The following is a 72089-nucleotide window of genomic DNA, read 5'->3' on the forward strand; positions in this document are numbered from 1 at the left end:
AAGTGAACCTTTGTTTTTTGATTGGGGAGGTTTACTCCCTTAAACCTCTCGACACATTTTTTTTTCCTTTGTCAAACAAATAAACTATCTAACATCCAATAAACTACATCCAAGCATGACCTCAAAGTACATCAATCAAGCATGATAAAATATGTAAATAATTTACAATATTAAATACAATTCATGCATGCCATATTCATGTTAACCATCATGATACAATTCATGAAAAATATATAGAAAATTTCGATCAAAAAATAGGAAATCTTATATATAAGCATGATATACTCACAATCTCCAATTAAGTAGCTAGATACTTGATAAACATATTAAAATACAAAACACCCCTAATTAACTTAATAAATTTTCAACACAAAATTGTTGTGATTAAGCCTAACCACAAAGGGTGAGTTGTTTCCCTAACAAAAATGTCTCACTTTATCTACAAATTTATTTGATTTAACAAAGCATATAATAGATTTTATCATTGTCAAAATACCTAACCCATCATATATTATATGCATGTGCATATTGACAAATGTTTCATTTGTTGTCAATGCATCATGCTATCATCTCCAATATTGATATTATTGATTGTCTACTTAGCTATTAGATGGCTCCATACAAATCTTAGCTACCAATGAGGACAAGATAAAGGGATGACTCAATTAGAGACGATTGAATATGTGTGAATGGAGAAGAGGTGGAAAATGATAGAACCTCCATTGTGAATGGGATTTTAGTCTCACATTAGGAGTTTCATGGCATGTTGGTTGGTTTATATTGATTCACATGCATCGAGGATATGAACAAATGCATGGGGAGAGGCTCTCTCATGCGTGGTACGCAGGGGGGCTGGAAATCCAAGGCTTGGATTGCACTGAACCATGTTGACTCATGTGTGGGCATGACCTACGCGCGCCGAATGCTGGATTGGTCGAGGCAAAATTTGTCATGTTGACTCATGTGTGGGCATGACCTGCGCGTGCCGAATGCCGGATTGGTCGGGGAAAAATTTGTCATGTTGACTCATGTATGGGCATCAACGTTTTGCCACGTAACTTTTTGTTGCTATATAACTGATGCATTAAAGTCAACATTAATGCAAAATTAAAACGGCATAATACACACAAAAAACAAAAGCAGAAGCTCTCCACCTGTGTTCCCTCCTTTGTCGTGCATCTCCTGCTCAGCGGAGAGTCTGTGATAACAATTGGGTGGGAATCATGGTCATCTGTTGTATCCTGGGAAACAGATGACTCTAGTAAGTCTCGAAGCACAGCCAAACATGGGGTTAATCTGTTTCAATGAAACTGCAACTCTCGCAGGCCTCGGTCCGTTGCTCGCTCTGTTCTACTGGTCACGCTCGGTGTCAAAGATCGGCCAATCATTTGCTCTGTCTCTACGCCCGCTCGGAATCTTCGCCCGACCGACACTTGTTCGCCCGACCAGTTTCTTTGCTCCTCGGCCTATCAGCTCTCCTGGTCGGTCATTGTTCGCCCGACCAACCTGTCTACTCCGATCGGCCTGTCTGCTCCGACCAGCCTATCTACTTCTCCCGGTCTGTCTGCCCGACCGACCTGTCTGTCTGCCCGACCGACCTGTCTGTCTGCCCGACCTGCCTCTTGCCAAGCCTTACTGCCTGCCCGACCGTACTACTCGATCGATCTTTCTAGTTGGACAGCTGATCTGTCCAATTGAACTCTATGCTCTCGACTGCTCATCTCGGCAACACAGACCTACTGCTCAACAGATCTACCCGCTCGACGACTGAGTCCGATCTGTTGCTCTTTGGCACATAACAAAAACTAGCCCCTGCTGGCAGCTTGAGATTATCCGCTCAGGTCATCTCTATTGTAAGCTAAATTTAAATTTTGTGTAATTTTAAATTTAGCTAAGTCCCCAAAAATCTCCGGCAATAGATTGTTTCCTCCAACCATCTTGAAACAGATTCGATTCTGTTGAGATGGCCACAGAACGGAATCTTGAGGTGCAACAGACTCAACACGTGCAGGTCCCCTCCGCCTCAATTGGAACTGTGCCAATCAACCATAGGAAAAAGCCAGAGAAGTTCAGTGGACTGAACTTCAAGAGGTGGCAACAGAAGATGTTCTTCTACCTGACCACGCTCAATCTGACTCAGTTCTTGGCTGAGGACCCTCCCAAGCATGCTGAGGATGCTGATGCGTGACCATCAGTGTAGTAGAGGCATAGACTCATTCTGAGTTCCTTTGCCAAAACTACATCCTCAACTACCTTGTTAACTCGTTGTACGCTATGTATAGCATGAAGAGAACAGCTAAGGAGTTGTGGAAGTCCCTGGACAAGAAGTACAAGACGGAGGATGCAGGGGCCAAGAAGTTCATCGTGGGTTGATTCATGGACTACAAGATGGTTGACTCCAAGGCGGTGATCAACCAAGTCTAGAAGCTTCAGGTGATTGATAATGGCCTTTTTCCATGTCACAAGGCACCCCAAATTGATAAAGATTGGAACTCAATTAACTAAAGAAAAGCGTTGTAATATGGAGTCCCAAGTCGTATTCTTCTCCAATGATAACTAGTGAGTGTGTGCTAATTCTAGAATTCATTCAAAATTGATTCCTTACATCCACAAGATCAATTAAACTTTTCACCTTCATTCACACTTCAACCGAAATTCTTCTACAATCAAAAATAATACCAAAGAAAGTTCTTTTTCATCTAGTCACATTTCATTCAAAATCTCATTACAATTTCAAGAACCGAACCTAACATTCCATCACCATCACATTCTAATTCAAAACTCAACTCAATCACAATCAACAATTAATCTCAAGAGCTCAAACACAATGATATTGAACAGAGACAACACTTAATTCAAAATGGTAATCAACTTAAACAATCAATCTCAAACAACATAATGCATAATAGAGATAATAATCGGAAATTCAAGTAAGCATTTAACATAAAAGCAAGATCACAGTCACAAGATAGATTGTATTGAGCAAGGCATTGCTAAACCTAAATATCAAACTAACAAGTTAGCAGTAACTAAACTACAAATCCAAAGTAAACATAAATTGCAAACTAATAAGTAGTTTCAACCAGATGGGGATTTAAGAAGCTCAAACGAAATTGAAATTGCAAGAGAAGTATCATATCTGAAAATCTGAACAGGATCATTAACAATTCAAAGACATAAATTAAGAAAACTAAACCCTAACATTCCACAAATCCCAATTCACAAATCCAATCCCTTCTCTTTGCTGATCTGCAAAGGAGCCGCAGAGAACATCCTTCTGGCTCTCAATCACTGCATCGGGAATCTTCAGCCAGTGGATACAAGCATCGCTGAGCCACAGAGAACGCCCTTCTGGCTCGCGAGCTTATTGCGTGAAGAACAGAGGAGGGAATGACGATCGCAGCTCAAAACTGAGTGATCAGTTCAATCTCAGAACTGCAAGCTTATGTGGAAGCAGAACGATTGCGGAAGCTTCAGGAGAACTCTAGCTAGCCTCCGTAATCGTCGAAAAACCTCAAATCTAGAGAACGCCCTTGAATTTGAGGAGGAAACGGATTGAGAAAGAAAGTGTCGCAGATCTAGAGAATGCCCTTGGATCGCAATGCTGCTCTTCACTTGCTGATTGTCGTTGATTCCTGAATTCGCGGTTGAAGTCAGAATTGAAATTTGAGATTTGGAGATGAAGAATGGAAGCTTCGGTGTCGCGGCGAAGAAGAAACACTGTAGCAAAATCGCGAAGAATCGAGCTCAATGTTCACTGTAGCTTCTCACGAGATTTAAACCTCTCCTCATCTGATCGGACGGTCCAGATTGTTTCTGGGCTTGATCAACGACTGGATGAACTCAGATCTAGATCAAAAGCCTTGGATCTTCATCTACGGCTGTGATGTGCTTCCTCGTAGCTTGGATGGACCAGATCCTTGATAGATGGCTCAGATCTCTCTGATCTTCAATGGATGGTCCAAAACACTCCAAGGCTTGATCGACTTGATTAGCCCTTTATTTGAGCCCAAATGTGACCTGATCTGTTCAGGTCCATGACCCTTTTGATGCCTACAAAATAAGAATCAAATATTAGCACCAAATACTATGATAATAAGTCAATTTGTAATTAAGTCCAAGATAAAATGAAATTATGAAATGTAGAGTAAATATGACTTTAAGCTATGAAAATATCATTAAAAACATGCATTATGAATCAAGATAATATAGTCAAAATCATGGTTATCAGTGATCTTACATGAGATCCACTCAGAAGGGATGGTTCTGAGTGAAACCTTTCAAGTGGTTGCTATCATTGAGAAGTTGCCTCCCGGCTGGAAGGACTTCAAGAACTACCTGAAGCACAAGCGGAAGGAGATTAATGTGGAGAAACTCATTGTTCGACTTCGCATCGAAGAAGACAACAAGAGTTCAGAGAAAAAATTGTTCTCTCAGGCTACTGTGAAAGCCAACGTGGTCGAGCACGGTCAAAGCTCGAAATGGAAGAACCCTAAGTCTTCCAAGATGGGACCCAAAGGAGGCATCAATAAAAAGAAGTTATTTGGGAAGTGCTTCAACTGTGACCGAGTGAGTCACAAATCTTCGGAGTGCAAGAAGTCAAAGAAGAAGTAGGAGGTCAACCTGAACAAGGGACCAGAAATGGACGACCTCTGCGTTGTGATCTCTAAGTTGAACTTGATCGGTTCAAACCTATGATAATGGTGGATCGATACTGGAGCTACCAGACATGTCTGCTACAATAAGGAGCTGCTCCATAACTTTGAAGAAGTCATTGGAGACAAGCTGTATATGGGAAACTCAATGACCTTGGATATCATGGGCTAAGGAAAGGTGGTGCTGAAGATGACTTCAGGCAAGGACCTTACTCTGAATAATGTGTTGTATGTTTCAGAGATTCGGAAGAATCTAGTATTCGGATCATTGTTAAGCAAGCATGACTTTCACATTATTTTTGAGTCAGACAGAGTTGTACTATCCAAGCATTTAATGTTTGTAGGAAGAGGCTATGTATCTGATGGGCTATTCAAGCTCAATGTAATTCCCATTAGGTCTAAGATAAATAAAAATGAAAGCTCTTCCACTTATATGCTTAAGTCTTCGTGTTTGTGGCATGGTAAAGTAGGACATGTTAACTACGATGTGTTACATAGATTAATAAACATGCAAAGCATTCCACCTTGACCCAAAACACAAATATGAGATTTGTGTTGAAGCGAAAATGACAAGGTCATCCTTTTAACATTTTGAAAGAAGTAATGAACCACTTGACCTAATTCACACTAATGTGTGCGACTTAACAGGTACGCCAATATGTGGTGGTAATAAATACTTCATCACTTTTGTAGATGATAATATAAAATACTGTTATGTGTATCTTCTTAAAAGTAAAGATGAAGCTATAGAGAAATTTGCTCTCTATAAGACTGGGGTTGAAAATCAACTTAATAGAAAGATTAAGGTGGTTCGAAATGACCAAGGTGGTGAATATGTATCACCGTTTGCTGAGTTGTATGCTGAACATAGGATCAGACACGAAACAACAGCTCCTTATACTCCTCAGCAAAATGGAGTTACTAAGTGAAAGAATCGAACTCTAAAGGAGATTATGAATGCTCTTTTATTGAGTTCTGGATTGCCAGAGTTCATATGGGGGGAAGCTATGTTAACAGTTAATTACCTTTTAAATAAGGTGCCCCAGAAGAAAATAGATAAGAGTCCTTATGAGTTGTGCAATGGAAGACAACCGTCCTACAAATATTTACGAATGTGGGGTTGTCTTGCCAAAGTGTTGGTGTCTGATCCGAAAAGAATTAAGATATGACCAAAGACTATTGATTGCATATTTATTGGATATGCACAGAACAATAGTGCTTATCAGTTTGTTGTGTATGAATCACAAATACCGGAGATACACAAGAACTTGATAATAGAATTGAGAAATATCTCGTTCTTCGAGCATATATTTCCATATAAGACCCGAGAGAATGCTAGCTCTTCAAAGTGGACATATGAAACATAAGGCGAAGAAGATGATGATGAACCAGTCGAGGTTGAGCTTAGACGGAGTTACTCAGAAGCAGTAAGCTCATCTGATGGACATCACTAGAGAGAGACAATTGCATCTGAGATAGAGTCTATCTTACAAAATCACACTTGAGAACTTGTGGATCTTCCTCCGGGAAGTAAACCACTAGGATGCAAGTAGATTTTCAAGAAGAAAATGAAGTTAGATGGCACAATCGATAAGTACAAGGCCAGATTGATAATCAAAGGATATAGATAAAGAGAAGACCTCGATTACTTTGATACATATTCTCCGGTGTCGAGAATAACTTCCATTAGAATGTTGTTGGCTATTGTCGCTCTATGGAATCTCGAAATACATTAAATGGATGTAAAGACAGTCTTTCTAAACAGGGATTTAGAAGAGGAAATCTACATGGATCAGCCTGAGGGGTTTTCTATGCTAGGACAGAAAAACAAGGTTTGTAGATTGGTGAAGTCATTATATGACTTGAAACAAACACCAAAGCAGTGGCATGAGAAATTTGACAATGTCATGAAAGAATATGGATTCAAAATTAATGAATGTGATAAATGTGTCTACATAAAAGTCACAGAGAATGACTACGTCATCTTGTGCCTATATGTAGATGACATATTTATCATTGGGCGTTATGATAAGATAATCAAATCCACTAAAGATATATTGAACTCAAGATTTGACATGAAAGACATAGGCCTAGCTGATGTGATTCTAGGAATCAAAGTTCTTCGAATGACAGAAGGACTTATTCTTAGTCAGTCTCATTGCGTGGATAAGATTTTTAAGAAATTCACTAAGGGTGATACTGCATTAGTACGAACGTTGATAGATATGAGTCAACATCTATCAAAAAATCGAGGTGAAAGTATGTCGTAGATAGAGTACTCTCGAGTGATTGGAAGTTTGATGTACCTAATGAGTTGTACATGACCAGACTTGGCCTACACAATAAGTAAACTGAGTAGATACACGAGTAATCCCGGTGTTGTGTACTAGAAAGGGATAACAAGAGTACTGAGGTACTTAAGGTATACTCGTGAATATGGTATGCAATATATGAGATATTCTGTTGTGATCGAAGGATATAGCGATGCAAGTTGGATATCTGGCATAAAAAACTCTAAGTCTACGAATGGATATGTATTCACTCTGGGAGGTACAGTCATTTCCTGAAAATCTTCTAAGCAAACTGTAATAACCAGATCCACGATGGAATCTGAGTTTGTAGCTCTTGATAAATGTGGTGAAGAGGTTGAATGACTACGATAATTCTTAGAAGATATTCCACAATGGTCGAAACCTGTGCTGACAATTTTCATACATTGCGAATCCGCTAACCAAAGGATTAAATTGAGAGTTAGTTGCAAACTCATCACGAGGAATGGACTTGATGTCGTTGTCAGCGATCAGTGCAGAGGGCACCATACCTATGCTAATTGGAGATCCCAAAAACTAGGTTCAAAGGGACAACTAATCTGTACTGACTAGACATATTGTGAGGGATAGCTCAATAAAATAGTGATTAGACCAGGGTAAGCCGATGGGCTTTTAATGATCAAGAAGAGTATATGACAACTCTTGAAGGATCACTTATGTGAGAAAGAAGTGGGGTTGCTTCGAAAAGAATTAGAGGCACAATTCTTAGAGCTTCTCACAGAACCAGACGTGTTCATGGCCAAGAACGAATACACTTATGAGAACTAAGTTGTATCAGGGAGAGTCTTGTGTGAGATTTGTCACTGCTTACGCAGACGGCAGTATAGTTCAAGGACATCGTGTCTATTATCAGCCAGTAAGCAACCAGATATTCATAAAGGAAGGTTCAAAGGGTAAAACCTACCTATCCTATACTTGACTCAACTGCTAAATGCTATCACAAACTCTATCTCCATTCATGTGGGGGATTGTTGAATATGTATGAATGGAGAAGATGTGGAAGAGGATAGAATCTCCATTGTGAATGGGACTTTAGTCCTGCATTGGGAGTTTCATGGCATGTTAGTTGGTTTATATTGATTCACATGCATTGAGGATGTAAACAAATGCATGGGGAGAGGCTCTCTCTCACACGTGGGTGAGTAAGGGTGCAAATCTAGGTCCCGGATTGCACTGAACAATGTTGACTTGTGTGCGGATATGACTTGCGTGCACTGAATGCTGGACCGGTCGGGACAAAATTTGCTCAAGTGGAACAACCAACGTTTTGCCACGTAAACCTTTTGATGCTGTGTAACTAATGCATTAAAGTCGAGATTAATGCAGCATCAAAACAGGAAAATACACATAGAAAAATACAAGCAAAAGCTCTCCACCAGTGTTCCCTCCTCCTCTGTCGTGCAACTCCTGCTTGGCGGAGAGCCCGTGATAGCAATCGGGTGCCACTCAGTTCGTCATGACCTCTAATGGTCCTACTCAATACACTCTAAGTGTACTAGTGTAATTATATAGTTAAGATAAACTAATACCTAATTACACTACGACCTTCCAATGGTTTGTTCCTTTCCATCTTGGTCGTGAGCTACTGTTTATAATTTATAAGGTAATGATAACATGATCCTTTGTGTGTGACACCACACACCATGTTATCTACAATATAAATTAATTGAACAACTACATTTATCATAAATGTAGACATTTGACCAATGTGATTCTTATTTCTAGAAAAATATTTTTACCAAAAGCTAAGCTTTTAGTATACATCCTAACAATCTCTCACTTATACTAAAAGACTAAGCTGTCATATCTGCTGCCATACATCTGATTCAACCCTTCAACATGCCCATCAAAAGCTCTTGCCTTAAGAGCCTTAGTGAAAGGATCTTCCAGGTTATCACTTGATGCAATCTAAGCGGCAACAACTTTTCCTCGTTATACGATTTCTCGTATTTGGTAGTATTTGCGCTCTATTGTGTTTACTTGCCTTATGGACTTATGGTTTCTTCGAGTTTGCTACTGCACCAAATTATTTTGGGCAAACCAGAAATCATATCTAAGTCTATCTTGAAGTATCTGAGCCATACAGCTTCTATGGCTACCCAGAGGCTGCCATATACTCAACTTCTATGGTGGGGTCCGAAAAAGCACATATGCTTATCACGCTTCCATAGTTATGACTTTACCTCCTAAAGTAAACACAAAACCCCGAGGTCGACTTACTATTGTCCCTATCTGATTGGATGTCAAAATTCATGCAACCCACAGGGAACAAATTATCTACCTTGTAAGCTAGCATATAATCTCTAGTGCCTCTAAGGTACTTCAATATATGCTTTACCGCAGACCAATGTCCTTGTTCAGGGTTACTTTGATTATCTGCTAACCATGCCCACGGCAAAACAGATATCTGATCTCATGCATAGCATACATTAGGCTTTCGAACAGCCGAAGCATAAGGAACTTGCTTTCATGTCCTTTATCTTCTTTGATGTTTTTGGAGACATCTCTTTTAGATAAAAAGAGCAAGGATTGTTTCGATATATGAAGCTTGGGATAAGTAAAATATATTCTTTTCTTGCAATCCCTTTGATCCCAAGAATATGTGCATTCTCCCAAGTCCTTCATATCGAATTGTTTGGACAACCATACCCTTACTTCTGACAACACTTTGATATTATTTCCAACTACCAAAAATGTTATCTACGTATAGTACAAGAAATACCACCACGTTTCCATCACACTTCTTGTATACACAAAACTCATTTGGTTATAAAATAAATCCATGGGTCTGGATTACTTTATTAAACCGGATGTACCAAGACCTTGAAGCTTTACTTCAGTCCACAGACTGATTGAGCTTACACATAAGATGCTCTTTGCTCTTTGTAATGAACCCTTCTGGTTGTTTTATATGGATGTTTTCTTCAACACTTCCATTAAGGAAAGCTGTCTTGACATCCACTTGCTAAATCTCATAGATAAAAGAATCCGGATAGACTTAAGCATGACTACCGGTAAAAAGTTTCCTTTTTCAACAAGTCTTGTTTTGAAAGTTTCTACTTTCCTGTCTATCCCTCTTTTCCTATTGTAGACTTATTTTCACTCAATGGCTTTTACACCATCTGGTGGTTCTACAAGCTTCCAGGATATCTATATTCATTACTCTTTGCCAAGATGCTGCATCTTAATCTTGGAGTGCTTCATCATGTGTCCGGGATCAGGCTCATGTTCACTTGGGATCAAGTCCAAAGACTCTCCCAAAATATGAATCTTTTAGGTTGTTTGACAACCCTCTCACTACGATGAGGTACTGTCTATAATTGTGTATCAATTGTGATACGTGTTGCAGTTTCTTGTGATATTTCATCTTGTACAGTTGGTACTAGATTAGACGTGTCCTTTTCTTAAGAACAAATTTACTTATGGGCTTATGGTTCATAGTATAGTCCTTTTCTAAAATTGAGCATTGGTGCCAACAATGACCTTCCGATTTTAAAGACTATAAACCTCTTTTCATTTTTCTAGGATAACTCAAGTGAACTCATGTCCAACTTATCAATGTCTCTCATGTGCTAGACCATCCAAATCCGAATATGCTTCGGACTAGGCTTACGCCCACTCTGCAATTCTATGGGAGTAGAGAGTTCTGACTTATAAGGTACTATGTTCACTTCCGTTTCCAGTATATATCCTTAAAACGAATTTAGTAATTTTCTGAATAACTAATCATCAATCTAATTAGAGCCTTATACCTTCTTTCTACTACACCATTCTGTTGGGGTGTACCAGGTGCAGTTAGTTAGGATTAAATCCCAACTTCTGATAAGTGACTCCTAAACTCTCCTAAGAGGTACTCGTTACTACGATTTCACCGTAGTGTATTGATACTTTTACTTTGACGTTACTCCACATCAGCCTAGTACTCGTTGAACTAATCAAAGCACTTATACTTGTGGCGCGTCAAGTAAATGTATCTTTATCTCGAATAGCTGTCTATAAAAGAGACGAAATATTCGAAACAACCTCTTGCCTGGATAGTCAAAGGTCTTCACAAGTCAGAATGAACCAATTCCAACATATCTTTGGCTCCATACCCCTTAGACTTAAAAGCTTCTTGGTTATTTTTCCTTCCAAATAAGACTCACAGGTTGGAAAGATTTCCACTACCAATGAACCCAAGAGTTCATTAGTTATTATCCTTTGAATCCAACTCAAGTTAATATAACCTAGCCTTAGATGCCAAAAATATGATTGGTTCATCTCCGAAGGTTACTTTCTCTTATTTAGAAAATGTGTTATTAATTTCCATTTATTGTATCGTGGGAGTTATTGGATTAATAAATTGTCAATCAACGTACTTGAACAGATATCTTTCCTATTTTCTTAATAACAACTTTGTTATCAAAATAGACACAATATCTATTCTTTAATAGTTTAGAAACTGCAATCAGGTCCTTTCTAAACTTAGTACGTTAAGACAATTTCTAAAATCCATATTTTATTCCTATCATAGGATAAGCATCTCCCACTGCAACGTTACCACTTTTGCAGTAGTGCCCATGTAGAGGGTGACTTCCCCTTCATATAATTATCGGGTTTCCTGGAACCTCTACAATGAATTGTAGACATGATCAGTGGCTCCCGTATCTACACACCAGGTACCGGTAGATAACACCACTAATCATGTATTAACTAATGAATGAAATATACCTATTTTGTTCTTAGTTCTAAGAGGACAGTCTACCTAAATGTCCAAGTCCTATTTCCAATCATTACAATTGGGACTACTAAGTCTATTCTATAGTATAACAACTAGGGGATTGACAAACATTTTAAATCCTAAGAATCACAAAAATATTTGGTCAAGACCAACTCTTTAAAATCCCCATGAATTTTGTATGCCACGATAGTGTGGACGTATACAAAATCAAAGAGGAGATTTTACCCATTAATTTTATTATCTCGTCAACTTTACTTTATGACGAATAAAATTAATAGTTGATCTGTCTTTGATCAAATATTTGGTCAAAACTTTGAATTTTAAAATAATATTGATTCCTCAAAACAATATCATTTAAATTCACCAACAACTCAAACACCGTGAATTTTGTATGCCACGATAGTATGGACGTATACAAAACCAAACATTTGTAAGAGGAGTTTTTCCCATTAATTTTATTTTCTTGTCATCCTGACAAATAAAATTACCTCATACACCGTGAATTTTGTATGCCACGATAGTGTGGACGTATACAAAAACTCGACATTTGTAAGAGGGGGTTTTAATTTTATTATCTTGTCAACTTATCTTTTTGACAAATTAATAGTTGGTTTTCCTTTGGTCACACAAATAATAGCAGTGACTCCGATGGGGAGGATACTATTAGACGTGCCTAAGTGTATACCATTACTTGACACTAAGTTCATTAATAAGATTGTACCCCTTCTGATGGGGAAGATCACACGCTCTTAATTAATTTCCTATAGTCATCCTAAATGAAAGTTTGATCTAGTGATCCGTAAACAAACTCATCCGATATGGAGGAAGGCACTCAGAGCCAACGCTCAAGTTTGTTTGCATCACTTACAAACCAGTAATGGAGACCGTGGAATTTATTAAAATAAATCTCTCTCCCACTTAGTTATTTAAAGTGAGGAATTTTAAACTATCCTAGCATACATCACATGCATACAAACACATCACAGTAAATAAAAGCAATAAATATGAAAATTATTTTTCAACTATTATGGCCTTTTTCTGTTACTGTCCTCCATGTGCACTAACCCTAGCTGTTGCCATCTTTAGCCACCGCCATCAGGTCGAGTCGTCGCATCCATCTTGCTTCTTATTCCGCTGCGCCTCTGGTGCTCCAAAAGTACCACGCCTCGCAAGAATCCGATCCGCGATAAAAATAGAATTTTACATATATCGATCTTATATTCCACGAGGGAATGTACATGTAAGCTAGATCGAAAATAAAATTCTAAAATCCTAGGGCTAATACAGCTCCTGCTGTATTAGTTACATACAATCATGCACAGTCAAAATAATGCTCTTGACATGTCCAAGGGTCCAATCACACATAACATCTATAAGCCATAATAGTTGGAGCCTGCAACCACAAAGTTAACACATCCTACTATTATCCTGCCTAAATTATGTATGACATGTGCATAACCTAATTTGAAAACCAAACACACAAAGGCAAACCCTAGCTCTGATACCAATTGTTGGTTAGTCCTAGGAAAATCATACCGGCTCCACTGTATAAAAATTTTGTACAAGTGTCGAACCTTTCCTTAAATAACCTATTGTGTTCTTTAGAAGTTAAATTAGGAATCGCAGACGAAACTTAACATCATTGATTCCAAATTTAACTTATATGTTCTTAATGGTTTAGATTTGAATCGCAAGCGGAACTTAACACTATTGATTCAAATCCACCTATGTTATTAATTCCATTAAATATTAATTTCTAAAATTGGCTTCCAGGACTGCATGGCGAGGCACATGGCCTTCTTGGATATGGGAGCAACCACCACCGCCTAGACAAAGTCTTTTAAGGAAAGCTAATATTTAATTTCCTTAAATAACTCTAGGTTAACCAAAAAGAACAATCGAATCACAAATTCGAAAAAGAAGAAAACACAAACTCGAAAAACTAATTCGGAAAACTAGATCTAATGCCTCTTGTGTTTGGAATTCATACAAAAGAAATACAACTAGTATGATGCGGAAATTAATTACTAATTATACTTTCCTTTGTAAACTTTAATGACCTCTTGATTTTCTACCGTATTCCTCTTCTTATCTCAGACGTTGTGTGGGCAACGATCTTCCGAGACGAGAACCACCAAGTTCCTTCTTCTCCAAGCTAGATTCGGCCACCATTAATTCTCCATGAGAAGTAAAGGTCCGGCCACCACCACCAAGCTCCAAGGGATGCTAGAAACGAAGCCTTCTTTCTCTCCTTCTTCTCCTAGCTAGAACTGGCCACCATGGACTTCCCTTAAGTTGATGTCGCCGGCCACAAAGGAGGAAGAGAAAAGAAGGAGAAGAGGAGACTCTAGGGCCGGCCACACCAAGGAGGAAAAGAGAGGAAGAAAAGAATAGAGTCGTTAGCCATTAAGGCACCTCTACCCCCTCTTTTATAATCCTTGGTCTTGGCAAATAAGGAAATTTTAATAAAAACTTCCTTAATTCTTTTGTCATGAAAAATAAAAATTAATTAATTAAAAATCAATTTTCTTTTTCCAATTTTCTTGGCCGGCCACTTTCTTCCCAAAACAAGGAAAGTTTTAATTAAAACAAGAATTAAAACTTCATAATTTGTTTCCAGAAATTTATAAAAAATTTCTCCAATAATTTTAATCCCTTCATGATTGGTTAGTAAAAAGGAAATTTTATAAATTAAAATCTTTCTTTTAAACATGTGGATAATTTCCAAAAAAGAAAGTTATCTCTAAAAATTAAAATATCTTTTCAATCTACAAATAAGAAAAGATATCAAATCTTTTCTTAGTCTTTTGTAGAAACTAATAAAAGAGAATATTTAATTTTTAAAACTCTCTTTTAAATTATAATCATGGTTAAAAAGAAAAGTTTTCTCAAAATTAAAATCTCCTTTCAATCTACAAATAAGGAAAGATTTCAAATCTTTTCTTAATCTTTTGTAGAAAGCTATAAAAGGAAAGATTTAAATTTTAAACTCTCTTTTAAAACCATAATATCCACATAAGAAATAATTTTAATAAAAATCCTTTTAAATATTCTAGTGGTCGGCCACCTAAGCTTGGGACCACAGCTTTGGCCGGCCACCAACTTGGCTCATCCACTTGGTCTTGGCCGGCCCTAGCTTGGGTTCCAAGTTAGCTTGGTCGGCCCCATTAGAATAGGTAAGAAGGTGAGTATGTGGTGGGTATAAATCTCTATATACAAGAGGCTACGATATGGACCAAGAGGAGGAATTGGTTTTGGTCTCCCAATGAAATTAAGCTTCCCGTGTTCGCCCCGAACACACAACTTAACTTCATCAATAGTAATTCATACCACTAAAGAATTATTATTGAACTACCGCACCAATCCCAAATTACATTTTTGGGCTCCTTCTTATTATGAGTGTGTTAGTCTCCCTGTGTTTAAGATGTTGAATGTCCATTAATTAAGTGAGTTACTGACAACTCATTTAATTAATATCTTAGTCCAAGAGTAGTATCACTCAACCTTATCGTCATGTCGGACTAAGTCCACATGCAGGGTTTAACATGACAATCCTTATGAGCTCCTCTTGGGGACATTATCAACCTAGATCACTATGACACAGTTTCCTTCTATAATCAACAACACACACGATAAGTGATATCATTTCCTAACTTATCGGGCTTATTGATTTATCGAACTAAATCTCACTCATTGATAAATTAAAGAAATAAATATCAAATATATGTGCTTGTTATTATATTAGGATTAAGAGCACACACTTCCATAATAACTGAGGTTTTTGTTCCTTTATAAAGTCAATATAAAAGAAACGACCTCTAATGGTCCTACTCAATACACTCTAAGTGTACTAGTGTAATTATATAGTTAAGATAAACTAATACCTAATTACACTACGACCTTCCAATGGTTTGTTCCTTTCCATCTTGGTTGTGAGCTACTGTTTATAATTTATAAGGTACTGATAATATGATCCTCTGTATGTGACACGACACACCATGTTATCTACAATATAAATTAATTGAACAACTACATTTATCATAAATATAGACATTTGACCAATGTGATTCTTATTTCTAGAAAAATATTTATACCAAAAGCTAGACTTTTAGTATACATCCTAACAGTCTGCGCGATCGGCCTATCTGCTTCGCCCAGCCTGTCTGCTTCGCCCGGCCTGACTGCCCGCCCGACTGTATTGTTCGATCGGTCTCTCTGGTTGGACGGCTGCTCTGTCCGATCGAACTCTATTCTCTTGACTGCTAGGCTCAGCAACATAGACCTGCTACTCAGTAGATCTGCCCGCTCAACTACTGAGTCTGATCTACTGATCTTCGGCACGTAGTAGAAATCATCCCCTGCTAGCAGCCTGAGATTATCTGCTTAGATCATCTCTATTGTAAGTTGAATTTAAATTCTGTGTAATTTGAAATTCAGCTAAGTCTTTAAAAATCTCCGGCAACAGATTATTTCTTCCAACAGAGACAACTATAAGGTTACGAGAAAACAATGTTACCTTGAGGAACATGATCCAAAGTGATAGTGTAGGTTCACATATTACCAAGTTAGATTGTTCTTTCCCTCTAAGATAGATTATGCAAAATATAAAGAAAAGAAAGAGCTTTAACACTATATATAAAAGCTAAAATGTGAAACATATCAATGAAGTGGAAACTCCATTACTAACTATATATATTCCCACTTACATTGATGTACTAATTATCTCTTCTTACATTGATGAATCACTATGGATTAGATCCTTATTTTCTTTATCATAACACATGAAGTGAGAAGCAACTAGCACCATTCAATGCAACCTCTCTATTAATGTTTTGACAACTCAAGCTTCATGAGTAAAATAACTATCATCAACGAAGTTTAAAAAGATATTTTGGCATTCGTAAGAAATATTTTCTTTTTATTCTCTTTCACTAATTAATTAATCATTTTATGACCAACTACTCGCCCACCTAATTTTAGATTGGGTTTGATAACAAATAAAGGTAGTGAGGTTGGCAAAGCTACCTAAGTGTTATTGACCAATCGATCAATTATAAATAGAGTTGGCGATATGAAATAAACAAAATGACTAGTTGTTGCGTATAGACCTAACAATATTAGATAAGTAGGGTAATCAAATATTTGACTCTAAATATATAAATTATTAAGTTGACAAGAATTGATCTATTTATAAAAAATTATTTTAAAAGTATTAATAATTTTTATGTTATATATTTGTTATTATTACATTTACTAAAATTATTTTTTATATAAGATACTAATGATTTTTATACTATTTTTCACTTAAGAGGACACTTACAAATTGGCACCTGTATGATAAACTATAGAATGTTGGCATGCTTAATTATTACGCATTACTACAACATAAACAAACACGCCTAAGTCTTCCCTCTAATTTAAAAGAAAACATTGAGTCCCTCTTTTCAAAAAAAAAAAAAAAAAAAAAAAAAAAAAAAGAGTCAAACTGATATCTTATCATATATTTATCCCAATATACTCATTATTTCAATATTATTGTATTAATTATCTCTAATTGTCCGGTAACTATTATAATATTGTTCTTTATTTTTAATGATATTATAATAATTATAATTACTACCATGTGTAGAAATTATTATATAATTGTTATAATGTGTAACATCTAAGATATATAATACTTGATCCTGTCCGAACGCTGAGTCGATGGACGCTGGGCACGTGACGCTCTTCCAACTGATGATGTAGATCTCTGACCGGCCGTATGGATCTCCGGCTAACCTGCAAGGAAGTCGAGCCGGGAAGGGGTTCCCGGCGACGACCCTCCGACGCTCAAGTCAGGCAAGAGGAAAATGATGAAGTGGCTCCAAAGATGAAAGATCGCGTACCTCCGGCGAAGTCTGAGGGCTCTTATATAGAGCTGTGGGGAGGCTTATGTACACCTACCGAGGCGTACACGTGTCTTTTACCATACCTTAGTATGGGCTTACCAGAGGAGCATGTCTGACATCATACTGCAACAGTCCGAGCACCTCTCTGATGGGACAGCAGAACCTTCCGTCGTAAGATTCTGCGTATGGCTTGGTCGTCGAACATGCCTGTTGTCAGAAGATGTTCCCCAATATCCCCTTGTCCTTCTCTTTTTTCCCCGAACCGAGCATCCATCCGCTCGGCAGGCATCGGTCCGACCGGGCATAGGTATCGGTCCGACCAGGAAGATTACACTCTATCGCGTGCTCGCCTGAGACTGTTCCTTCACAGTATTGATGCTTTACGCCTCGGCCGAGCGGGCTACCCGCTCGGCCCGGCGACCTTGTTCACCATGAACGTCGGAAACCCGACTCCCCGTCGGGTTGTCTTTGATTCCGCCCGGACCCGTTCGGCCGGTTGACCCGACCCTTCTCCGATCGGCTGGGCCTCATGCTGACCCCTTTGACTTCTGACCTTCACGTGTCATTGGCTCCCCATAAAGGGGGTCCCCCGTCCTTACTGCGGGATCAATACTGTTATAGTATTATAGCAGCTACTTAGTAGTTTTTACCATGTGTAAAAATTATTATATAGTTATTACAATGTGTAACATTTAAGATAATATTATTATAATATTATAGTAATTACTTAGTAGTTTTTATAATTGTTTTAAAATAATTTTAATTAATTTAAAATATTTTTAATAAAGTTTAAATAATTTTCATCAAGTTAATAAATAATATTTTAATATAATAATATTCACATTAGAATTTAAAATTTAAAATTTTAAGATTTAAACTTTAGATGTTACAATATAAAAAAAGTATTTATTTCACTTTAATTAAATTAAACCTTAAACTGCTCTAAATATGTTATAGTAATAGGTTTTACATATTATAGCACCTATCAAGAATCAAGATAGCTTCTACATCGGCACGAAAATTAAAAAAAAAATATTTTGAAATAAAATATTTAACGAGAGGTCCTTTTACTTTAATGAGTGTTCATATAGGGCTTTGTTAACTTTAGGATGCCCTTTTTTAGTGGACTGATTAAAATCTCCCTTTTTCTCTTTTAATCCACCTACAAATTGTAGGTTTAATATTTATTTTTTCACTTAATATTCTAGTTATGAGACTGGATAATGATGGGCCCGGATCTATTGACGGAGGTCATGTAGGAACAGACCTATCATAAGGATTGTATCACGTGCTCCACCTATGGTACAAAAGGTGAAATCTACCGCCCCGACGGTCCCTTACGCCTGTCCCATGGTGATATAGGAGGAGGGTTAATCAGGGTGAATGCTGGGTTGACAAGTGGCTGAGGGTTCGAGGCTTTAAGCCGGCAGACGGAGATATTATCCCACATTGCAACCGTCGATACTCGAACCTGCTGCTTCATGGTACAACTTCCCAGCCACTTACCAACTGATCCAGCTCCTGGGGGCATCACGTGCTCCACCTATGATTCTACTGTAAATGTGAAATAAGTAATATCAAATTTAGAATTATTAAGATGAATTAAAAAATACTTGTAACAAATAATTCAAAATTTTAATCTGATAATCATGTATTGCATTTTAACAAATCTTTATAAATACATTATAAGGGTATGGGATGGTCAATCTAGAAGTTCAGTATCTTTTAATTACGTCTCTTATTTGTAAAAAAAATATAAATATATTATAATTAAAAATTAGATTATAAATATATAAATGATAATTTAAATATTCTATCGTGATAATATAACTTAGGGATCGCCTATGAATTCACAAAACGAATAATGTACCGATGGCAATTATTAGATCCGAATGATATTTTTAGCGGGCCCAACCTATCGCATGTGCCGACCGTACGGGACCTACTGAGATCGGGGCCAGCTCAACGTTCTTTAAAAACTGTATTAAATATAGTTTCATTTATATATAATAAATAAATGTATAATGTTGCCAATAAAATTGGTCCGTATTCTTATTTGAAACTTTGCAATAATATTAAATTAATAACTATCAGTATAAAATTCCTTTTCACAATTATTTTTTTTAACTAAATAAATTTTTTATTAAAAATATCAATTTTCACTGTTTTTTTAGAAGTACTTCCCTTACAAAATTTGTATTCAAGTGACAATTATTATAGTTATAAATATCAACTTTTCTTACAACTCGGAATTAACACTTCCACATTTTAAAATCGACCATTTAATGATTCAGAATCAACCGTTTAACGATTTAGAATCATCGGTTCGATAAATTTTGATAAATTGACTTTTAAATTTAACTGTTCAAGATGATTATAATTTACGATTCGAAACTACAAGTTTGGTTCACCATAATTCAATATTATTACATTAAAATTTTTAAAATTTAATATTTATTTTAAAAAATACTTACAATTATTTAAGTTACTTATGTATCCCTTTAGAGTATAAGATTATTAAAATTCATGTAATTTTTTTATATTTCTACTCTTTTACATTAAGAAATGATGTTATTTTTTACTTCCATTTACTGTTCCTGTATATTTGTTCTTTTGGTATCAAAATCTTTGATTTCGTTATCAGAAAGTTACATTTGTGGATTCTTTTCTCGACTCTAGTCCAATCTTCGAGTAATGTTTGGATTTCCAATGAGTCGAGAGATAAAGTTGATCACCGTTCACCTAATATGTTACCGCTAGCACTGAACATCTACTCAACAGCAACAGTTGACACTGAACAAGCTAAAATTTCTTTGATGATCTCGGAGAGGACGGAAAAACTTTGAACCTTTTATGATCACTACTTTAGGATATCAAAATTTTTACTATCTTCTTTATTAAAATTAAAAGAAGTCATAAAATAATTCTTAAGTTTCTATGTGTAATTTGAGAAATCTCATCGACGTTTCATCCGTTCCTTTAATAAAAGTTATACTTTTGTAAGTTTTAAATTATAGTAATAGTTTGTTGCGTTTTAGAAATATTAGTTTGTATTCTATATTTTACATAATATTGATTATAAATATCATATAAATAAATTTTAATATTATATATAATATTAACTAGATTGGGAGGAAAAGAATCTTTAAATATAATTAAACATAGCTAATTTAAATTTAGAATTAAAATAAAATATAATTAAATAAATTTTAGAAATAAAATAAAAATAATTTTCTCATTTATTTTTCATAGCTAATATACAAGAAGATAAAGATTCATTATTAATACTAGTGTGATCGTGCACACGCGTTGCGTGTGTAATATAATAATATATAAATTATTTGGATATTTGAAAATCTGAATTGTTTGGATTTTCTAGTATCACCCTTATAAACCAAGAATTAATTATTTAGGTAATATTAGTCAGACTCATACAATAGTAACTACTGTAACGGGCTTCCCTATGTAAAAAAAATATTTTATTTTAATATTATACTTGTCTTAGTAAAAAAAACTAAGAAAAGTATATTTTTTAACATCGTCGGCCTAAAATATTTATAGAAGCTTCTTTCATCATAGTATTGTCAATTCTAAGATGTGGGACTAAAGAGAACTATATTTTTTTAGTGAAATTACTAATAAACCTTGGAATTATTTTTAGTGTAAATAGAAAAAAGGACATTAACGTAAATGCATTTTAGGCTTCACCAAAGTTAGTTAGTAAAGGGGGGAGATTTTTAATAAAATAGTAAGATATTTATTTAAAACTAATATTATACTAGAAAAATTCTCTATAACTAAATGAGCAGTAGAATAATAAACATCGAAAAGTTGTTCGATTATTTTGTTAAATAATTTTAAAATTTCACAAATACTACTATAAATATTCTATTATTGTGAAAATAAATATATATTAATATTTTGTAAAAAATAAATATAATAATTCTTTATATTGAACTAAATCTTATAATAATTGATATGTTGAATTTCAATGTATTAGTACATCATATGAAAATTTTTTAAGTCTCAAAAATAAGAAATTAAAATATTAAAATAAGAAATTAAAATAATTTTTTATTCTCATATATATTAAAATAATTTTTTATAGATGTGGCCATAAATAAGAAATTGCAGTTCTATTTAGTTTAATATGATTTTCTAAACTTTTTAATTCATCTTAAACACATAAATTGAAAATATGGCATATGATCCTGTCCGAATGCTGAACCAACGGACGCTGGGCACGTGGCGCTCCTCGGTTGCTGGTGTGGATCTTCGACTGGTTGCACGAAGCTCCGGCGAACCTGCACAGAAGTCGGGCCGGGAAGGGGTTCCCGGCAGCGACCCTCCGACGCTCAAGTCAGGCAAGCAAGCAGTGGCAAGTGGCTCTCGAAATATCAGAATACGTACCTCCGGTGAAGGATGGGGGCCTTTATATAGGGCAGCGGAGAAGCAAGTGCACACACACCGAGGTGTACACGTGTCCGTAGCCCATACCCTAGTAAGGGCTTATCAGTGAGCTTACCTGACCCATACTGCTACAGTCCCAGCATGTCCTCGATGGGACAGCCGAACCCCCTGTCGCGTGATTTGGAGTATAATCATGTCACGAAGCATGCCAGCTGTCAGAAGATGTCCCTTGTCTGTTTCCCCGAACTCCTGCCGGGCACCCGACCGGCCCACGTCCTCCTTCCGTCCGACCGGTCAAATATGATGGTCCACTTGGGAAGTTTTTGGTAATGTGTTTTGTGGCGACCGTTAGCAGTATGTTTCATGCCTTCAGCCGAGCGTGTCGTCCGCTCGGCCTACGATCTTGTTCAATGAGCGCCGGAACCCCGGCTTCCATAGGGATGCCTTTTGCCATCGGCTAAACACCGGGCGGACGCCCGGTCGGTTAGACCCCTTTCTCCGGTCGGCCTGGTTGGTCCGACCCTCTTCGATGAACCGCCCGGCTCTTTGACTTCCACGTGGCGTTGACCTGGTCGCCTGTTCTTACCGCCGGATCACCCCATAACATTAGTTATGTGATTACTTGGTAATCACATAACCAAGATTATACATGATAACTTGAACAAAACACACCCTATAAGTTAACAATTTTTTTTTGGAAGTTCTAAGAGTTATCAATCCAATAGCAAGTCACACTTATATACGAATGTGTTTGTCAAAGATCACTCACTCCAAATATTTGAACATAAAGAAATTTTATTATTTAATTTACTAAATTCATCAATTAAATTCTTTTTTCTTTGATTTACTATTTTTTTAATTGTACGGGTAAATGTAGTTCTAGGAATACGTTTAGCATATGGATTAAGAAATTCTTTATAAAAATCTGTAAATGTGTATTTAGATCCAAAAACTAAAAAAAAAATATTTTATGGAAATAAATTTAGCTAATGACTCACTTAATTTATTATCAAAATATAAAAATAAATTGGAATCAATACTACCACTAGTTAAAAAATTTAGATAATTGTGTTTGAGAACGTTCAAGTCTATATTCTATCGGGTGTTTCATTTTTATGTATTGTTTCAACAACCCATTGCCGTCATCGGCTTGAAATTTGTAGAAAGCATTATAATATTTACATTTTGCATGCAATTCTCTCAACGGAAGAGTGACATTTTCAAAATGTTTAGTGAAAATAAAAGATTTTAGAGGAGAAATTTCTCTAACCTTAGAAATAATTGTATTGATATTTCCTTTTGTGTCCGAGTGTCGGAAATACTTGGTCTCGTGGATTGAATGTTGGGGTCCTCGTGCAAATTCACTATTTCTTTCCCTTCCGAGAACGAGATGATGAACCTCTAAGTCCTCCTTCCATTGTAGTTGAAAGTTGGAAATGAAAGTGTGTAGAAATGAAGACTTAAAGTCGAAAATGTATAGAGAATATGAAGTTTTGAATAAAAGTAGAGAAAATATGTATGAAATGATAAAATGAACTCTCTATTTATAGAATTTGGATAATAACATATATTAAATTATAACTATTGATTAAAAAATAGTCAAATGATTTTAACTTTTGAAAAAAAATATTTTAAAAAATCATCCCCACCCCTACCCGCAACTGTTTGAAATTGACGGATCCAACGTTAGTAAACGCTAGTCAACGGTACATATAAAAACTCTAGAACTAGCGGACTAAATCGGTGGTTAACCGATGATCCGCTAATTTTTGGAAGCATGAAATCCTGGCAAGCCGATTACGATTTGGCCTGTTGACCTGACTGAATGAGAGGAACTAGCTTGTTAACCCAGTTAGAGGTCCAGATCATGTCTATTTTTAACTATGCTTTGGTAATTTGTGTGTTAACAATTTTAAATTAATATCATTCGTATATTTAAGATAATCATAGTTATATATTAATATTTTTCTGTTGTAAAATCTTATTTTCTGTGGCATATCCACGTGTCAATTATTAAGGCAATTTAATTTTAAAAATGAGAGACTGCTTTGTCGTTAAAATAAATCGTACTTCCTATGGTGCAACAATTAGAATACGTTTGGTAAGATATAATCTACTTTATAATGTAATTAGAATTACATTACAAGGTTGATTATTTTGTTTGTTTTAACTTTAAACCTGTAATGTAATGTAATCTCGATTACAAAAGATAGTAAAATTTTGTAATCTGAATTATAAAATAAATACTATGTAATCCGATTACATTAGGTCACTGTTTAATCAAATTTTGAATACTGAATATAACCCTAGTCAGCCGACTGGTCGTCGCCAGTCGCTCGGTTGCCACCCGTCGCCAACCGTCCCCGCCACTACCGCCGGTCATCGGCCGCCGCCGCTACCGCAGAGGTCAATGTCGATGGCCGTTAGTTGTCGCAAGCTCCAACAGCTATGCGACGATCATTGATAGAAGTAGCAGGATATTTTTATCATTTTATAATAATATGAATTATATTCCTTATAAAAAATAATTGATACCAAACAAAAGAATGTAATCACCCTTGTAATCAAAGATTACATACATTATATTATCAAACGTAGTAATGTAATCAAAATTACATTACATTACAAATTTGATTATATTATAAGCTCGATTACATTACACCCAACCAAAGGTAGCTAGGGTGTAATCTGCCTTGTAATGTAATACCGGACGCAAGCTCCGACAGAGATGCGACGACCGTCGGTAGAAGTAGCAGTATATTTTTATCATTTTATAATAATATGAATTACATTCCTTATAAAAAATAATTGATATCAACAAAAAAAAATGTAATCGCTCTTGTAATCAAAGATTACATATATTATATTATCAAACATAGTAATGTAATCAAAATTATATTACATTACAAATTTAATTACATTATAAATTCGATTACATTACACTCAATCAAACGTAGTCTTAGTGTTTCAACGGATAAAAGATTTAAAATTTGAATTTCAATTATGATATATTATATGAGATTTTTTTCTAGTGAAGAGTGAGTCGAAAAAAAAGTTGTTCATAATATATCTCTATCAACATTTTTTGATTTATTTTAGTAATTAATAAAAAAAATTATAGGATCAAATGAGTCACTCCCAAAATTAATAAGTTCAACTAACTTATACTGTCAACTAAAAAAATTATCTTCATTACATTCACATAATTCCTTGTAACACAAGTTTCTTAACGTCCCAATTTATTAAACATTTTTGATGATATTAAGGAAAAACCTTGACACTAAAATATATTTATTTATTGTTCTGTTGATCATTTTCATATCTATGAACAAGTAGACATCATTATGAAGGGCCACCATTCGCTTTTTCTTGCTTTTCCGATGCTTCATTTCCAAGTGTCTTTGATTTGCTAGTCTCCACCAACAAGCTCATAACAACTTTTATTGGCACTTTTTTTATGATAATTGATTAGATGAGTCTTTTGACATTTTTAGTAAATTATTTGCCTATTGCTTTATTTATCTAATAATTTTTTTTATTTTTGTATTAGTTAATTAATTAATCTAACATAAATGAATTATTTCAAATTTAGTATAATGTTTGAGATTTTTACTATCTAAACAATGTCTTAATTGGTTAGTCAAGTTTAAATATGTTATTTTGACAATTGATTGGCAAAATAAATTTAAGTTAGGTTTACTTTGTTATTTTAATGTGTTTAGCAAATGTGTATGTGCAGAAATTTGATAAGAATTTGTAGATGCAACGACTACTCAATGATCAAGGTTGAAGAAGTTTAAAGATCAAAATCAAAGGTTGAGGAAGTTTAAAGATCAAGATTGATTAAATATTTGACAGATAAAATTATTTAAATTTTATTAAAATTATTTTAAATTGGTTTATATAGTTATTATAGCCAAACTTTAAATCTTAAAATCTTTAACTCTCAGTATTAAACTCTAAATACTATTATATTAAAATATTCTATTAAAATTATTGGAGAAGTTACTGAATAATTATTCAAATACTAAAACAGTTTATTAAGTGTGATAATAATATTAAAATAAGAATATTATTGGGATAAAATATTGGTAAAGTGGAGAAAAATCCCCAATTCCATTCTTAATTTTGCATGCAGTCCCCCTATCTAAAAAAGTTTGTTTCCACTCCCTACATGCAAAGTTTCTTTTGCTCCAACTCCCCTCATGTAAATATCATGACCAAATTGCCCTCAAATGTTTTAGGTATAAAAAGTTTAAAAACGAGTATCATTCTGATTAAATTCAGTACTTTATAACTAGAATTCAGTACTTTATACTAGAATTGAGTATATTTTCTATCAAAATTAACCCTCATATTTTTCGGTACAAATACTTTAAAAATGAGCATAATTTCTATTAAATTCAGCACATTAAATTAGAATTGAGTATATTTTCTATTAAATTGAGTACGATATTTTTCATTCTTAATATAATTACTCAAAAATTCAACATCATTTACCATTTAAAGAAAATCTAGTAAATTTTTCATCCAATTGAGTCATTTAAAGAAAATCTAGTATAATTTCCATCTAATTGAAGTGAAAAAAAAATCTTACTCAATTTGATAGAAAATATACTGGATTCTAATTTTAATGTACTGAATTTAAGAGAAATGATACTGATTTTTGGATTTTTTATACCCAAAAATATCATGGGCAATTAGGTAAACATATTTGACTAGGGAGTGGAAATAAAGTTTTTCACCACTAAGGACTGCATGCAAAGTTTTGTTTATCAATGGGGAGTGCATGTAAAATTACCCATAAAATATATGATGGAATGTACTTTTATTTTTTTTAAAAAAAAAAAATAGATGTCCTATTACCCTTTATATAATTTAGGATGTTTTATTCTTAATTGGTAACTTTTAACCAAGTTTCTATTCGTAAAAATTTCTATAATTAATATATAATATTAAATTTGAAATAGAGTATAAATATTGTGGTAGATTAAGATTAGTTAATTAATCGTTTTAAAGTTTGTTGATTAAAGAAGTTACCAATTAAGATTATTCGCAACCTTCAATATTACGCCGCGACATGAAATGAAGTTGGAAGAAAATGAACAAAACCAGCAATTGGCGCTACAGCGAGTGGTTTTGCTGAGGATACCGACAAAGACAACGGCGAGGCGACAGCCAATCTTTTACTCGTTAGAGTAAAGGAGAAGGTGGGTGGGATCTCTTCCCAATTATAAAAGGGGTATCGGGGCTAAGCTTTTCTCACCATTCCATCCCAACTCCGTCCACTCCCCTTTCTTGATCACACTCCGTTGCGTTACGTTGCGTTTCTTTCCTTTTGGGTTTCTGGTTTTTTTTGTTTTGCTGACGGATACTCCGTCGAGCAGCATTGAGTTTCCAGTTAGAGGTAAAGCCCTAATCTTGCACCCACCTCCTGCCACCAAATGGATCTGTATTCTGTTCGCTTGTTGCATGTTGCAGCGGAGATGCTCCAGCTGCGTTTTCTTGTGTAAAGATCCGGTTTTGAGCCAAATTTCTGGCAAAAATTATGACTTGTCTAAACCGAGCTCTCTTGGTTGTCAAGTTTAATGACACAAAAAATCGATTTTGGTTAAGGTTTATGTATCAGAGTCGGGAAGCTCTTATAAGGTCTTTTTTTTTCTATCTACTTGAGTTTGAGTTAGATCTGTGAGCTGGCTGTGTTCGTTGGCAGCATCCAGGAAGAAAATGGCGATTTTGACAAAGGAAACCTAGAAATCATTCTCAGACTCGTAGAGGATACACTTTCTGCGGATAATAAAGAGATTATATGGCTGTTCTTCCACGCAGTATACCCTTGACAGAGTACTTTAGAAATATTGCCCTCCTAATACTGATATCTGCAATTTTCCTTTGCGATGGAACATTTGGACATAGATTTAGCTTCAGAAGTGTAGATTTCTAGCTTTTAACATATGAAAATAAAAGAGAGCTTTTCTCACACCATGTGTTCTCGTGAGACTTATCTTTTATCCTGCAGATCCAGTTGGAGAGAATCTTAATTTTATTTAATTATTTAACATAGAATTATTTTTCTACTACAAATATAAAAAAGCAAGGATATAAGAACGTCTAGCAAAGATCTGTCCACTTCATTATTTGTATTTGTTATATTCTTAAGATTTTGTTTTGTTATTTTTTCCAAGCTTTTGCTGTGTTGGAGATCTAAACTATTTCTTGATTACGTGTCTGCAAACTCACATTCTAGTTCGTAGCATTGAGGAAATTTTATTTATTTATTTATTTTGTTTAAATCCTCTTGTATAGATTGAACCTTTCAAATCTTTTTTCACTGTCATGGGCATGGATCTAGGTTATTAGTTTGTTAATTCTTGTAATTGGAAACTAGTTTTGTTTCTGGGGTCATGAATAAGTTGTTGAAAGGAAGAAAAAAAATTGAGTTTACTTATGGTAAAATGTAAATTAAGTTTATTTGAAGGTAAAATGTAATTTTTCTTTTTACTGAAAAGGTGAAAAATTTCTCTTGCATTTGTTTTTTTAATGCTTCCTGTTGTTCTAACAAATAGATCTCTATGTTTTTAGAGGCTCTTTGAAGCTTGAAAGAAAACATCCACAAAAATGCCTCAACGCAGCTTGACCCGTGCTCTCAGTGTTAGGGAGCGCATTGGTGACTCCCTTTCTTCCCATCCCAATGAGCTGGTGGCACTTTTCTCAAGGTATATATATAACTATCTCAGATCTATTCTTTTGCTCCATAAAAATATCGAGAGAAGTCTTTCTTTCTTCTGGATGGTTGGATATCTGCATGTTTACTTGCATTGGCAAAACGATGTAATACTCAAAGAGCAACCAACCATCTATTCAGCTTATGATTTACTGTTTCATGGTTTATCAACATGAAAATAGAATGATCTACCCACTGCACATGCCTTCTTTAAAAATACTTATAGATCATCGCCTATCATACTTTACCTTACAACCGTTGTATTCTAAAATTGTCTAAGATATAATGGTCATATTGCAATTCTATTACCCTTATCTTGAGAAACCATGAGTTAATGAGTTCGACACATCTTTGGGATTTTGGATTTTTGATTACTCATTCAAATCTTTAGCCTTGTTCTTGTTGCTTCAACTGTTAATGGTCTATTTATGATAACTTGCATCTGATTACTTTCATCTCTCAGGTTTATTCACCAGGGCAAGGGTATGCTGCAACCCCACCAGTTGTTGGCTGAGTATGGAGCTACCTTTTCTGAAGCTGATAAGGAAAAACTGAAGGATGGAGCCTTCGAGGATGTTATCAAGGCAGCACAGGTATACATTGGATGATACTGTTTCTAGCATCGTCATGTTTAAATCTTTTCATTTTCTCATTGGATTGATCTTGTCCTCAATGCAGGAAGCCATTGTTATTCCTCCATGGGTTGCTTTGGCTATCCGACCTAGGCCTGGAGTCTGGGAATACGTCCGGGTCAATATCAGTGAGCTCGCTGTGGAGGAGTTGACTATTCCAGAATATTTGCATTTCAAAGAGGAACTTGCTGATGGAAGGTAGGTGAAGCTAAGACCTGTATCACTATCATCAGATGCTTTATACCTCTTTGAGAGAAGCATTTGTAATTCTTCTCCTTTCAGCCCACAGAACAACAACTTTGTGCTGGAGTTGGATTTTGAGCCCTTTAATGCTTCTTTTCCTCGCCCCTCGCTGTCAAAATCTATAGGTAATGGAGTGCAGTTCCTCAACCGTCACCTCTCTTCAAAGTTGTTCCAAGACAAAGAAAGCTTGTACCCCTTGCTTAATTTCCTAAGGAAACACAATTACAAGGGCATGGTTAGTACTCAATTTTAGTTCAATAACAGATGTACATGTGCACACTTTTCTAGAGTAACTAGAAATGGGTTTCTGCCATTGTCGAAGATCTGTCCAGGAAAGCATTGAGCTCCTAAGCTTCTGTAATTAACTATTTTCATTCTTGCTATGCAGTCAATGATGTTGAATGATAGGATCCAAAGCCTTAGTGCCCTCCGGGCGGCATTGAGGAAGGCAGAACAACATCTGCTGAGTATCCCATTGGATACACCGTACTCAGAATTCCACCACAGGTAATTAATAAGGGTCTTTTCTGGGCATTGAAATATGTAGTGGAAATTTGTGAAATCATGTAACTTCCACAACTCCTTAAGTTTTGTTGATAGGTTGTTTCTTACATGAATGGTTTAGATTTCAAGAGCTTGGCCTTGAAAAGGGTTGGGGTGACAGTGGCCAGCGTGTATATGAGACCATCCACCTGCTACTGGATCTTCTTGAGGCCCCTGATCCGACCACCTTGGAGACTTTCCTGGGAACAATTCCTATGATGTTCAATGTTGTGATCCTTTCTCCACATGGGTACTTTGCCCAGGCTAATGTTTTGGGTTATCCTGATACTGGTGGTCAGGTATCATCTATCTGGATCAGTGTCCATGTACTTCATGTTGTATTGTTTGTCACTTGAATTCATGTGCAGGTCGTGTATATTTTGGATCAAGTCCGTGCTTTGGAAGATGAGATGCTTTTGAGGATCAAACGTCAAGGACTAGATATCACGCCTAGAATTCTAATTGTAAGAAACAGAACTGAATCTACTCAATCTTTCCCTTAGAATTCTCAATAATAAATAGGTTCTGAAAAAATTCTTGTCCTTTGATTCGAAATGCAGGTTACCAGGTTGCTCCCTGATGCAGTCGGCACAACTTGCGGGCAGCGGCTTGAAAAGGTTCTTGGAACTGAGCACACTCATATTCTTCGAGTTCCATTTAGAACAGAAAATGGAATTGTCCGCAAATGGATCTCCCGTTTCGAAGTATGGCCATACCTAGAAACATATACCGAGGTAAACCTAATCCTATCACCTTTATTTAAGGGGTTTTCTTTGTTAAATTTGTTCTAAAGGCTTTTGTTGTTCTTTTCCGGTAGGATGTTGCAAATGAGTTGGCTGGAGAACTACAAGCCACCCCTGATCTAATCATTGGTAACTACAGTGATGGAAATCTAGTGTCAACTTTGCTTGCGCATAAATTGGGAGTAACCCAGGTTTGAACTTCTCTTTGTATGTAGCTGCCTTGCTCGATAAAACCAATAAGCTTGGTGCATGGTAAGTTAGCTCATTGTCTTTTTCATGCAGTGCACTATTGCCCATGCTCTGGAGAAGACAAAATACCCTAACTCAGATATTTACTGGAAGAAATTTGAGAATCAGTATCACTTCTCTTGCCAATTCACAGCTGATTTGATTGCTATGAATCATGCTGATTTTATCATCACTAGCACCTTCCAGGAAATTTCTGGAAGGTAATACTCAAGCCAAATGCTTTTCTAATCAATTGTTTCTTGGCAAAATTACTATTGATATAGATCTAAATGGATGTTTCCTATTTCTTATCTGGTTTCAGCAAGGACACCGTGGGGCAGTATGAGTCTCACACTGCCTTTACTCTTCCTGGACTCTACCGAGTTGTTCATGGAATCGATGTCTTTGATCCAAAATTCAATATTGTCTCACCTGGTGCTGATATGTCCATTTACTTTCCATACACTGAAAAGAACAAGCGATTGACATCTCTTCACCCAGAGATCGAAGAGCTATTGTTCAACCCCGAAGATAACACAGAGCACAAGTAATTAAGGGCCTTTAGCTTCTGGTACATTTAAAATTGTTGTTTGATTAATGCAGTGACAAACTTAAGAATCTCGCAGAGGTGTGCTGAGTGACACCAAGAAGCCCATTATCTTCTCCATGGCAAGGCTGGATAGGGTGAAGAACTTAACGGGTCTGGTTGAATTCTATGGTCGGAATGAGCGCCTGAAGGAGCTGGCAAACCTTGTGGTGGTTTGTGGAGATCATGGAAAAGAGTCGAAGGACCTTGAGGAACAAGCAGAGTTCAAGAAGATGTATGACCACATTGAGAAATACAATCTGCACGGACATTTTCGATGGATCTCAGCCCAAATGAACCGGGTTCGCAATGGTGAACTCTATCGTTACATCGCCGACACCAAAGGAGTCTTCGTTCAAGTACTGCTCTTCATTTACAAACAATGCCATATTTAAATTTTGATGTTCGCCACAAGGTTTAGCTAACCTGTTGTTTGTTTGCTTTGTATTTAGCCCGCGTTCTATGAAGCCTTCGGGCTCACTGTTGTTGAATCAATGACCTGTGGGCTGCCAACATTTGCAACCCTGCACGGAGGACCTGGAGAAATTATAGTTGATGGGGTGTCTGGCTTCCACATTGATCCTTACCAGGGCGACAAAGCTGCTGAAATCATCGTAAACTTCTTTGAGAAGTGCAAGGAAGACCCAACCCACTGGGAGAAAATCTCTCTAGGGGGACTACAGAGAATTGAAGAAAAGTAAGCTTTCTTTCATGAATCAATACCGAAACTAAGGTTCTGAACAGCTATATCTAACAAGCACTCTAAAAACTCAAATAAAACAGGTATACCTGGAAGCTCTACTCTGAGAGGTTGATGACACTCACTGGAGTCTATGGATTCTGGAAGTATGTCTCCAACCTGGAACGGCGTGAGACTCGTCGTTACCTGGAGATGTTCTATGCCCTCAAATATCGTCAACTGGTACAGCCACACCCCACCTGCATTACTCTATGTACTTAAGTTTTCTCATTGTTTACCATTTTGACTAAGTAACATCTGCATTATCTCCATTGTTATTTTCAGGCTGAGTCGGTTCCACTGGCAGTTGAGGGAGACGCTGCCGCCAAGTAGACAGAGACTTAGAAGGAACCACAACAACCTGTTTGTTTTCAAGTCTGAGAATTCAGGAGAGGCTTTTGTCCCAAGTTATTTTCCAATTTATGCCAGACCTATTTATCGAATCCAGAAGTTCTTCCCTTTGATGTGTGTTTTTCAGTGTGTTTACCATGTCGGATTACTCTAATAAGATCAGTGGCTTCCTTCTCCTTGAAATACTTTGAGCAGAATGTTGTTCATGTTATTGTTTCACAAGGCAGTAGGTTTTCAAAGCATCAAGCACAAATTGCATCCCATATATGGAGGAGCTAGGCAGCAAGAATATGAATATATAGCTGGGCATTGCTTCTATCTCCAGCTGTTGATACAAACAGTTACAGACAAAAATACAAGCCTGCCATGGCGATATAAGTAAACGAGTCGACTTCTTTGGAGAATACAAATAGAAACAAAGTGCATTGCTTGGAATATAAAACAAAAATTGGGCAACTCGGGAGTCTGATATTTTGCATTTAGGATTTTAAATAAATTAAATATTTCTGGGCAAATTTAGTATTCAGTTGGATAAATATTTATATTTATTTATATTTGTTTTAAGGATAAAAGTTAAAAGTGCATTTTTTTTCAAATCATCCTCACAGTCTACTGTTTAATTGTGTATAATTATCCAATTTTCTTCTAGTATTGTTATCTCTTGTTTAAATTTTGAACCAGTTGGGCATGCTATAATAATTACGATTTTATAATGACTATATATATTATAACAGTTACAATTTTATAATTATTATAATGTAATTTAATATACTCAATGTTGGTAGAATTCACATACAGTAGCTATAAAATTGTAGTTGTTACAATACGAGTTCGACTTTCTCATATAATATTTACGTTATAATAACTACGGTCTTGTAGCTGCTACGATACGCTTGATCGATCAAAAATTACACTAGAAATAATAGTATTAGGACAGTTGAGTAATCATATATGATTGAATAGTAAGATAGAATATCCTTTTAATAAAAAATCAGTCGGGCGCTCGATTTGATATATATATATATATATATATATATATATATAAACAAATAATTTTAAATAATTTATTAAATTAAATAAATAATTTTGAATATATATAATATATTATGGAGTATAAATAATATTCATAAATAAAATTAATAAATTATGTTTATTAATAAATTTTTTATCAATAGGATAAATAAATAAATAAGCTTTTCAGAATCAAGCTCATTAATTAAATAAATTTAAAAAATATAAATATTTCAAATCATCAAATAAACTTAATTAGAAGTTTGATAATATTTAAATAAATCAAACTCATAAAAAAATCAAATCTAACTTAAATAATAATTTCAAAAAAAACTTAATTTAAGCTAAACTAGACTTGATTATCTTATTATATACATATTAGCTTGAAAACTAAGTTGGACTTGAGTCATTTTACAATCTTAATTAAATTTATCATGAGAGGCCCTTCTTAATCAATTTTGACCAACAAACGCCACTTAATTAGAGTAAATTCTCAAGTTTGTTTTTAATCAAATTATTAAATTAATTTTGGTTTGTAAATTGATTTGCAAATGAGCTTGGGCCTTGAAATCGCAGATTGGCATTCCTGTGGAAACTCAAATTAATTATCAATACGTAAAATATGAGAGCTGATCTATAAAATAGTTTGCAGTATAAAAAAACATTAAATAAAACAGTTTACGACTTCAAATTGATTTTTGATTTTCAACTGGCAAGTAGTCTAGCTTAGTAGATTGCTCCAGATGATTACTAAGCTTCTGTTTAATCTTCTGATGCATATATGGAGCTAGGTTTTCAAAGATCCTTCATATGAAATCTTAGAAAGGCTCTACGCTACTACCACATCCAAATAGAGTGATCCCCAAATGAAGGAATATTGTAGCAAAACTGAAAGGTGCAATGAATTAGTGGACTGATTGATTAGCTTAGTTCCGTAAAATATAGTTATAGTTTAACACTCAATAATTTAAATACCATCAATCAATTGAGGTAATCATAAAGTCAGATCAAATGGGGTGCAAAAGGCTACTCTGAATCGGAATCTGTTTTCAGCAACTGATAAGCATCCTTTGGTTCCTCATCGGTCATCGATGAAGGCACATCATCAGTTCTTGCAGGCCAAGGTCGGCGTCGGGAACTCGTGTTGCTCGTAGAATTGTCCTGCGAATGCAAATGAAAAGCAGCCAATTTAAAGAAGTCGACATCAGTGTAGAATATAACATCAAAACCGTCTAAATGATAACTTAGCTCAAGGTTCATAAAAAACGAAAAGTAAATTATGTACAAGGGAGAAATCTGCAGTAATAATTTTTAGATGACTCACTGGTGTATTAGCTTGCGTTGTCCGATTGTTCTGCAGCCAAATGGTTCCGAATAACAAACATGCAGCCAACAGCAAGATCGGACCTATCCTGGGATCACGAGGCAAGTCACTGATATACATTCGGAGTTTTTTGAACCTGTAGTTTATTCCTCTCCTGAAAGATTGGCCAACTGGTGATCCCGTTGATTGTTTATCCTCAGGGACAAGATCTGGGGTTTCGAACGTCTGCATTTGTGACCAAAGTCGATTAGAAATGTATGCATGCAAACTTCATATTCAGATTACCTATTTTTTAACTAATCATGTATGGTTGTCAAAGCAAGAAAAAACATTAAATGAAGTTGGAAGCCAATCACAGAACGGATACACAGTGATTACTTATCATAGAAGGCAAAGAAAACACATCAGATTAAAAAAAAATCATGGGAAAAACATATATTATGCACTAGTTTTGGTTATCTATATTATCCATTAACCAGTAAAAGAAACCTATAGATCATCATCTGACATGGAATATAAACACTATAATTATGGTTTAAAATTTCGAGCCGTACCGAGATTTAATCCCGAATTAGAACGATACAATTTCAGTATCGTATTGTGTCGTGCCAATATAATTTTAGTATTTTTAAAATATAAAATATATTAACTAAAAATAAAAAATGTAATCTAAATATTTAAAAATAAAAATTATATATATATATATATATATATATCTGAGTGTGCTATGCTGCGGACTTGTTGCCACGCGACTGTGTAGACCTAGGGTGCCTGGGTTGAATCCAGGGGCCTGGATTGAATCAGAATATTTTTTTATTTTTTGCTTATTTTTTTGGGGGTATATTATATGTATTTAGAGTTCAAAATTTTATGATTTAGGAGTTAGATTATAATGGGTTTGAGTCAATAAGATTTTCTCTTTAGGGTTCAGGTTTCCCTCTTGAGTTATAGTGTTCAAGATTAAAAATTTTAAATACACACGAAGTATATTATATGTATTTAGGGTTTAAGATTTTAAAATTTAGAGGTTGGGTTATAATGAATTTAAGCTAATAAGATTTTCCCTCTAGGGTTCAGGCTTCCCTCTTGGATTATAGTATTCAAGATAAAAAAATTTTAAATGCTCACGGGGTATAGTGTTCCTCTTTAAGAAACTATTGATTTTTTTAAAAAAAATTTGAATCCAGGTGCCTAGATCACTTTATCGCCCAGCATTCGTCCACAACAAAGAAGCTCTCTCTCTCTCTCTATTATATATATATATATACACGAGTTTCGAGTTTGCTATGCTGCGGACACATTGTCGCATGACTGTATGAATCCAAGGCGCCTAGATTGAATCCAAGCACCCTGGATTCAATCAGAATGTTTTGTTTTTTTGTTTTTTGCTTTTTTTTTTTTTGGGTATATTATATGTATTTAGGATTTAAAATTTTAGAATTTAGGAGTTGGATTATAATGAGTTTGAGTCAATAAGATTAACCTCTGAGGTTCAAGCTTCCCTTTTGGGTTATAGTGTTCAAGATTTAAAATTTTAGATACCCATGGGATATATTATATGTATTTAAGGTTTAAGATTTTAGGATTTAGGTGTTGGGTTATAATGAGTTTAAGCTAATAAGATTTTCCTTTTAGGGTTCAAGCTTCCTTTTTCGGTTATAGTGTTCAAGATTAAAAATTTTAGATACTCACGAGGTATAGTGTTCTTTGAGAAGATGTTGATTTAAAAAAAAAAAAATTGAATCTAGGCGCCTAGATCACTGTAGCACGCATAGGCGTGGGTGTTTCGTCCACAGCAGAGCATGATATATATATATATATATATATATAGGAGTTGATTAAAATTATTAACTTAAGTTATAATTATTTAACTAAACAGGTAAAAACTTCCACGCCGCCACGACGACGGGCACACGTGGCCCGCACAACGCGTTCGGATTCGTCGTCAGGTCGGGCGACGAGCCCAAATGCATCGTCGGCCCCATGTGACACCTTCGGACGAGCCACAATGCGGCACCTCTTGTGTCGATGCCAGTCCGCGGGCGAAATGAGATGTTTCGCCTGTATCGGGTGAAATGGCTCAAGATTTCAATTCATGACCATAATATCAATTAGCCAGGGTGAAAACTCAAACTAAGTATCAACACAAGCTTAGAGTCTAGTGTAACTTATTTTGATTTAAAATTACAAATTCATTTCAAGGTGCTAATTGAGTTTTTTTTGTTTAACTATGATTTAGTTGAAGGGAAGCCTTGGCGCAACGGTAAAGTTGTTGCTTTATGACCAAAAGGTCACGGGTTCGAATCCTAGAAACAGCCTCTTGCAAAAAGTAAGGTAAGGCTGCGTACAATGGATCCTTCCCCAGGACCCCGTATAGCGGGAGCTTCGTGCACCGGGCTGCTCTTTTAACTATGATTTAGTTATACTTGGATATGAAAGTCTTATTTATTTTCAAGAAAATATCATCTAAACTATGATCTTATTTACTGATATATTTTCATATTTTAAGTTTTCCATAATGCAAATTGTTATATTAATTAAAATTATCTAGTTTATTAATCTCTCAATATTTCTAAAAACATTTTTCATAAGATGATAATTAGAATATTAACAAATGATTTGTTAGATTCCTCATTTACAAAAATAATTAAATCAAGTATAGACTTAAGCAACTGGTGGGTGTACTACTTATCCTTGGTAAAGGGTGGACCATTGATTCAAAAATATTGGAACATATTTTGACAATTTATGACATATTTGTGGACATAGTTAAAAGAAATCACTTACAAAATAAGGAAATTCTCTGGTGTCACCACGCTCAACAATTTGTGATATCCACTGAGTTAACTGGAACAAAAGCCATAACAACAATTAATATAGTTAATCACAAAAATTCTATACTTCAACGTATACCAAAAGTCTCATGCCTTTGATAACTCACACAAATAGACGGCCTTGTAATGTAACAAACTTAATGCATTTTCAATATTTGATAATATAAATCATAAATAATATAATGGAATTATCATAAGGGAAGATAATTTCCTTAAACTTCTAATATAATTCAATGAAAAAGCAAATACCTCTTCCACATCCTCAGGACCGGGATATCTAGCAATCAGCTGAGAGGCAACGTTGGTGTCCCCCAAATATTGATTTCGAAAATGCTTCCACCTGTCGTTCTTTGCATTATTATCTGTTGAGTTTCTTAAATAACGAACAATCAATATTTGAGGCACATCAACACCATCTTCATAACTTGGTCCACAACTTTTAGTGTGGTATTCTGGAGCAAGGTGAAATTGGCAATATTTCTGCAAGAAAGTTACAAATGTTATTCTGAAAGTATCAAAATATTAAAAATAAATAATAATAATAATAAAAACTATTCTTAGTTACTAGTTTCAGTTAAGACGGGCAGAACATACTTTACATACCATGAAGGGGAGTTTAGTGATCATTACTTTATTCAAAAAACATATCACAGTTAAGACTTCAGAGTAGATTATGGTGTAATATTTGCATTGTTTTAGTTGTATCCAATCTTAGAAATAAACAAAAAGTATTAGAAATCTGCATTTGTTAATGTTTTTTTAATATGAATTCGCATAAGAGTTACAAGAATCAATGTGTAGACCTCAATGTCTATATGTACACATTTGTGATATTTGGTTTACCTGCTGAACTTCTCCATCAAGCCAAGTAAAAGTTAAACGATTCTCTTTCATAGCAGCAGAAGCAACACTAGCAACTGAAAGATTGACATTTCTGGCATAGTCTGAATCATCACCAACCATCAGGACATCACTTGCCCTGCGCAAGGTCTATAAATGGTTTCAGCCTTTCAGGTTTTATTTTATTCAAAACAAGACATTCAAAAAGCGAATAAATCATTCTGTGTAGGTATATAATCACAGTAGCCTTCAATAATATTCAAAATTCAAAGGTCCTATTAATTGAATAATTAGACAATAATGCTAAGGAACTGACCTCACGCATCTGAGTCATTGCATGACCTGCACGTCCAATGAGAATAAGGCAATACCAGGTTACAGTCTCATTTCCAGCACGAGAGTATCCTCTTGCATCACAGCCGAGCTCCATAGAACTAACAGTCCTCAATTGCGGGATATCTGAATATCAGGAAAATTTTCACTACCACAATACTGTTGATTAAGAAAAATATCTTGTACAAAACTAGTTACTATGTTTATATAATGTTAATGCTCATGAAACAACAATAAACATCATTCTTTTGTTATAATTATATTGACATGGACTAGATGACTAGATGATGTTTACAATGACCATATATTTGATATTTCTATGGCAAGACAAATAACATTCAAAAAATTAGAAAACAACAATTGTTTGAGCTTCCCTCAAAGAAACTTGGATTCTGAATCACTAAGATTTAAGTCAGTATAAAATGATCTATTAGGATAATTTGAGAATATCAAATACTAATTTCATCACAAGTAAACATTGTGAAATGGTAAATTGGCATAGTTGGATGCTTTCATTGCAAATACGGAAGAGTATGTAATGTATGCCAAAGGTTTTTAAAGGAAAATCTACCTATGGCTATTAGGAGTGGAACAAACACCTGTATATTTCTTCCTTCAACCTTATGAACATGGTAAGCTTGGATAGAACTTTACAGACAAGTTTGATCATGAATAACATTGATAAACAAATACGCTTAAACACACTAATAAGATCATAGATGCATCAACTGATCCTTTAAGCTTTCGAAATAAGTGATCAGCCAGACATTCGGAGTTGTAGAAGAGCAGGGGATGCTATGTTCAATCCTACTAAGATCCATTATAATCCTAATTAGGCTTAAAAGCTGATTCATATGTTGGGCATGGAAGCAGATAAGGCATAGAAACAAATAAATATGGGCCAGATAACAAAAATATAGAAAGGTCAAATTTCACAATGGCATAGTTAAATGTGCACTGAGATTAGCATAAAATTAGCATTCTACATCTTGTAACAACAAGATCAACAAAGGTTGCGAATTATTACTGCTATTAGAATCATCATCATCAATATCATTACTATTTTTATTATTATTGTCGTTGTTATAATTATTATTACTACTACTATTACTATTATTATTTCCATTTTAATAAAAGAGTGAAAAAATTGTAAACATTGCAACATAGAATTGAAGGTCCAAAGATACCATTTTTCTTATAATCATCCATCATCTTCACTAACTGCAAGTGATTGAAACTCCCTGCAACAAAAGTAAAACACTACACTCAAACCCAAGACCTAAAAGTTATAGCCATGGGATACTAGGAAGAAGCATACCACTGTAGGTGACAGGCTTTGAATAGATGTCCTTCAGAAGAACAACAGAAGGTGCTGAGTCCACTCCAAACCTAAAAATAAGACAGATTTATTTCTAAACCAAAGTAGTTCAGGCACGACTAGAGAAGTTTTTATTGCAAATGAGAAGGGACAATCAATAGATGGAAAGGATAGATCTGGTGAAGAATTCTGCTCCCCCTAGAATTTTTCATTGTTAGAGAAGTTTGATTGGGAAAAAAATGATAATCGACATTGCAACACAAAATACAGAGTAGTTTTCACACAGATAGAAATTTTAAGACATAAAATTGTGACCTGCTGAAAAAGGTGCATATATATTCCAAACACAAGTGTAAACAAGAGAAAATCAAAAGAATCTGAACTAAAAATATAAATGAATAGCTTAATCATGAATAAATAAGTAATTTCACATAAAAAACAGAAAAATTCTATAAAACTTATCAAACTGTTCTTACAACCCCAAAGTGTAAATAAGGGGAAATAGCATAAATTAATTTTTATTTGGGGGAAATTAGAGTTCAATGGTTCTTATTGATGCTAAATTAATTTATTTGGGTGGATTAATTGTGTTTAGAGGTTATATATAAGTTAGCTTTGAGCCGGACTCGAGTTGAGTTGGTTAGCACTGAAGCTAGAGTGATCATTTGGTGGCCCTTGTGATTGAGACCAAGTAGGTTCAAAAGAAACTCAATTTGAACTCCAATTGATCCGTTTTCGAAATACCGAAATCACGGACCCTAGTTTCAAAATTACCAAATCACGTATCCAATACCCATTTTGCCCTCCGTTCATTCGCCGAAGCATTCGGACATAATTTTTTTCTTTTTTAAAACGATTAAAAAACCTTTTATGATAAAAAATTCACTGCTCTCAATATAATGTGTCAAATTGATATTTAAGGGCATGAGTATAAGTAGGAGAACTAGATGAACACATAGGAAATGGTTCCATGTCATTTCGATTTCTCTAGGTCCATCAGTTTGGGTCAAAATTGGCTGATGGACCTAAAGAGCTTGAAATGATATGGAACCAAGTCCTTTTTGTTCGTCTAGTTCTCTAATTATATCCATGACATCAACCATCAATTTGATATACTATATTGAGAGCAATAATTTTTTGAACACGAATTATATTTTTTAATTATTAAAAAAAGTTTTAATCAATTACTATAGTGTAGCAATCGATTCGGCATGTTTCAATGATCAAGAACTCTAACTTTAATCAATTGTTATACGGTACCAATCATCTTTTTTTAATGATTAAAAAAATCTTATTTGTATTAAAAAATCACTACTCTCAATATAGTGTACCAAATAATCAGGAAAGCTAGACAAATACATAGAACTTGGTTCCATGTCATTTCTAGCTCTTTAGGTTCATTGGCTGATTTCGGCCAAAATCGGTTAATGAACCTAAATAGTTTAGAATAACATGGAACCAAGTCATATGTGTTCGTCTAGTTCTCTTGATTATATTCATGCCCTCAAATATCAATTTAGCACACTATATTGAGAGCAATGATTTTTTAACATGAATCGAATGATTTTTTAATCATTAAAAAAAGATTTAATCGATTGCTACTATATAACAATCGATTAAAGTTACTGTTCATGAGCATGCCTAATCAATTGCTACACTGTAGCAATCGATTAAATTTTTTTTAATGATTAAAAAAAATCTGATTCATGTTTAAAAATTCACTAGTCTCTCGATATAGTGTGTCCAATTTATGTTTGAGAGCATAAATATAAACAGGAGAATTAGACGAACACATAGGACTTGGTTATATATATATATCATCTGAGCTTTAGGTCCATTAACCGATTTTGGCCGTAACCTGCCGATTGACCTAGAAAGCTCGGAATGACATGGAACTAAGTTCTATGTGTTCGTCTAGTTATCCTGATTATATACATGTCTCAAACATCAATTTGGCACAATATATTGAGAGCAGAGAATTTTTTATCATAGAAAATTTTTTAATCATTTAAAAAAAATTAATCGATTGCTACAGTGTAGCAAATGATTCAACATATTTATGTGATCTTGAATAGTAATTTTAATTGATTGATGGACCTAAAGAGCTTGGAACGACACGGGGAAACCAAGTTCAATGTGTCTATTTAGTTCTTCTGATTATATTCATACCTTCAAATATCAATTTGGCACACTATATTGGGAGTAGTGAATTTTTTATCATATAAGGTTTTTTAATCATTTAAAAAAAAATATTTTTGTCAGAATCAATTGCTAGACTGTAGCAATCGATTCGGCAAATTAATGGAGGGGTAAAATGGGTATTGGATACGTGATTTGGTAATTTTGAAACTAAAGTGCGCAATTTGAATATTTCAGAAACTTACCTACGCGGTTCAGTAATTTGCCATATTTTGTTTGAATGGATCCTCAAAAGTGCTTCCTTTCTAAAGTTCTTTGGCCTCCAGGTTGATCATAGATGTTTGCACAGAGTTCAATATTGTTTCTTCCAAGGCAAGCATTTTAGCTAGGTTACTATATGTTTCTCTTTGACATTATTATACATTACATGCGGTGAGCAAAGCTTGCTGTTAGGTGGGCCTTGCTCGGCAGAGCATGTTAACTATTGAGAATATCTTTGGATTGCAAAATTAAGTAGCAAGCATAATAAAAAATATATAATAGTGTTACATAACAATAATTGTCAAAACCACATAGAAGAAACATTTAATTGCATCACATTTTTTTATACCCTCGTGGAGCTGATTACACTGACATTCTCAATTCCAATGTAAAGGAAGTCGTAATTGATGTTTTGTTCAAGAAATATTTCTATGGAAATTATGAACTGTTACTACCCAGACAAAGAAAATAATTACAAAAAACCAACTAAAGTAGATCAGCCAAAGTAAACAAAAAATGTGCTGTTATACAAGCATGTGATATAAAGGAATGTGATCAGGTGAATTTGAATGGACGTGAACATTTAGGAAACACTTTGATCGGATAAATAACAACAGTCAAAAGAATTAAGTTAGTTAATATGGACATACATGTTCCACCAAAAAGGCATGTCAACCTCTCTCCACAAAACATAAGCAAAAGATGCTTCAGAAAAATGCTCTTTGGCAGCTTGGCGTATGAATGGAGCAGCACGCTCTCCAGTTTTTGAGAAACAAATAACTTTCACCTACAAGTCATATGTAATAGAATTGATGAGCAGCAAGATAGCATTTACTACTTTGTAAGAGATTGTCACAGTATATTATTTTAGGACTGTTTAGGCTCATATTATGATTGTTGAATTATGGATCAGTTTCCTGAATAATCGAGCCAATAAAGTGAAAATCCATAACCATCGTCTCTCTGAAGGAGGTAATGATTGTAGCAGTAGAAGCAGATGGGACAGATGAGAGCGGACGAAGATACGAAGAGACTAAGAGGGATGAAAAGAGAGGAAGAACCAGAAGAAGAAAAGAAGAGAAGAGGGAGGTGGCCCATTTTGCAGATATTCCAAAACTAATATAGAAGGGAATATGAAAGTTTAGGAGCAGGGAGTAATCAGAATTCTTCGATTTGCAACTATTAGGGAAAATGCCCACTACTGGTGAGCTCTGCACTGGAAAGGGATTAATTAATATACTAAATATATCACTTTCTTTTTCCTAAACATAAATCAACCCATTAGCAAATCTAAGGCTTTACATAAATAGTAAGAAAATACTAGACGTAACATTTTAAGTAATTGTCCCCACAATTATATTAGTTAGCAGTCAGTACCTTATGGCGACCACTTGTTGCAATAAACTTTGCCTGAAAATGACAGATCACAGAGAGGACCACGTTATATTGTTAAGAGCAAAAGTTTAAAAAGCAAGTTATATAACACCACTCTATATGACAGGACAACAGCTAAAGAGTTTGCATAAACACCTACGATAAACAATAATGTAGCTCTCAAAAACTTGAGACCCATGCCCATAGCTAGATTACAAGCCTAGCCTAGTTAGTAATAGCATGTGGCCACTGCATTGATGCAAAGGTTCACCTAATAACTTCAACCGAGAGTCCGAGACTCACAACAAACATTTACCATGCTTATTAAATTACCCAGAGCACATGTATTACCAGAGTCTCCTTTGAATAGTAAAGAATGCGAGGTAGACCAAGAATATTGGTTGCCATCCAATCTAAAATTGAATCAACTGAGAATTCATCATGATACCTACAATGAAATTGCAAGTAAATAATATAGGAAGAGTTTCCAACAAACACAAGTTATATCAAAATCCACCATCCTCGACAAACCTTTCAATGCAACGAGTATTTGTACAATTAGAAGGAAAGGCAACAAGCGAGGGTACACCTGCAAAAATCATGAATGAAAATGTCAAAAGCCTACCCACTAGAAACTCTTTCAATTTCTTGGCAATCAAACTAGTCAGAGATGAACAGGAGATCAGTGACCATTAACCCTATACTCCCTACTCAACGGCCAGGTCAACTTGGAATCTTATAGATTAAAAAAAAATCCTACTGTCAATCAGAGTGCAGAAGCTTGCACGTTTTAATTTCTCATTTGTGCTCTAAAAAGGTAAGATGGTATGACAGGAAACACAAAAAAAGACTCCTTCGCAGTTTGAGAAAGATCCAAGAGAATTGTGTTATGCATTTCTAGGTATATTCAAAACTCTATCAACCAAAATAGAGACATATAGAAAATTCTGCATCTTAAAGAAGGTATCATCTGATCCAAACTGGAATTGAGGAGATAGTTAGAAATCTAAACTTTGAATAAAAGAATTTCAACCAACATCTAGTTAACAAAAAAAAAATAGAAGTCATAAAATGTACCATTCCGAAAGTATGGCTGCTCAGCAAATGCAGTTTCTGCAAGGTAAGAAGACAGTTGAAGATTGCCTAATTCCACCATACCTGTCTCAGCAACACCTTCCAACAAACTTTCTAGGTTTTGCAAATGACACACAGCAAGAAAATCAGTTAAATTGATTACAAAATCTAGCAAGCACCTCGGGCGCAATTACTATAAATTCACAGATAATCACAATTAAGATGGAAAAAAAGGGAAACATGATACCATTATTAAATGAAAGAATGTGTAAGGCACCAGAAAAGTAATCCCAACATGACAAGAACACTGCTCAACATTGATGCATTTCAAAATGCAGTCCTTTCTATATCAAATCAACAGATTATGAAAACAGATATAGCTATCGTTTCACACATTAGACAAAAGTCACAAAACCATGATAGCGCCACAGAGATTTATTGTAGTTAGTTACTGAAAAAGTTCATAAGCAAAACACATGGGAAAATGTGGGCTACATCAAATATCAAAATGTTTCAGTCACTACTTGCTTAGCATCTTTCCATACTGATGTCAGAAACTTCATTTAACTAAAATGTATACCAGGTTCAAAATTTCGAGCCGTGCCTAAATTTCAGTCTTTGACTAGTGCCAACATTCCGACGTATAGAAAGTACTGGTTGAAAATTAGAGGTGGAAGGAGGAAAGAGATGTAGAAAAAGAATGAAGACAAGATATCTGTATAATTAATATACTTAAGTTCAAAATAAAAAAGTTATCTCAATTCATCTAGACTCCTAAGCAACATTGTGGATTACAATACATGGCATTAAGTTATTGTAATATCAACAGAATTAGTATTAGATTGTTGATCTCACTTGCCATTAGTAATATATATAGATATGGTACCCTGCTGCACCACATCGAAACATGTTAGCTAAGCTTAAGAACATACTTTTACAACAACTATTCAAACACAGCTTTTTATCAGAATAGCATCGTAGGGTTTGGTACTTGTCTGAACTCTGGATGTCCAGATTCCGAGCCACTATAGATTGGTCTTGCAACCAATCTATTGTCAGACCAATATGTACCTGGTCATTGGATTTTTAACATCCTTTTTGAAGGTAACCATATAAGTGGGAAGATATTACTGCATTTTTTACATGGTGTTTTCAATCAAAGGTAGACACAAAAAGGTACACAGAAGGCAGAAATATGCCTAAAAAAATACAAGATTCCTACTGCACCAGTATTTGGTAAAATCTAAATGAATTCATATATATATATTTTCCAGGCGATGAAGAGAGGAACCAACATGTAAATAAAGTATCAATAAATGCTGAATGTTGTTGAAAGCCAAGTACATACATACCTATCCTCTTCCAAGCACGGATGAATTCAGCACAGCGAAGGCTTCCAGAAGAATAAATCTAAATCATGAGTTCGAAAAAGAAGATATCATGTTTCTATACCCGACATGCATCATTTGTATAATTTCTCATAGTATTAAAAGAAGTAATTAAGAAGCCAAACTTATCCTGTGTGCTTGTATAATCAATACAAAATATTTTGAATTGCAAAAACTTACTTGTATGAGCAAAGGCTTTGATTTCCCAACAGTAGAGATGAACTCCATTGGAGTGAGCTTATTGGTCACATCACTCAACATACCTAATTGCAATCACAAAAATTGCTAATCAATTCTTCTACATATGCACATTCTGACATTTCTGCTTCAACAAAACGATGAACATACCAAGTGAAGATAAATTAATAATTGGGATTTTGATCTCTGAGAAATGGCCTCCACTGTATCAATCTTTGACATTATTAATGATATGCTAAATCCAAAGACAAGGTACTTGTCAACAACATATCATTCTACACTGAGAAAAAAAAAATACCAAACTAGCAACTAGTAACTGAAACTTGAAATTCTCCAACAAGGACTCACCGGGTGTTCATCAATGCCCAAAATGTCATAATCTCTCTTCCATAAAGGATTTGTCAAAAGTTCAAATGCATAACGAATCTACAAAAGGAAAATATACATAACCATGATAGTAAGTTACTGAACGGATTAAAGGACATGATAACACCTTCCATCCATGCATGTGTTGATACATGAATTTCAAAAATCTAATTATGAAACATTTCTCTGTTTAGGAGTTGAATAGTTGAGAAGCAAAATAACATTGTATTTGAATCTTAACTCACACCAGCAATCTCAACTATGAATTTAATGTAGAATCAGATTAGGCTGGGATATAAGGATAGCAAATAGTGCAGGTTAAGCAGGAAGAACTATTAGCCTCTTCCCTATCCTGTGCCTATATATATATATATATATATATATATATATAAATTCTTGGAATGAAGAATGAAGAAAGAGAGGGGGTGATGCTTGGAAGTATATATATTAGAAAAAAATAGTCTAAACAAGGCAAAAGTTGTAAATAAATTATATTTGCACTTAATTTATAACAATGAGTAGCACAAATCAGGATGAAGCCAGGTGAGGCATAAAATTCTTCTCATTCCATTCCACATCACTTGTGGATGATGTTGGTCATCCCTATGAATGGAATGAAAGGCTTTATGGAAGAATTGGTAAGCATAGAGTCATACATCAACCATCAAAGTGAGGAGAAAAAAATCTCAAAAGAATAACCAAAAGATAAGGCAAATGCATAAGATGCATGATTGAACATAGGAAAAATATTTTACCCGATAGCAAATGCAAACATCTAGTAGTAATTCATTTAGAATTTTGCAACCAAATTGGAAACTGTTCATCTAATATTGACATATTGGAGAATTAACTTAAGTGGATCTACCAATGTACATTGTTGATACAGAACATACTAAAAATCATGGAAGCATTAGGATATGAGAAAAGAGTTGATGCACTTTATTTTGCCAAATCTAGGTTCCTGAACAGATATATTTCTTTCTATATTTGATCTGTAGCCTTCTGTATCATCTTTAGACATACCAAAAGAATGCTCCAAAAAAAATTCATTTTTAAAAATACTAGTGATATGCAACATATTAGGCACATTTCACAAATTCTACCACTATGAGCAGACATCAAAACATTAAATGTTTAATCATTCATCAGGAAAAATAACAAAAACAGATGAAAAAGAATCTGTTGTTGGTATACATGCAAAGACAAGGAGAGGTAAGATAATGCATGACAAAGGAACATGGCAATGACTCTACAAAATGTAGTGTTTAAATCATAATGGTGAAATGAGACGAGTGTTCACCATCAGATGAACAATGTCAACAAAGAAAATTGACTAGAGCTCTATAAAGATAATATACCAACAACTGTTGGTTGGCTTCCATGTTGGTTGACTTCCATATGGTAGCTATGTGGGTGCTAGAACAAACATTTTTGACTGACCAATTTTATCCCTCTATTGTTCTCTCCCTTGTATACAATTCTCAACTTATTTCTCCCCATTTACAGGATGGTCTAATATGAATGCACTAACCATCCAAGCTACAAGACATGCACATCCAATCATTTGATTACCAACATTACACTCCACTCTCTTAAGCCATGTATTATATCACATTCTCAGTCTCTCAAGTTTATCTTAGATTCTAAATTACTTATGTAGAATGACAATACTTCGGTTTCAAGATTTCATCCAAGTGGAAATTCAAATTGTCGTAATTACTTTTAGATAGATACTCTTCAAGTAGTTCCAGTATGACTTGAACAAGTACTTGCTGCATCTACAAACCATATGCTCCCTTATGTATCTAACTCTAATCATGCATTGAATTGGACTAACTTGAGCCACAGAGAACCAAAGGCACACACATTCATTCTCATTCTCATAAATACAAGCAACTTTGGTCCTTTGACTCTCAAATTTTATTTACATGATAATTTAACATTTTAAAATATTTAGCAAGGATTTGTTTTCAAAAATAATGTGACTCCCATTTATTGTCATACAAGGTAAACATAAAAAGAGTGGAGCCATATTTTTAAATTACAAATTACGTTACTGTAAACTCTAGCAGAACTGGCTTAACTAAAGGTTTTCAATTTCTAAAAATGAATCTGGCTATATTTTAAAGAAATTTAAAGTTTATTTGGACAGAACAAAGCAAACACTGGACAACATGGCTTGGATAAATACAGTATCAATCCATTCTAAGACCAATGCATTATCAACTAAAAAGCCATTCCTCAAACATCATTCAACTATAATTTGCAAATATAAGTGAAAGTGTATATGTTGGTGAATCTAGATATATTAGCAAGTATCAAAATTCAAAATATAGTAAGAATACAAAATCATGAATCATTGTCATTGAAACAAATCTACTTTAAGGTCATTACTAGAAAGTCATATTCAAATGACCCTAAGAATAAGAAATATGGATAAAAAAACAAACCTTAATGAGTTCGTTAGTGATTGGAGGATCTGATTCTGCAAACCTGAAATGGTCACTAATTTTGATCATGCAAAGACCATGTAATACAAGGAATTATAAACTCATCAAACCAAAAATGCTTCATTAACTAAAACAATTTTTATATATAGCCAAACAGATAGATATAGATATAGATATAGATATACATTGCTTTTAATTGTGGTTATTGACATTGACTATCATCATACAAATAAAAAAAGAAATAGATCTATTGTTAGTTTTTATTTAAAAAATAGACACATCAATAAGAGTTTTTTTGAAAATAAAATTAAAATCACACTAAAATAATATAACATAAAGAAAATAAGATGAGGGAATGTTTGTACAACTTTGACATCAGATTGTGGTACGCATGGTCAACTTCCTCAACGGATGCATTCCTCTTCAAATGAAGAACTGTCCATAAATTAAAAAGAAAATACAGAAAGATAAGATGCAGATATTGTGAAACAATAATCTCTTGCCCCAAGAAAATGATTACTCGCCATCATAGTACGTAGGAGGAAAGGACTTCGGGAGGACAACTAGCTGGAAGAAGAAGCCGAGGCCAAACAAAATCAAAGGGAGCGAGTACCGCTTTATGTGAGCAAGAAATGTAGCCGCCATCATGCAAAACGCACTGAACTACTATCTGTCGTGCATTGAAAAAAACTGCATAAGAGTATGTTGACAATAGAGACTGCAAACACCAGGACAGATCGCTCAATCGTTAACGTCCTCTACCTCTCTTCAGAAATCAGGCCCTATTTCACTCTAAACGCACGCAAAAAACCTCCGAGCTCTCAGGATCTTATCAAGAGGCAATATAACCTATTATCAACCAAAACAATGGAACCGTGATTCCAACATTCTTGTAAGATTCTAATTTAATAATCATGCACGGAACGAATCTTCAATACGAAAAAGTTATAAAACCTAAATGAAAAGGAGAAACTTGCCTTGTTTCGTCGTCGCCGCCGCCGCCGCCAAAAACGAGCACTCTAATGAAGTCTCTTCCCGCTTCCGTTGTGCAGCGTCCACCGAGAGAGCGAAGAGAGATAGAAATGGCTGGAACAGGGAGAAGGAGATCGCTTGGGTTGGCGTGGTGGATTATAAGGACGGCCGGAGGAGAAGGAATCGCGACTCTTTTTATTTTGTTTTTTAGGGAAAAAAAAAGTTGGCGAATTTCCGGATTAGCGCATCGGAATTTATGATCTATTATAACTACAAAATTAATTAAAATTTGGCAGCATGCCTGCTTTTTTATATATATATATATATATATATATATATATAGGCCAAAGGTAATAAAATCTAAAAAGACTTATTATCTTAGAAAAAGTAGATAAAAAAAATCTTACTTAAATAAAAAAAACATATACGGAAGTTCAAATCAAAGAAGACATATGTCAATACTATCACATGTTTTGCCTGTAATGAACCAGGTCATTTATCCTCTGCCTGCCCAAATAAAAAGAATTTATATACCCGAGAAGCAAAACTAGTTACCTGTACAAATCTAGATTTAATAGAAGTACAATCAGATGTTTCTGATACATCCTCCATCTACTCTATTGTTTCTGTAGATGACATAGAAGAAGTTGTTCCTTCTTCTGATTACAGTCTTGTAAACTCTTTCTTGCAACCCTCGCATCAGCAGTATAACCTATATCCTGAAAATTACATACCCTATGATACATTAGACAATCTAGATGAATTATGGGAAGACTCTCCATTTCCAGATACAAATCTAATGTTTAAACAACTTAACAATAAGACTACAAAAGAACTTAACTGCATACATGAGTGGATACTCAAAACAGAAGCTGATAACATTCCTTGTTTCTTTTGTAGTTATTATCCATCTTTAGACAAAAGAGGAACCTGCAAAATATGTAAAAAACAAGCCTGTAATCTTTGTCTTCAACAACTATTCTCTATTACGATACCCATAAGTCAGCTCTCTAAAGGAGGCACTAGAAATTTTTTATTAGAAACAAGAGTTTCTGTATTAGAAACACGTATTAATAAATTAGAAACAGAAATTAAGATCCTAGATAAACAAATAAAAGAAAATCTTCCTCCACATTCTTCTTCTCAGGCTACCCTTGATAAAGGAAAAGGTTTACAACTTACACCAACAGATGTAATAGATCGAGATCTAGTCTTTATAAAAGCCTCTAGTGTATGTAATACAGGAAAAACTCTAGACATTAGAGTCAAATGTCTAGTAAATATCCATGGCCATGAATTCACACTACATGCCTTTTTAGATAGCGGAGCTACCAACTCCACCATAGATGAAAATACACTTCTTTCTGTCTTACCGAAAACTTTTATAAAAACAGCATCACAACCATTACTAAGTACACAATTTGATGGCCAACAGTTAGCTTGCACGCAATTTGTTACTAACACCCATCTAAGGTTTTATGACAACTGTGGTAAATACGGCACACCACTCTCACTTCCTAAGCTATGGATTAAGCCACTCTTACATCCTAATATTCATTTAATCCTAGGTTTAAATTTTCTGGAAGCATCAGATAGAGCTTGTCTTCTAACTAAGGATTATGCTCTTTTCTTTTCCTCACCCATAATATCTCCAATAGTATCAGACTATCCATCTATTGTCCATCCCTTAACTACAAAATCCCATATAGAACTCCTACCTTCAGACAACACATCTTGTTAATGTTCTCCTAAAAATGCCTGTAAACAACCTAGTAAGAAGACACAACCGGATAACCAGACCTGTGCCCTAGCTTTTTCTGACTACCAAGACTCGGAAAACTAGCCTCACTTGGCTGGTCAAGCCCTATAACTGATGACACCTGTATCCCATATGATCTCATACTCCCACAACAGTTACTTCAATTAATAAACACACATAAACCTAATTTAGACTCTCTCATTTCTAGATTAGAAAAATTAGAAATAATTAGAGAAAATCCTACTAAATATTGGGACAGAGATAAAGTATACTGCAAGCTATCAATCATTAATCCAGACCTTACAATTAAGGCCCAAGACTTAAAATATACAAATTGGGAAACTGAAGAATGCAAAATGCATATTAACCAACTCTTAACTTTATGAGCCATTCAAAGGTCTACATCTAGGCACCGAAGTCCAGCTTTTATAGTTAATAAAGGATCAGAACAAAAATGTGGCCAATCTAGAATGGTATTTAATTACAAGAGACTAAATGATAATTGTCAAGAAGACGGTTATAAAATTCCCGACAAAGACCAACTCTTAAATAAAATCCAAAACTAAAAAAGGTACTCAAAATTTGACATGAAATCAGGATTTTGGCATGTTAAAATGCATCCTGAGTCCATTGAATGGATAGCCTTTTCCTGTCCCGAAGGACATTTTGAGTGGCTTGTTATGCCTTTTGGCCTTAAGGTCGCTCCTCAAATATTCCAAAGGAAAATGGATGACATTTTTTGAGATTTTTCTCTCTTCACTTGTGTGTATATAGATGATATTTTAGTTTTCTCTAAGACTAAACAAGAACATTATGCTCATCTTCATATTATATTTAATTTATTTGAGAAACATGGTCTGATTATTTCTCGAAAGAAAATGACAATAGCCACTACTCATATTGATTTCTTAGGAGCAGAAATAGGATAGGGACAAATAGCCCTTCAACCTCATATCTCTGCTAAAATCCTTACTTTTCCAGATAAGATGGAAGACACTAAAACTCTAAGAGCCTTTTTAGGACTCCTAAATTATGCTAGACCTTATTTAAAAAATATAGGAAAAATCAGCGGCCCCTTATACAACAAAACCTCCTTAACAGGACAAAAACACTTTAATCAACAAGATATATCACAGCACTTGTAAAACAGATTAAAGAATTAGTAAAAACAATTCTCATGTTAACACTACTACTTGATGCTGACTACTTACTCATCGAAACATATGGATGTGAAACAGGATGGGGAGGAATTTTATTTAGAAAAACATCCAAGTATGACCCTAAAACTACAGAAACCTTATGCAGATATGCCTCTGGAAAATTTCAAGAAAAAGGACATCTTACCTCGTTAGATTTTGAAATATTAGCAGTTATTTATTGTCTAGAAGCCTTCCGATTATTCATTTGTAATAAGCAAGAAATTACCATTCGAACCGACTGCGAAGCTATAGTCAAGTATAGTCAACAAACTAAAGGATTAAGAAAAGGATTAAGTACTAAGAGATGGCTAAAATTCACAGATACTATTATTAATAAAGGTTTACATATTCACTGGGAACATATAAAAGGAATTAACAATTCTTTAGCTGATACTTTATCTCATTTACTCCATTAACAATTTTTGTTTAGGTAATGGATCGGCCAAAGAAAGTTCACACCTCGTTTGCTACTAAAACATTAAGATTTGGAACACAAGAACTACAACAGTTTACACAGCAAGAAGATCAGTTTCGCTCTTTATTCAGAGACAAACTAGATCACATTCAACACTGTTTGATAGATAACATTTGGCACATTCCTACCATCCCTGGTAGCTCCGGACACAAGATAGCAGTCATAAATGCTTTAACAAACTACTTTCTAACAACCATACAAAAGCCAGCAGGCAAGAAATTCTCTTGCTATGTAGTCTTTTCTGGGCCACAAGCTGGGGTATATGCTACTTGGGAGGAAACAAATATGGTCATACAAGGCTTAGAACATCCTTTCTTCAAAGAGTATTATTCACTTGAAGAAGCTTTTAATGCTGCCAGAACTCAACTTGGTGCTAATTTCTTTATTAGCACTTTATTAAAAACAACAACTATGGTGCCAACTAGCTCACAATCAGAAGAAACTCCTACATATGCACAAATTACTGAATGAAGTCATGGGTCTCCTTCCTCTTCCACAACATTAGAAGAAAAGAAACCACAACGAGCCAACTATCTAACACTGGCCCAGTTAAAAGAACAAGCTGCTACAACTTTTGCTCAAAGAACATCTGCAGCCCATATATTGGGCCTGCCCAACACTATACCCAAGGATATCAACTCCTACATTCGAAACCTAGCAGAACAATCTACACTACAGACATTTTTTAAATTATGTGAAGCATTAAAGGCCTTCCACAAAAATCCCCCTCCTGGGCTAACTATTACCTATGAAGCAGAATTTGGCCCAAAACTTAAATGTCAGAAAATTGGGCCAACCTGTGAAGACTCTGCTAAATACGGATGTCCATGCCAGTTGTTATATTCCTTCCGAAAAGCCAACTTAGACTATGAAAGGTATAAAGCAATTTCATACAAAGGAAGGCTTATTACTCCTTTTCTTCTGATGGACTATGGACTACTATACAAAGTCTGGATACATGATCCAGATTCTGTTAAAGATTTTCCTAAAAAGCTTGGTACTATTATTTCTCTGGCCCTCGAAGAAGAGGAAACGTTTGTTGTATGTACTTTTGACAGCTCTCCACCGGAATGGCTTAACCTTAATATTGAACCAGCCAAACATCTGGTTAAGCTGGATATCAATGAAGTCGGGGGTATCCAAACAGAACTTAAAGATTACCCATCTGACCCCGATCTCCATTGGAAAGCTCTCCCTACTATTGAAGATCAATTAAAGCATTGAAGAGCATCAGTACAAGGAACTAATTGGGCTTGGGATCGCTTGACAGATCCAGATAATTACTTCCTAATAAGAGAAACTTACACTGAGAAGATCTATTGGGCAAAAGATATGGGGACTAGATTCCTCCCTTTCTCCTTCAAAACACAGCATACGACATTGCTTCAACATTATAAAAGAAAAACTGAAAGATACTGTCAGAAGAGACTAGCCAGCTCTGTTCTCTCTGCTAGAGCATATAGAGCAGCACTCAACAGAAGTATGCAGTCAGACTTAGCCGGAAGTTCACAAACTCCCTCTCTGGATCTTACCAGTGACAATAACCTCGACAACTTAATGGAGACTTAATAACGTCATCCATGACGTCCTCTCCTATAAACACAACACTACAGTAACATCTACCAAAAACGTCATTCATGACGTTTTTCTGCCACCTAGCCACTATGTCCACCCACCTAAAAAGAAGTCATCTGTCCCCTCAACTAAACCCTTCTTTTGCCAGGCCCCCTTTCCATTTCTTAGAGCTTTCCACTTGTCCTTCGCCAAGCCTTCTCTTTCCAGGCCCCTCTCTTTCTCTGCTTTCCTTCTCCTCCAAGAAAAGCTCTCTCCTCCTCCTATAAAAGGACCCCAAAACTCTCTTGCTGAAGCATCCACTTCCCCCACTGCACTCACTACTGTCCATACTCTTCCGCTGTTCTTCAAGTTTGCGCAAGTGTGTTTGTAAGTTCTCTCTGTTAAGTTATGTAAAAATTCGGTACATTTATGTAATATATGTTGTCTTCTATGTAAGCTATCTTTATGTAAAAATTTTATGTAACTCTCTGTAAAAATTCTCTACTAAATAAGATCTATGCTTGTTGCTTGTTTTATAATGATAATTTAAGTTTAGACTCAAAAACATTCTGTCTCTCTAGTCTTGGATTTTTTCCTCAGTCCTTGTCTTAGTAACCGATAGGTGAACAGTAACTGTATCAGGAATAACTAAAATCATATAAGACCTGTGCGGGCTAAGTAAGAAGGGTAGCAACCCAAAAACTTACGCATAAGTCGGGGCATTGATTGAAAGGTGAGGTCCTGACCAGGTGAGGCTCCCTGGAAAACAAACAAGAAAAGAAAGCAGTTTAGTAAAAAAAAAAAAAAAAAGAGTAAAAATTTAAAAAAAATCAATATATTTAACCATACCATCACGGTATTGTGACTATCTATTTTATTTCTGCACTTCACTATTACTGTATTTTTCTTTTACTATTTACCGTTTACTATTTACTGCTTACTATTTACTATTTACTGTTAACTATTACTGTTTACTATCAAGTTTTTTTTGTTTACTGTTAATCTACTTCTGTTATTATTTACTGTTAATCTACTTTTGTTACTTTATTTCTGTTAATCTACTTTTGTTTACTATAAAAAAAAAATTATACCACTTCTGTTATTATTTACTGTTAATCTACTTTTGTTACTTTATTTCTGTTAATCTACTTTTGTTTACTATAAAAAAAAAAATTGGTATCAGAGCCTCAAGACCCTTTAGGACCCTATAATTTATGAACAAACTACAATTTAGAAACACTCATTACGAAGAAGCTATTGAGTTTTCCCAACAATTTGCCAAAAGTAAAGAAACTGGTTACAGTAACGTCTCACTAGTAAATCAAGGCGACCAAGTACTAGTACAACAAAATAACATCATACTAGCACTACTTACTTCTTTACATTATAGGCTTACGGTATTGGAAACTCAACTACTTACTCTAGAAAATCATATCTATAAAGATACTCACACAAGTAATCTAAAAGAAACTCTTGAAAGTATTAACAAAGACCTTAGTAAATTGTCTTTAGGAAAAACAGTTACCCGACAACAACCCACTACTTATAAATTTCTTACTTATAAGACTCAAGATATCATTTCAAATGGATCTACAAACAAAGAAACAAACTGAAAGTTTTTCTGGTTTATCACAAACTTTAAGACACCCAAATAAAAACTTATCCATAATACCCAGGAGGTCCTCAACAAATATTGCCACTTATCAATTAGAAGAACTTATAGACATAGAACATAATTTAGACACTTTTTCTAACGAACAATTAAATATCTTAAACCCAAAAAGAATATATAATCAATGACTATTATCCTTCTCGACATCACTTTATAGACATCACAGAACACAACTACTTCATCTACCAGATGGAGGTGAAGAAAGATTTACACTCATGACAGAAGAATCGGCAAGAACACTTTTACAAAGAAAACATCACTACATACATCTAGGATTAATAGTGTTTGGACTAAGAGGACTTACTAGAAAAAGTATAGGAGCTAAAGTATTTTTAGTCCTTTATGACTCAAGATTTTCTGACAATGATAAGACAATTATTGGACTCATTGAAGTAGATATGAATAGCAATTTAGGAATTACCTATTTCTGTCCAAACTTCAATATGACAATCCCGGACTTTATAGAACATATTAAAATTTCAGTACAAGCCAGAGGGTATGGAGACTTTCAAAGACATAATATTCAAATAGACATAATCTTTCTAGGAAAAACTATGATAAATATTAACAATAGTTTTAAAGTTCAAATTACTAATGTTATTGAAACTCTTATGACAAAAGGCATTTATTTCCACAAACCTAAGGACTTCTCATCAACATTACTTGCAGGATTGGATTGGACTCTTAATTTAGAATTAAACAATAAACCACAAACCTTACAACCAACAGAATCCATCATTTATAAAGATAGACATGGAAGCTCTATAGTAAGATTTCATAATTATAAACCTTCAACATCACAAGAAGAAGATAATGAAGAAACTCAAACTAATATGAATTTAATGAACATTGAATATAGCATACTGGACACTCCTATAAGCAATAATACGGAAAGTAATTATTTATTTTATGACAATCTAAATGAATATGTTTACATTCCATTTGAAATAGCCAACTATTTCACTAAAGAAGATTTAAAAGAATTAGAAACTTTTGACCTTTTACACCATAAATTAGAGCCTGACTGGATGTTATATTTCGACAAAGAGCATAACATAATTGCTAAAAAACAAGATTACTTCTCAACAATAAATCTAATGAATCCAGCCGAATCTAGTAGCACTAGTAACTTCAGACCACAACCGCTACAAGTAAGATACTCTGAAAGTTCTATGAGAACTATGGATTATGGGGAAGGACATCCCCCAAGAACAAAGATTACCCCATGTACTAATAATAATCCTTTATTAAGAACAATAGGAAAAAGAAGACCACCTGAAATTACTTACTTTGGCAAGAATTCGGTCTTGTTAAATGTTGGAGAATGCGATAATCCGCAACTTTATGATACTTATCTAGAACAATGGATAGTCTCTGTTAAAAGAGATTATCAAGCTAGACATGAACTAGACATAGAAACAGGAGAAGCTATGATAAGAGTAGGAGAAAATTACCTAGGTGATGTTGCCAGAGCAGCATGGGAAGCCTATAAAACTACATATCCCGAGAAAGTAGCCAGGATGGCATCACAAGGAAATAACATACTCAATTTTTGCTATACAATTCATAGGTTGTTTACTGCCAGAGATGCTAATACTGGATTAGATATAAGATAAAGAGAAGCTATGAGAGACTTAGAACAATTACAACTCTTTAGTTGGAACTGTATTAAACCTTTTTGTAATGACTTTCTAGCATTAACAGCAGTCTCGGGAAACTATTGTAACCCGGAACTAGGGGAAAGACTTTTTAGCAAACTTCCAGGAGACTTAGGAAAAGAAATACATAAAGCCTAGACAGACATGAATGTAGCACCACAATACGATAATATTGGAGTAAGAATTCAACACATTATTTCCATACTTAAAGAAAAATGTACCTATATCCATATACAAAAGCAATTAAAAAATCAACAATATGGATTTTGTAGTCAGATATATACCCCTCAACAATATAGCCTCACCCAACCTAGACCAAAATTAAAATTAACATCATATTTTGCAGGTCAAATTGATTAATATAATAAACCTACGTAGGACAAAATTCAAAAATGAAGGTACAAATAAGTTTACGAGAATCTTAAAAGCATACAAATTGTGTTATTATTTTATAAAAGTTTATCAAAGCTAAAGTGATCATTCCACTTTTTATGTGAGTTTATCAACGGGCCTTCCAGCACTTCTCCCGGCATAATAGGCTGTGTTCCTCTCCATTCTCTCATTTACTAGCCTACGTATTTGGGTCCTCTCCCTCGTGTTCACTTCAAGTCGGATCATACTGTATGTTCCCGTCCAATGATACGAGGGATTGATCTAGACTACATATAGGGTTACATCGCCATTAAACCAATCACATTGCCCTGTGATGACATTTTTATGGAGTAAGTTATCGGATAACTGGGAGGCGCATCAACCCGCCCTCCATTCAAATCTTGGATCCGGTTAAAATGATTTTCTCACTCTCGAGGTAGCATACGCCTATCACGTAGCCAAGAGGGCTCTCATCACATGACTTGCCATTTTAAGAGCATTCACATCAGTTTCTCTATTACTATATCTAAAATTTAAAGTAAATGACTCACTTTATTAAATTTAGATAATCACTTTTCACTACACACTACATCAAATACCCTAAAATTTCCATCATCATTAATTTTTTATTATTTTCTTCTCTTTCTTCTATTTTTTTATTATTATATTTATAGAATGAGTGGAAGAAGAGAGATTGAAAAGATTGAGTGGAAAGAGAGAGATTAAAAAGAAATATTATTTTATTTTTAGGGTAGAGGTTTCATTCCTTAAATTTAGAGAATCACTATTCATCAAATCTAAATTTAGGGAATGGATAGGGTAACTGATGTAAAGGGTTTTTAGCTATCCTATCTAAAATTTTGGATAAAATCTTTAAATAGAGTAGCTGATGTGGATGCTCTAATAGTAGAGAAGTCGGACTGAAGCCATAAGTCAATAAGATCTATTCCTAGGCCCAATAAAATTGAGGCCCATTAATATTAAAAATTTTTAAAATATATTTAATTATTGAAATTTAATTATAATTAGAAGTGTTGAGGTTTCAATTTCAAGAATATAGTTTCGATTTCCATGCAGAAAGTGCACCTGTACAGTCATCTATTGAAGATTGCCGTTCCATTTCTGTGCACAGTAATGCAAGTGTACAGCATCTATTTCAAACTCCAATTAATTATATAATTCTCCTAGAATTATATACAAAATTACTATTATAAAATTTGATTTGCTCATATTTGTATTCTCTAAGTCTCATTTTGCTCATATTTTCATTCTCTAAGTTTTAACTTTTATAATCTATATTTTTTATCCCTCATCATCTTGATAGTGATTCTTTCCGTTTCAAAATACAATAATATTTTTTTAATCTTTTCTTCATTCTTAAAATGTTCTTTATTGTTTTATATAAATAATAAATTACGGATGAAATGAACCCAAATATGGTTGGAAAGAAATCATTTTTCCTCTCTGAATGCAAACAAATTACTACCATCGTAAATCTGATTTATGCACTTAAAAAATCATAAAATATTATTCATATATTTTTAATAATATTTAAGTGTACTTATCTCATTTATTATATATTTGTTAAGTACAATTTATTATAAAATATAAACTACTTTAAATTAACCGATTCAAATCAAATTTAATATTTTATATTTTTTATTATATTTGTGCCGGTAATACTAGCAATCAGTTTAAAATATCATCAAATTAAAATTACACAGCATAAATCAAATTTTATTGTTCATTTAATTTTAAGTAATTTTATTTTGATAAAATAATAGGGACTTATATTTTTTTTTAAAATATTATTTTAATATAAATATGTCTATGAAAAAAATATGATTATGGATATATGAAACGTATGAAGAAAAAGAAAAATAGAAGAATTTATTTAATATCAAAAAGACGCACTCAATAGATTTATTATTAATAATCAAAATCAAAACTTAGAAAATAATATAATTGAAAATTTAAATAAAAAGCTAATTGAATTTTCACCAGAAGATAATACTTTAGGACAAAAAAAATCTATCAAGAACTTTCTAATGATCATAAATCAAATTCATCAAATATTAATATTAATGAAGAAAATAATTATAATTCAAAAAAAGAAAAAATCGACTTAATAGATCATGAGGATAATTTTTTTAATAATATTGATGAAACTATTATTCAAAATTTATATGATCTAAATACAAATTTAATAGATTTATTAGTTGAAAATGGTCCAATTAAATAAATCAATATTTCTTTTCCAAATGATGAAAATTCTAGACATTTTTCTATGATTTATTATATTCAAAAATTACCAAATGGAGAAAACTATGATAGAAAATGGTTAATATATTCAAAAGAATTATATAAAGTATTTTATTTTTGTTGTAAATTATTTAGTCAAAAATCAATTACAATTCAATTAGCAAATGAAGGGTGTTGTGATTGAAAAATCTTAGTGTCAAGCTTAAAAGTCATGAAACAAGCAGTGAACATATTATAAATATGAATATTTGGTTTGATATTGAAATGAAATTGCTTAAAAATAAAATCATTGATCAAAATTTACAAGAAAAAATAAATAAGGAAAAAGAACATTGGAAGAATGTATTAATAAGAATTATTGTTATAGTTAAAAATCTTGCAAAAAATAATTTGGTATTTCGTGGTACAAATGAGAAAATTTATCAAGATAACAATGGAAATTTTTTTAGGTCTAATTGAAATTATAGTAGAATTTGATCCTATAATACAAGAACACCGTAAACATATTCAAAATGATAAAATTCATAATCATTATCTTGGTCATAATATACAAAATGAGTTAATAAATATATTAGGAAAGGAAATAAATAATATTATAATTAAAAAAATAAAAGAAGCATAATACTTTTTAGTTATACTTGATCGTACTCCTGGTGGAAGTCATCAAGAACAAATGTCTCTTATATTAAGATGTGTAGATATTTCAACAAGTTCAATCAAAATAGAAGAATATTTTATAGAATTTTTAAAAGTAGATGATACATCAGGAAAAGGTCTTTTTGATACGCTTATTAATATAATAAAAAAAATTGAACTGGATGTAAATGACATAAGAGGATAAGAATATGATAATGGGCAGAGCCGTATTTGTGTTCGACGGGGCCTGAAGCACATATTAAAAAGTAACTCTTTTACTACAGTAACTAATAATAAAGTTCAATTTACAAATAACATATATACTAAATATATAAATAAACTAAAAATAAATATATTACATCAATAAAAAATTAATAAATATTTAAAATAATTATATAAACACTACTAGTCTAGATGGTTTAAAGATGAAAATATTTATTAAATCTATATAATTCAATTGTCGAACTCTTTCTTTCTCAATCGATAATATTGATAGTCCATTTAGTGTATCCTGTAATATTGAGACCAATGCAGTGGCCGCAAGAAGTAGCAAGGCGATAAGTAGTGACCACTATGCAATTAGGTCGCAGTTGCCACAAATGACTGAGGTAGCGTGCGACAGCCCCGTGCTACGCAATTAGGTCACACGAGCAAAGGCCAACCACCAGCCCACGTCGAGTGAGATAACCACTGCGAGAATCAACGCGATTAGGTTGCACAAATGATCCTTGTTGCACAATTAGGTTACAATTAGTGTCACGTATTGCAAGACGAAGAAGATGATCGAAGAAGAAGATTATGATTACCTATTATTTGGTAGATCCGTGCCTTGGTAGAAAGAATGTTGTAGAAAAAATCGCATGCAAAGAAGAGCAACACCGAAGAAGAAATTACATGTAAAGAAGAGTCATGCGTCGGTGTATGCCTCAGAGCAATGAGAATAGGTTTAACGGCCATTTAAGATCCATGCCTCTCATTTTTTTAGTATAATTAAAAAAAATGGGCCCTTCATTGAGATGGGCCCTGAGGCGGTTGCCTCTCTGGCCTTATGAAAGTTACGGCTCTGATAATGGGGTTAATATGAAAGGCAAACAACAAGGTGTACAAAAGAGATTGTTAGATATAAATTCTAGGACTTTTTATATATCATGTGGTTGTCATAGTCTTAATTTAGTATTATGTGATATGACTAATTCTTGTCCTAGTGCTATAACATTTTTTGGTGTGATACAACATATTTACTCATTATTTTCTTCTTATACAAAAAGATGAAAAATTTTACAAGACCATGTTTCTAATTTAACTCTTAAACCATTATCATAAATACATTGGGAAAGTCATCTTGAAAGCGTTAAAACAATAAAATATCAAGCTCCATAGATAAAAGAAGCTTTATATAAACTTGCAGAAACTAGTGATGATCATAAAACAAAAAGTGAAGCAAATTCTTTAGCAACATATGAGTTTAAAAATTTTGAATTTTTATTAGGTATGGTTATTGTTGGTGCAATATTCCCTAGGTCAAGGTTGACCTGGTTGACTAAGCTTGAGTCTTGATGTTTAAGTTTCGATGTTTGACAATACATGGAGATTGCAGGGGCACTTGTTCATGTAGGGAGATTGTTGGTACAATTCCCCTTTGGTCAAGGTTGACCAGTTTAGTGAAAAAGAGTCAAGTAGGTCAAGGTTGACCAGATACTTGACTGGGAAAGTCCTAACTGGAAGGTTAGGCAGAAGGAAAATCCTGGTGAGTGACGCCAGGTGAAAGTCCTAGTGAGTGAAGCTAGGCAGAAGGAAAGTCCTGGTGAGTGAAGCCAGGTGAAAGTCCTAGTGAGTAAAGCTAGGCAGAAAGGAAATCCTGGTGAGTGAAGCCAGGTAGTTGGGAAAATCTTGGTGAGTGAAGCCAGGTGGAAGACCTAGTGAGTGAAGCTAGACAGTATGAAAATCCTAGTGAGTGAAGCAAGGAGAAAGTCCTAGTGAGTGAAGCAAGGTGAAAGTCCTGGTGAGTGAAGCCAGACAAGTAAAAATCCAGATGAGTCAAGGGTGACCAGACATCTGGTGAAAGTCCAAGTGAGTCATGGAGGACCGGACACTTGGCACAAGACGGTAAGTCCAAGTGGGTCATGGTTGACCTGATATTTGCCAAAGAGAAAGTCCAGATGAGTCAAAAGTTGACCGAACTCTTAGCGGTCGTAAGTCCAATAGGGAGTTGACATGGAACTAGGAAGTTCAGACGTAGTAAACTTCTGAATGCCATAACTTTTGACTCGAATATCGGAATGAGGTGATCTCGGATGCGAAACGAAGCTAATTTCAAGCTCTATCTAGTTTTCTTCTTTCCAATCGATTGGTCAATCGATTGGGGGGTTCAATTGATTGGTTGACGTGAATTCATGCAAAAATGGGCTAAATTGATTGGGTAATCGATTGAAACTTTTCCAATCGATTGGTCAATCAATTGGGAGAGTTTTTGAGTGAACAATGAGCTTCTGAATCGATCCGTTGATCGATTAAAACCTCTAATCGATCATGCAATCGATTGGGAGGCTGGAAAATCACGCGATAGCTCTACAAATCGCGCGAGGCACGTTGAATCGATTGGGCAATCGATTCAAGTGTTTTCCAAGAGCACAGAGGCATTCTGGATCGATCAACCGATCGATCCAAAGCCTCCCCAATCAATTGGGAGCAATCCAATCGATTGGGATTCGACCATTGGCGCGGATAAAACCGTTGGCGAGCGTTTTTCTGCGCACTTCTTCCCCTCTTCTCCACGGGCGATCACAGAAACTCCACACAGCGATCCTTTCTTCCTCACCGCCAGTTCTTGAAGGTTCTTGGAGGCACATCCAAGTCAAGAGGCGAGTTGCAACAACAAGAAGAAGAAGCTAGGGTTTTATTGTAATCTTGTAAGATTTAACTTGTATTTTGCTTCTTTCTTTCTTATTGTTGTATTGTGAGCTTGTAAGGCTTCTCCGCCTACGGTAGTTACCATAAAGGAGTGGTTTCATAGTGGAGGGTGTGTGAGTGTGTGTATCCTTGGACTAGTCATCTCTTCTTGAGGTGGATACCAAGTAAATTCCTAGAGTTAACGTTGTTGTGTTGGTTCTTGTATTTTCCGCTGCACATCATCACAAGAAGTAAGAAACGACAAGCACAAGATTGCGACGAGTTATTCACCCCCCCTCTAGCTACATTTTGACCCTAATAAGTGGTATCAGAGCGATGTCGCTCTTCATTGGAATCATCGCCGGAAGGGGCAACAAAGCTAGAGGGTGAATAAGTTGGAGAAAATTTATCAAAGTCAAAGAATTCAAGAAGCCCAACTTCAAGATGAAATTCTGAGATGGACTCGGATTTGACAAGAGGGTGCCTCCACCATATGTATCCATGAGCTTCGATTCTTGGAAATCAAGAATCAAAAATTTTCTTATGATGGAGATAGTGCAATGGTTTGCTCTCATGGAAGGCTTCAAAACTCCAACAAGTTCAAAGGGCAAAATTCTCAAGAAGAGTAAGTGGAGCCAAGAACAAATCCAAAGGTGCGAGACGAATGACAAGGTAACCAAATTATTGGTTAATTTATTGTCAAACACAATTCTATGCAAAATTGGAGAATTTGAAGATGCAAAGGAATTGTGAAGCAAGTTGGCCAAGCTTTATAAAGAACCCTCCACTGTATCAAATCAAGACAAATCTAAAGAGGGCAACTCATTGGAGCAAGACCAAGAGCAAGAGGACTCCGAAGTTGAGAGATGCTCAACTTCCGAAGAAGAAGTCCAAGAAGCCTCATCTTCAAAGGAATGCAATGAAAAGGGTAAAGAGGGAGCATACTCTTTGTTCCATGTACAAGAGGAAGATGAAGTAGTCTCCACCTCTAGGATTGAGGGGGAGAGACCTTTGTTGACATCGGATCAAGAAGAAGGAGAAGCTTCTACATCCGGGTTAAATGGAGAAGAAGACAATGCATCCTCCAAAAATCAAGAAACATCAAATGGAGGAGCAAGTGTCATCCCTACATGTGAAGGTATAAATATTTCAATTAAAAATAAAAATCACATTATATGTTTTGAGTGTAGGGAACATGAACACTACAAGAGCAAGTGCCCTAAATTGGCCAAGAAGAAGGGCCAAGTGGCACCTAAAGGCAAGGAGAAGCCCAAAGAGACCGCTCCCACAACAAAGAAGAGCAAGGAGCACATTATATGCTTCTTGTGCAACCAAAAAGGATATTATCGGAACCAATGTCCTAAGGGGAAGAAAACGGTCAAAGTCAAAGGAGGAAGCACGAGTCAAGGGGGAGCTTCTAAGGTAAAATGCAAGGTATCATTTATTGAACCTATTCCTTTGATAAATGGTAAAAAGCATGCTAATTCTAATTTTTATCATTTTAATACTATTTACCATAAAAATAGGAAGCATGATAGCATTAAAGAAAAGCATATGGCTCTCCATGCTAAGACTACCACACCTAGGGTTAGGAAGGTAGGTAAAAGTTTAGGCAATAACACTAAGGACCATAGTTATAAGCCTAGAAATTAAAATGCTCAAGGATTTAATGAAAAATCAAAATCTAGGGATTTATGGGAAGAAAATCAAGTCTTGAGGTCAAGATTTGATAAAATGGAGAAGACCCTAAAAAGGATGGAAAATATCCTAAAAGGGTAAAAAGAGCATAACTTAGGTCTAGAAGTACAAAAGTTATCCAATGGTTATAGAAGTTTGGGATACAAACCTAAGGCTAAAAAGGATGCAATTTCTTACCATAGGGTTCCATATAGCTATGGAACCAACTCTAAGTCTATGGGTCAAGTCAAGGATACAAGGGAAGCTATCCCTAGGAGTATCTTTGCAACAACAAATGTGACTAAGACTTCTAAGAAGTCTAAGAAAGTCACTAAGAATGTCACAAGGGAAGCAATCCCTAGAGTTGACCTAGAAAAAATGACCAAGGCTTCTAAGAAGCCCAACAAGGTCATTAGGAAAGTGTCTAGGGAAGTTTTCCCTAGTGAGTACCTAGATCATCCAAGGAGCACCAATAGGTTTTGGGTTCATAGGAGCATTTTCTCTACCCCTTAGATGGGTTAGAGAGTGTCAACTCAAATAGGAAGGGTAGTCAACCCAACTTTGATGAAGTTGACACTCGGAGAGTATTTTCAAGATTATTATTAACCTTTGAAAATGAAGTGGATTATTCATTTACTCTTAAAAGGAGTAAAATGTTCCAAAAATTTGAGGAATTTGATAAAATCTAAATTGGTACAATTGGAAAAATCATAAGAACTACCAAGTTGGGATTTTGGTATGCTCTTAAGGAAGTAAAGGTAAATCCGGGCCTAGAATTTAAAGTGATTACTCCTTTAGAAGGATAAATATGCCAAAATTTGAGGAATGTGCTTAATTTTAATTGGCATAAATAAATCAAGGGATTAAAGAAATGCCAAGTTGGGTTTTGACATTTTCTTGATGAAATTGGGCAATCTAGGGTTTAATTCTAAGTTAGCTAAGGTTTAAAGATACTTAGATAGATAATCTAGGTATATTTTATTTATGCTAATTTGTCATGTTCGTTTTCCCTTCATATGTCATGACATCATATTTTTACATTCATGCCTTATTATGAAAAATAAAAAAATATCATGTCATGTCATACATACATCATGTAGTTATAGAATTTTTTTTTTGAAAATTATTTCTTTTTGATGTATGTCATAACATATCATGCATTATGTTTAATCCCTTGCAATTAAGGACAAATGTCATTTACTAACAAGTAACCTCCTTAGTGGATGTTCATAACCTCAAAATGCCTAGGTAGATATGCATGATTCCTAGATTTGGATAAAACCAAAATTTTACATCTCACACAAACTATAAGGTGATTTGTATGTGTTTTAGTACACATTAGATACAAGTGAGATGTTAGGATGATGAACAAAACTCAAGATGTTGATTTAGTGCATTTCTTTGAGTTTTAGGTTCATTAAAACACATAGTTATGCGTTTTCCAATCATTGGGAAAGCTAATATACAAGTCATGTGCTTTGAGCCCAAAGAACATGGTTAGATAATGGTTTTGAAAATGATTTTAAATATACTTTGGAAAACCTTGATGAAGGCTATCTTTTGATAGTAATCATCATTGAATAGTTGAGTACAAATTTGGAAGAAAACATTAAAGTTTTTACAAGTTTTCAAGTTTGTGTCAATCTTTGAAAATATGAAGTATTTTCATAAAAAACTATTTTTCCTTGATAATATATACACTAAGTAGTGTCTACATGAATTTTCATGATTTTTCAAATTTTGTAGAATTTTTGGGGAGTTTCTGAAATTGACTGAAAGTGAATTTCAGTATTTTCAGAGCTTCAATCGATCACCCAATCGATTGGAGTACCTTAATCTATCGGGCGATTGATTGAGAAGGCATTTCTCACGAGCAGAAGCTCGCTGGATCAATCCACCGATCGATCCATGCAGTCTGAATTGATTAGTCGATCGATTCAGCTAGGTTCAATCGATTGGGACCCAACTCCAATCGATTGAAATGCTGATTTTGGCTGGATAAGCTAGAGTTCAGCATTTTTTTTTTGTCTATATAACCACTCCTTACCCCTCAAAATACATTTGTATACATTTAGGGGGAGTTTTCATTATGAAAACAAGGATGGATTGGTTAAGGAAGACTAAGTAGAGGGTTAGGTTGCAGTTTGATTTCAATATTGAATTTTTGAACCTCAAAACTTCTAAATTTACGTTTCCTATATGTTTAGGGATTCCAAGTCATTGTTGGTGCAATGACAGAAGTTACGTGCATGTCTTTAGGGGGAGTTACTCTTTAAGGACATGAAAATCTATTTATCATACACCTTGGAAGGTGGTTAACCTTCTTTCGTGAAAATGTTCAAGGTTGGGCATTTAAATACAATGGGGAGTGGATATCTTCATTGTTTAGGTGGTATATGCTCAAGGATGAGCATTCGATGAAAATGAAGGGTATAAGACCTTCAGTTGAATCGTGTTTGAATATACCAAGTGGTAATGCTCAAGGGTGAGCATTAAGGAAAATGAAAGGTATGAGATTTTCATTATAGTGTTGTACACAACATGTGAAGTTGTGAACAATGTTGGGTAACTCTTCAGGGGGAGAGTTTTTTATGTATGCCAATAGGGGGAGAATGTAGGGTTTAAGTTAGGTCTTCATTACCTAAGAGGGAGTTTGCCCTCTAGAAAAGGAGGAGAATGAAGGGAATCCTCATTCATATATTGGCATGAAGGAGTTAGGACTATGGGATTAGCTTAACTTAAAGGTATCCTAACTTAAAGGTATTGTCAAACATCAAAAAGGGGGAGATTGTTGGTGCAATATTCCCTAGGTCAAGGTTGACCTGGTTGACTAAGCTTGAGTTGGTTCAAGCTTGAGTCTTGATGTTTGAGTTTTGATGTTTGACAGTACATGGAGATTGCAGGTGCAATTGTCCATGTAGGGAGATTGTTGGTACAATTCTCCTTTGGTCAAGGTTGACCAGTTTAGTGAAAAAGAGTCAAGTAGGTCAAGGTTGACCAGATACTTGACTGGGAAAGTCCTAACTGGAAGGTTAGACAGAAGAAAAATCCTGGTGAGTGATGCCAGGTGAAAGTCCTAGTGAGTGAAGCTAGGCAGAAGGAAAGTCCTGGTGAGTGAAGCCAGGTAAAAGTCCTAGTGAGTAAAGCTAGGCAGAAAGGAAATCCTGGTGAGTAAAGCCAGACAGTTGGAAAAATCTTGGTGAGTGAAGCCAGGTGGAAGACCTAGTGAGTGAAGCTAGGCAGTATGAAAATCCTAGTGAGTGAAGCTAGGTGAAAATCCTAGTGAGTGAAGCCAGACAAGTAGAAATCCAGATGGGTCAAGGGTGACCAGACATCTGGTGAAAGTCCAAGTGATTCATGGAGGACCGGACACTTGGCACAAGACGGTAAGTCCAAGTGGGTCATGGTTGACCTGACATTTAGCAAAGAGAAAGTCCAGATAGGTCAAAAGTTGATCGAACTCTTAGCGGTCGTAAGTCCAATAGGGAGTTGACATGGAATTAGGAAGTTCGGACGTAGTAAACTTTCGAAGGCCATAACTTTTGACTCGGATATCGGAATGAGGTGATCTCGGATGCAAAACGAAGCTAATTTCAACCTCTATCCAGTTTTCTGCTTTCCAATCGATTGGGGAGTTCAATCGATTGGTCAATCGATTGGTTGACGCGAATTCGTGCAGAAATGAGCTGAATCGATTGGGTAATCGATTGAAACTTCCCCAATCGATTGGGAGAGTTTTTGAGCGAACAGTGAGCTTTTGAATCGATCCGTTGATTGATTGAAACCTCCAATTGATCGGACAATCGATTGGGAGGCTGGAAAATCACGCGATAGCTCTAGAAACGCACGAGACACGTTGAATCGATTGGGCAATCGATTCAAGTGTTTTCCAAGAGCACAGAGGGACTCTGGATCGATCAACCGATCGATCCAAAGCCTCCCTAATCGATTGGGAGCAATCCAATCGATTGGGATTCGACCGTTGGCGCGGATAAAGTCGTTGGCGAGCGTTTTTCTGCGCACTTCTTCCTCTCTTCTCCACGGGCGATCACAGAAACTCCACACAGCGATCCTTTCTTCCTTACTGCCAGTTCTTGAAGGTTCTTGGAGGCACATCCAAGTCAAGAGGCGAGTTGCAACAAGAAGAAAAAGCTAGGGTTTTATTGTAATCTTGTAAGATTTACTAGTATTTTGCTTCTTTCTTTCTTATTGTTGTATTGTGAGCTTGTAAGGCTTCTCCACCTACGGTAGTTACCGTAAAGGAGTATTTTCATAGTGGAGGGTGCGTGAGTGTGTAGATCCTTGGACTAGTCATCTCTTCTTGAGGCGGATTCAAGTAAATTCCTAGAGTTAGCGTTGTTGTGTTGGTTCTTGTATTTTTCGCTGCACATCATCACAAGAAGTAAGCAACGACAAGCACAAGATTGCGACGAGCTATTCACCCCCCCTCTAGCTACATTTCGACCCTAATAGTTATTTGGTATGATATATTATTAAAAAGTCTTGTTTCTTTTTTTAATGATTATAGAGAAAATGGATTTATATCTGCTGTGATTTCTGTCAAAGAGATTGCAAATGAAATGAATATATAACCAAAATTTCATGAAAAAATGTGTAATTAGAAGAAATAAACGATTTGATGAGAATAAAATTAATGAAGTGAAGCTTTCACCTGAAGAATCTTTTAAAATTAATTACTTTAATTATATTATTGACTATGTCATTTCTTCACTTCAAAGTAGATTTGAACAATTTAAAATATATGAAGATAATTTTAATTTTTTATATGATGTAGAAAAGTTAAAATTGCTTGATGATGAGTTTTTAAAAATAAAATGTTTAAATTTTGAAAACTTTTTAACACATGACATGTTATCTGATATTGATGGTTTAGATTTATTTTTAGAATTAAAAGTTTTAAAAGAAATAATAAATCCAGAATTAAAAACCACATTTGAGGTATTGAACCTTATAAAAAAAATTAAATTATTTTCCTAATGCATACATGTTAGTGTAGCTTCAGTAGAAAGAAGTTTTTAAAATTAAAATTAATAAAGTCTTACGTTCAATAATGTCTCAAGAAAAATTAAATAATCTAGTAATTTTATCAATTGAAAAAAAATATTATCAAAACTCGAATATAAAAATTTAATTAATAATTTTGCATCTAAAAAAATTAGAAAACTAAATTTTACATAAAAATTTATTTTAAATTAATATTTTATTTTTTAAAAAAAAATTAAATCCATGTCCCAAGTCTGA

At 34.6% G+C, this 72089-nt stretch overlaps 2 protein-coding genes across 3 annotated transcripts; one reads left to right on the forward strand and one right to left on the reverse strand.

Annotated features, from left to right (window-relative positions):
• Positions 1-27252: 27252 nt before the first annotated feature.
• Positions 27253-32975, forward strand: LOC121996391 (sucrose synthase 2-like). 2 transcript variants are annotated; one of them, XM_042550352.1, is made up of 16 exons: positions 27253-27410; positions 28586-28719; positions 29191-29320; positions 29406-29557; positions 29618-29837; positions 29991-30109; positions 30228-30444; positions 30514-30609; positions 30706-30879; positions 30963-31079; positions 31171-31337; positions 31439-31663; positions 31743-32061; positions 32155-32399; positions 32486-32624; positions 32727-32975. In XM_042550352.1, exons 2-16 carry the CDS (start codon positions 28622-28624, stop codon positions 32772-32774), a joined length of 2466 nt encoding a protein of 821 aa, XP_042406286.1. In that variant the 5' UTR covers positions 27253-27410; positions 28586-28621; the 3' UTR covers positions 32775-32975. The 2 variants fall into 2 exon arrangements, with proteins under 2 accessions (XP_042406286.1, XP_042406287.1); XM_042550353.1 differs by having other exon boundaries at positions 29642-29837.
• Positions 32976-34699: 1724 nt separating this feature from the next.
• LOC121994825 lies at positions 34700-50897 on the reverse strand. The gene is made up of 22 exons (XM_042548736.1): positions 50680-50897; positions 50465-50551; positions 50227-50372; positions 50068-50137; positions 49703-49745; positions 47235-47312; positions 47143-47161; positions 46869-46951; positions 46653-46710; positions 45304-45414; positions 44758-44815; positions 44578-44674; positions 44230-44262; positions 43503-43639; positions 40453-40523; positions 40322-40375; positions 39118-39260; positions 38805-38951; positions 38211-38441; positions 37915-37974; positions 35128-35352; positions 34700-34964 (listed from the first exon to the last, which is right to left on the reverse strand). Exons 3-22 carry the CDS (start codon positions 50348-50350, stop codon positions 34830-34832), a joined length of 1977 nt encoding a protein of 658 aa, XP_042404670.1. The 5' UTR covers positions 50351-50372; positions 50465-50551; positions 50680-50897; the 3' UTR covers positions 34700-34829.
• Positions 50898-72089: the final 21192 nt, after the last annotated feature.

Source organism: Zingiber officinale, chromosome 6A (genome assembly GCF_018446385.1).
Source record: "Zingiber officinale cultivar Zhangliang chromosome 6A, Zo_v1.1, whole genome shotgun sequence".
Taxonomy (NCBI): domain Eukaryota; kingdom Viridiplantae; phylum Streptophyta; class Magnoliopsida; order Zingiberales; family Zingiberaceae; genus Zingiber; species Zingiber officinale.

What these genes read in the sequence shown, in the direction of transcription:
- LOC121996391 (XM_042550352.1), top strand. Translation starts at nt 28,622, where the DNA reads ATGCCTCAACGCAGCTTGACCCGTGCTCTCAGTGTTAGGGAGCGCATT. An exon ending in ATGTTATCAAGGCAGCACAG is followed by an intron (nt 29,321 to 29,405) that starts GTATACATTGGA and finishes TCCTCAATGCAG; the next exon opens with GAAGCCATTGTTATTCCTCC. An exon ending in TCACGCCTAGAATTCTAATT is followed by an intron (nt 30,610 to 30,705) that starts GTAAGAAACAGA and finishes TTCGAAATGCAG; the next exon opens with GTTACCAGGTTGCTCCCTGA.
- LOC121994825 (XM_042548736.1), bottom strand. Translation starts at nt 50,350, where the DNA reads ATGATGGCGGCTACATTTCTTGCTCACATAAAGCGGTACTCGCTCCCT. An exon ending in ACTATTCAAAGGAGACTCTG is followed by an intron (nt 44,263 to 44,577) that starts GTAATACATGTG and finishes TGTCATTTTCAG; the next exon opens with GCAAAGTTTATTGCAACAAG. An exon ending in GGATGATTATAAGAAAAATG is followed by an intron (nt 39,261 to 40,321) that starts GTATCTTTGGAC and finishes CCTGATATTCAG; the next exon opens with ATATCCCGCAATTGAGGACT.